The sequence below is a fragment of the Artemia franciscana genome, unplaced genomic scaffold, assembly GCF_032884065.1.
Source record: "Artemia franciscana unplaced genomic scaffold, ASM3288406v1 Scaffold_930, whole genome shotgun sequence".
Taxonomy (NCBI): domain Eukaryota; kingdom Metazoa; phylum Arthropoda; class Branchiopoda; order Anostraca; family Artemiidae; genus Artemia; species Artemia franciscana.
In genome coordinates, this window is record NW_027069058.1 from 167,501 (window position 1) to 218,177 (window position 50,677).

At 34.9% G+C, this 50,677-nt stretch overlaps 1 long non-coding RNA gene across 2 annotated transcripts; it reads right to left on the reverse strand.

The window, feature by feature from the left end:
* Positions 1 to 19,297: 19,297 nt before the first annotated feature.
* LOC136043750 (uncharacterized) lies at positions 19,298 to 36,006 on the reverse strand. Of its 2 annotated transcripts, none has more exons than XR_010621703.1 (3): positions 35,949 to 36,006; positions 30,881 to 31,008; positions 19,298 to 20,043 (listed from the first exon to the last, which is right to left on the reverse strand). It is a non-coding gene; the product is annotated as an uncharacterized LOC136043750 (long non-coding RNA). The 2 variants fall into 2 exon arrangements; XR_010621704.1 differs by lacking the exon at positions 19,298 to 20,043 and adding an exon at positions 28,503 to 28,670.
* Positions 36,007 to 50,677: the final 14,671 nt, after the last annotated feature.

Below are 50,677 nucleotides of genomic sequence, written 5' to 3' on the forward strand. Positions count from 1 at the left end.
ATTCCCAAAGCAGAAAATGAATGAGGAAAGACAACATGACAAGCTTGGAAGGATCCTGGCAAGGCGCTGGAAGCGCTTTGTTGTGTTAATGGTTTTAACCTATTCAAAATTTTGATTCCCAAAGAAGAAAATGAATGAGGAAAGACAACATGACAAGCTTGGAAGGATCCTGGCAAGGCGCTGGAAGCGCTTTGTTGTGTTAACGGTTTTATCCTACTTTTACCTCTGGTGGTTGACGAAAGACACTTAAAACTATCAAGGGGTATGTAAATTTTGTATTAACTCCTACCCTAGCCATATTTTAAAGCTGCATAAAAATAGCCTAGGCTAAATTTTTTTTTCTTTAAGACTGATAAAAAGAAAACCATAAAAAGGATGGTATAAGTTTATACTGAAGAAAACCAAAACATATTCTAGCAACAAAAAAATACTAGGCTAGATGATAAGAAGAAAACTCCTTTCCTTCTTCAATAATTTTAGACAAAGTTTAAAAAAAAAAATAATTCCAGTTCAAAATTATGAGCAAAAAGAGCCCAGAAATTACCAAAAAAAGAGATTGAATAAAAATAAAGTTCTACTTTTGGCCATCTTAGAAAGGTGTTAGGTTAGGAAAATGAAAATTTCAGGGATGGTTTTACAGAGTAAAGTTGATAAGCTTGTTTTGTTGTTACTTGGTTGTTTTACATTTGCTGTTTTTTTTCATAGGCATGTATTTTGGGGGTGATACCTGACACGGGGATGCCATGGATATTCTGTGGTAGCCACAACACTTGGCTTGGTAGAGATTTTAAAGTGGCGAAACCCTATAGGCCAGTGTGTTCTCCTGATGAGCCCTTGTGTTGGGTTGTTGCCTCTGAATTATTTGTCTTTATTATTTTTTTCTATTTTTTGGTAAATGACGACTTATACTTATTGACGACATTACTGCCTGTTCATGGATTATTTTTTATGGTTGATTGTGTATGGCTATGCTGTTTGACCTATGTGATTGTATGGATGAGTAGGGTTAAGGCCTTGTTCAAGTGCTGGTCTATATTAATCACTAATTTAGAAAAACAGTCTTCCTTTTCTCCTTGTCTTTTTTTTTTTTTTATTCGTTTGTGCTGTTGCATTGGTGATTTCTCTTTTCATGATATATATATATATATATATATATATATATATATATATATATATATATATATATATATATATATATATATATATATATATATATATATATCATTGCTATAAGCTTAATAACTATTACAACGTCACTAATAGCATAGTAACTAACCTGTGTGTGTTTTAATACAATTAAAATTTTGCTTACAAGTATAAAAATAAGTATTCTGCAAACCCAATACGTCTATAAATAAGACTGATTACCCTAATTGTTATAAAAGCCAGCCTTAAAAACCTTCAATTATCTTTTGAATTAAACTCCTTTTATATAAATACATAAAATTCTTTTTTTTTTAAAAAAAAATATATATATATATATATTTACGAAAACAAATTGAAATTCAATCTACAGTTTATCGCCAAATAATATGCGAATTTAAAAAAAAGAAAAAAGGGAGGAACGTGAAATAAATAAAATCGAATATATTTTAGCCTTAGCAAATTTTAGCTTCGTCGTACCTTAAACATGCCAATTCTGTAATAAATATACATCCTAAAAATTATAATATGAACGCTTAAATCCGTGCGTATGAACAATAAAAAAAAATCATACCTGGCAAAAGAGCAGAACTCTGAAGGGCAAAATTGCTAGCCGTGACGTTCGAAAGTGAAAATCACGAATAGGCATTTTATAAAAGACTTGTGACACATAAAACTTACAATGTAGTACATTGTATAATACATAACCCTTAAGAAAACTTCTTTTAAAGGAAGAATGACTTTTATGACCCACAAATATACTTCAATTAAAACAACCAACAAATGCCTTTCGGATAACAAGAGTGTATAGAAATAATTACACTTGACAGATATATGCTCGCTGAAAAATAGGGGTATAATTAAAAGTAAAAATGATATTCGAAAACATAACTAAAAAATCTGAAACGATTTTGAAAGAATGTTAAATTATACCCGAAGACCGCCATGTCGGATTTCAGACTCATAAAAAGTTGCCACCCATTTTATGAATTAACCAATAACAATACAGGATCTCGGCCAGACATTTAAAGAAATAACCAATCACAGTGCTGGATCTCAACAGCTCAGTGGTAGATATTTAATTATTTGAAGCCCGATTATTTTGTCAAATAAATTCTGTTTATTTATGTAATCATCGCAAGCTAGATAATTATGTCAAATAACTTAATGAAAACTAAAACGCTATAATTTTAACTTTTTCAAAATAAAAAATTATATAAGACAAAAAAGTTACAAATTAACTTACCAACCAAATTTGTTTATATTCGAGGAAAAAATGCAATCTTTTTATATTTTTGTCAAGTTGAAACTATCACGTTTACCTATTTATTTGTCTAACCTCAAATTTCAGCGTAATCTAGTTTACACTTAAAAATGTTAACTAGTTGTTCATAAACAAATTCAAGACATCGCTATATATGTAACAAATAAATTGGTTCGGTGCGCTGCATGGAAAAACACTCAAAGCGCTGTTCCGTGCGCCGTGTTGTGCGCCGCATAATAAAAGACAATGCGATGCACAAAAAATACTTAGTTCGTAGTATAAACAAAAAATTATAATGCGCCGCATGAAAAACACTTAATGCGCCGCATAAAAACAATTTTTTCCTCCTTACCGTACTTGGATAAGAAAGGCAATGCATATAGAAATAAAATAAAAAAAATATTTCTGACCTAAAGAAATTAATACCATAATATTTCCAGATAATCATGAAGCTAATCCCACGAGAACAGGTAAATATAGATTATATCCTGCTTTGAATAAAAAAACTAACAAAATGCATTTAAGGAAAACGGTCAGTAACCCAAATTTTAAAAACAATGAACCAGAATACAACCTCCTATACCGCTTAAAACCGGGTTCTGCTGAAGAAAACAATAGTTTACCCAATTTGTGGAGATTTAATTATGAATTTAATGAAATAATTATGGATAGCTTGATCAGAAAAGCAGTAATAAATCTGGATTACAAATTTTTGTCAATCCTCGTCATTATTAAAAGTAATTTAATATGAGAGATAATGAATATAATATTATATTGTCGATTTTCACAAGAAGTAATCAGGGAGGGTTTTGAGTACATAAGAAAATTTTCATCAATTACTTTTGAGGCACTACTTAATAAGGTCACCGAGAGGGCTTACCCCCTGATGGCAGACCTCATTAGCGAAAGTCTAGATATTATGAGTGACGTAGATGGTTTTACAATTATCTGGCCTCTACATCTTATATTAATACTAGCAGAAAAAGACTTCAAATTGTCAATAAAATCAAACTTAATTCTTTCACTTTACGACAAATATATTAGTAATAATTCAGAAAATGACATTTTAGAGGTATTTCCCATTTTACATAAGAAAGATTGCGATGCACTAAAAAAAATTACAGTAAACTTATACAAAAATAAACAAAACTTTTGGTCAGAGGTTTTCCGGAAACAGACATTATCGTATCTGAAACCATTGTAGATTGTTTCAATCCTTCATATTGTTATAAGTTATTAAAATATATTATAATTCGCACTAAAACCGATCAATCGAGTTTAAAAGGACTATGTAGAGAAAAAATACGGACGATCATGCAAAGAATAAACATAAACTATACATACATAGAAAGTTTCCAAATACCAAAATGTCTGGTAGATTATCTAATGTATATTAACATCGAAAACAGCGACCAAATATTCAAAATGAACTTTAGAACTTGTGATTCTTTAAAATCAGAATTTAAAAAAGTTAATGAAAAAGGACCTATCTTCAATATTACAAAACTAACAAGAAATCTGTAGAAAAAATTATACTTTAAGTTCTAACTAGAAAGAGTAACATAATTCTTTGGAGAATAGGAAGTTAATTTACTTTATACTAGTTTGTTTTATATACTAATGCTAATAACATCTAATCTTGGTGGTAGTAGTTGAAAAATAAATTAATAATAATAATAATAACAAGGTGGTGTAGCTCCAACACAGTTTAAACTCCCCCCCCCCCATAAAAAAAAGGTACAATCCACAATCCTTTAAATAAATGAAAAAAAAATCTTATTTATATTAATCACTGAAATAACTTTTCTAGAAAAAATGAAGTTGATAACAATATTGATGACCCTGTGTATCCATTCCAACACACAAGACATCATAAAACATGGAGTAATTTTCAAACATGAAAATTCACTTCTAACCAGTAACAACGCGTGGAAAATATTTATGATACTAGATTCTAAACCATTCGAAACTTATTCCAACAAGTAATAAGGCTAGAGCAAAATACCTATGACCTAAAGGAATCAATTTTCAATTCCTAAAATCGGACAAGGGACTACAAGCAAGCAAAAGTACCCATAAGGAGGAAAAAGATTCACCAACCAATACTCTCCCAAAACTCAAGACAAAGAAATTAATAGATGATTTTGATGTAAAAATGGCCGAAATTGAATAAAGCCATAGGACTTAGGAAAGCCATAGAAAAGAGGAGACAACGATCGACAAGCGAAACCCAAAACCCAGATACAAACGATATAGAAAACCCAAGCATAAACAAACCAATTAAAACCAAATTAAGAGAAAGAAAATTTTATGATGGACAATATGCACTTTTAAATGAGTTACCCACAGTATGGAATTTCTTTAAAGAGTTGTGGAACAGACCAAAGTCATCTAATACGATCGACAAGCAATCAATAAAAAAGAAAATAAATTTATCTGAAATAAAACAAACTGAGGTCCAAACCGAACCCATTGCAAAAATTCCACAATTTACACAAGAAATCGTTCCAACTGAGGTCCAATAGATGTAATTGAGTCCAGCCTTGTAACACGAAACAAAAAAATAGCAGAAACAATAAAGGGTATAGAAGACACAGAAGTAATGTCTAATACCACCAACAGTAAAGATAAACCAAAATATAAATTTAAATGCCAGTACTTCTGCAGGATAATAAATGTTACAACAGAAACTACAAGGAACAACGAAACCTCCCGCCTTCCAAATATTACAAACGTTAATAATATAGAGACGATCACTATCAAAGTAGCAGAAACCTCAAAATGTACATCGAAAAAATATGAAGCTACTACCTTCTGGGAACCCAATACCCAGAACGAAGAAACTACATCCGAAACTGAATATACTACAGGAACAGAAATTGGAAAAACATTACCCACAACTATAACCACGACTATTGACCAACAACCAATGGAATTAGATCCCTCAATAACAGAAATTACTACGGAAAATATCCCTAACATATTAATACCACATAACAACGACAAAATCTTGATAACAGTGAGACAACCATTCACATCCACTAGTTGGATATGGACTTCTACAAAAAAAGGAAGAATACAAGCTAGATGGCAAATTCCTTTTGTTGACGTCGACTATGGTAGAACACAATGTATGGATGGAGACAAAATATGCCAAGATGAAAATCACTGGAGAGAATGTTGGACTATAGACGGTAAAAAAAAACTTGTGCACGACTGGCAATGGCTGATGAGCCAACAGCAAATGAGTTGGAACTCCGCCCAGAATTAACTATAGAAAACGCTTACAAAATGCCCACTCACCAAGCCTTCCTGATATTATACAGACAAAGGTTGGAAGCATTATTTGAACTTTTTAAGGCAGAAATACAGAAACCTAAACAAAGTACGACACGAATATTTGAAGTATTTTTCCGTAAAACAAAATATAAAAGTTCAACTAGCCTAATCCCAATAATTGGGGAACTTGCTTCTCGTTTATACGGTTTGTCTACTGAAGAATATTTAAATATATTAACAGATAATGTTAAAAGATTAAATACTGCCATGAATACGACACTACATGTACAAAAAATACAAGCGAGTATTGCCAACTATCAAAAAGATAAAATTGAAACCCTATCCAAAAAAATCTCAAGAACAGGCGACAGAGTAATTTCTGATTCTAGTTTAGCAACAGTTTCACTTGACATTATTATAATGTCATTATTGAATTTAGCCACAGATGTCAGTAAATTTGAGTTCGCGTTATTTGAATTAACAGGAGGGTCCCTTTCCTACGACATAGTAGACCCCTCAGACCTAAAAACCATCCTAAACGAAATAAAAATACACTTAACATTTAGCCTCCATTTACCAGTAGAACCAGAAGTTGCTAACCTATTCTTATATTATACTAAACTAAAAGTAAATATAACCGAAATTAATTAACAGCTTTTTGCAGTAGTTACAATTCCACTAATTAATCAACAGTCCATATATGATCTATACAAAATATCTACTTTTCCCATTAATATTAAAGAAACCAACTCCTTCATGAGCATTATGCCTGAAGCAGAATATATGCTGATTGATCAAGACAGAAGAAAATATGCACTAGCTAATGCCCAGGATTTAAAAGAATGCGTGTCATTTAAAAATTTAGTCTGCCAACTAACGCTACCTATATATAATGTAAAAATAGGATCATGCATGCTAGATCTCTTCCTAAGGGAATCACAACAACAAGATATTCCTAACTCATGTGATGCTTTAGTAGGAAGCACAAAAAGAGAAATCTTCATTAATTTACAAAATGACTAATGGTTATTTACAGTACCTAAAAAGACAGTAGGGACTCTATCCTGCAGCAGCATTACAGAAAAGTTTGACCCCAGTTATCGAACTGAAATACTGTTACAAGACGTTGGAACGATTACAATAAAACAAGGTTGCAGACTTGTGACAAAAGAAACAACTGTACAAACACCTTTGATCACAACTAGCACAAATGTTATGAGCCCAAAAATAATAAACTTCCAAGGAATAAATTTGTCTTTTACAATACCGAACATGAACAGCGAAGAATCAAAAATATCAATAGGGCCCAAGATAGAGAAGATTAAGGGTACTATGCAGTTAGCAAAAATAAAAGAGGCATTAGATCTACAAATACCGTGGTTCACGACCGAAGACCAAAGATTAAAGTACGTGGAAAGCCAATACGGATTATTCTCACCAAATTCTTGGTACAATTTCATAATCACCATATTTATGGTATTTCTTATATCTCTAACAATAAGAGCGCTACTCACAGTAAACTAAGGAAAGCTCTTGAGACAAAAAAGGACAAAAAACGATGTAATTGAGGCACAGGAAATGCATCAATTAAACCCTACAGTTCCTGATGATATTTAAGCCATTAATACCTCTTCCTTTTTTGCCGACTGTACAACGTTGTCAGTGAAACTCTAATTCACTCTCTTTTCGAATTTATTGTTTGACCTCCACAGAAGAAAGAAGCCCAACTTCTTCTGTTCAGTTCATCTGATTCCCATGACTAATCAATCTTTGCAAAAGTATAGAAGGTCAAACCCTATCCATAAGCTCTTAAATTTAAATATCAGAAAAAGAGAAGTCTTCTGAACCTCCATCTATCGACTGATCAACATAAACCAAAATAGGGAGTCCTGAAAGGTGACAACCAAAACGCCCATAACCTTAAATGAAAATGTAGTAGTTCGAAATGAATTGTAAAACCAATACCTATTATAATAATACAAATGTGCAGTACTTCCTGTGCAATACTTTCTATTAGCAGTGTTACACGACTGATAAGTAGTGTGGCCATAAAAAGGTCAGCCTACTTCTGCGGTCAAAATCAAAACAATAGGGAAAAAAGGAACTTCTTATTGCTAACATTGGTAACAATATTATTTCTATATCGTCAATAAGTATGTTTGGTCATAACAGTACCACGCTTCCCTACTTTATATTTTAAAATTTTATTAAACAACAAGAAATTCTTCTGAACTTACACTCTTTTTGCCCTAACACAGCCTGAATTCGGCCCAACTTGATTCGAAAAAATTACTGATAATAGAAAATGTTTTAAACTAATATTTTTTCTAGTGTATTACATCTAGTATGACATACAGTCAATAATTAGACAGACCTAAAATACTTTACATAAAATCATTAGCCCTTAAATAAATGAAATAAAAATCGTATTTAAACTAATCACTTAATTGACACTTTCTAGAAAGAAAATGAATATCATAACAATTTTGATGACCATGTGTATCCATACCAATATACAAGACCGACACGCAGTCCCTAACTATATACAAAATGAATTTAACGACATATCTTGCTGAAAACAAATAGCCGGCAGACTTTGTGTTTGCTTTTAGATGGAGGAGTCGCAAAAAGACGGGTTAGAGGACCAACAGACTTTGTGTTTGCTTTTAGATGAAGGAGTCGCAAAAAGACAGGTTAGAAGACCAAACTTTGTGAAAAACTAGCCCTTTACTGGAAACTCAGTATTATTAGAGAATTGAGACCTAAAATGCTTATTAGAGAATTCCATGGCCGGCAAAAGAATATGAAGAGCTTAGCAAGCTTATCTTTTTTTCTATCGGCTAATTCAGGATTGTTCTGCTCCTAATATTGTTTTGTGTTTTCAGTCAAGAACTATTTTTTCATAATTCTAGGGCCCTGGGAAAACAACAACAGTCCCTAGCATAAATCCAAAAGATGAAACTCTTTAAAGGGAGAATAGCATAGAACGATGCTAACTACTGCACTTAATATGGTAAAATAGAAATAGATAATTGCCAGTCAACCACAGTAAATTCACTTTCAGCCTTCAATCAAGTTTTTAAAAGCCTCTACATCCCTTTTTCATATCCAAGAGACCCAATATTCCTCAGCCGTTATCCAAGAAATGATACAAATTTGTTTTACAGATTAATGTCTATTACCTTACATCATATCTCCTCATTAGCCATTGGTATCAAATTGGGTGTCGTTCAGTCTCTTCTTCTCTCCTAAATAACATCCAACTGCCAGGTTTTATAGACATTGTTCTTCCTTTTTTGAAGTTGCGCTTCTTTTATATTACGGTGAGAATTCTGCCCCTGTAAAAGCACATAATTTATGTGAAGGAAACAGACACATTTTTACCACCGTACTTGCCTCATAACACCGGGCTTAAGTAAGTTGATCAGCGAATCAGTAGTTTTTTAAACAGATGAAACACGATTCCGAAATGGTGAGTGGGAGACATGGGCTGGCACGTACGCAGGGGATGCACCCCTCCCCTCAGAAACCCAACGATTTATTTTTATTTCCACATAATTTCTAATACCTCTCACAAAATAAGGGATTTGAAGGATTTGTGACCCCCCAGAAACACATTCCTTCGAATGTGCCGGGACAGGGGCATTCAATCCCACCACCCCTTCACCGAAAAAAACGGAGTTTTTATTGTTTGAATATAGACCACAAAGATTGTGTCGCAACGAAAGACTCGAAAGAAAACTAGAAAAACATCTAACCGAGAAATCAAACAAAATTGAAGTACTAAAAACGAAACAAAATAAAAATTGACAAAGTTAACCAAAGGATATCCAGTTGCTTTAAAAATGTAGGGTACAATAAGTAAGCAAGAAGATAAAATTCAGCGTTTTATATAGAAAGCATTGAGAGGATTATCCGGGCAGATAAATAAATAGTAGCCTAATTAGTGATCAAATGAAAATTTCTAGAAAATGAGGAAACTGGGACTGAATGTTTGTCCTAGTGTCAAAAAATATCACTAGTTCCATCTAGCGTTTGACAGATCTTGCCACTATTGTTTTCTTTCTTTAACTTAGCAAATTTGCTAGTTTCAGAAACAGAGATCAAGTGCTTATTACTATGGTAATGTTGCCTTACAATTACACGAAAAGAACTGAAGAAACGTCAAACACAAGATCAGGCGTTGGTCACTTTTTCTTCGACAATAGCGCAAAATTTAACTGTTTTAAGTTTCCAAGATCTCATCGAGATTTTCTTCATTTAGAATTACGCAAGCATCACAACTTATAGCATTGCAAAGAAAAAAAAAGAAAAAAAAGTATAGCCTACAGTTAGATTACCCATCAGATACAATTTCAAATTTGATATTCTTCGCTGTCACAGTTTAATACAACTCAAACCCTCCTAAAAGACCGATACGCAGTCCCTAACTATATGCAAACTGAACTTACTAATATATCTTGCTAAAAAAAATAGCCGGTAGAGACTTGTGTTTGCTTTTACACAGAATACTCGAAAGATTCGTGTTAGAAGACCAAACTTTGTGAAAACCTAGCACTTCACTGAAAACTAAGATTTATTAGAGAATTGAGACCTAAAAATGATTATTAGAGAATTCCATTAACAATATAACTTTCAAAATTTAAGGGAAGGAACAACAAATATTCATAATCTCCGCTGTCATGTTATATACTACTCATACTCTCCTATATACCGACAGGCAATCCCTAACTGTATGCAAAATGAACTACATCTACGTTAAACATTTATGAGCGTAAGGTGTTGCTGCAAGCTTTGTTTGGCTTCGCCAAGTAAAGTGTTGCGCGAGGAATACTTTGGTTTTGTTTCCTTGCTTCGATTAAACGCTGAATTTGTTAATCTGTAAGGATCTTCAAAAAATACTAGATACACCAAGTCGCAAAAGTTGCAAGCCCTTCAATGCAACTAGCAAAAGTTAAAAACCCCTCATCGCTGAGGAAGATTATAGCCTAACAGCCGATCATTACTTACAAGTCCCCTACATGTCTTACCACTAGAACCAAATTGGTTTTACCATCAAATACACCGGGAACAAATGATAGGTACACTAACTAGAAAAAGTTGCAAACACCTCATTGCCGAAGATGATTATGAGCTAACAGCCGACTGCTGCTTCAAATCTCACAGTTGGTATCGGGTCCAATGTCAATGTCAAGTCTCACAATTGGTATCAGGCTATTTTTGGTTTCAGTGTCCACCTTACTTTACTGAAGTTGTAAACCCCTTTAAACGTTCACACTGGTATATCTTAAATGAATGAATTTTTCTGCTAAAAATGGATAGCATATACTTTGATCAGCTCATCAAGAGCTATCGAGTGCCGTCAAAAAAAAATCTATCCGTCTTAGTTCAAAAGTTGACTTTTTTGCCTGTCTTTTTTTCTAGAGCTTTGGGATTTTAAATAAGCAAAAATTAGTTGAACTTCAGAAGATGTTAAGTGATGAAAACCCTACGATAGTGTGTTTACAGAAGATATGATGGTCCAACCTAACTATTAGCAATTTAAAGGGATATAACTTGGCCAGAATAGACCAAAAAACAGGAAATCAACATTCAAATACTGGAGGAGTAGCCATTTTAACAAATGAAGATTGTTACCAAATAAAAGATATTTTAGATTTAACTAATGATATGATAAACTTAAAGTCGTTAATTACGTCGTTAGTTTTTGAGATTTTAGATTTAACAAATAATAATAGATTTCGAAGTCATTATAGTAAAGTGTGTTAGAATAGATATATTATAGATAAACCTACCGTATAGGTTTATACGGTAACAAACATTTATAATAATAATAGTTAAAATTATAAAAGATAATCTTGACCTCATATACAAGAAACTGGAGCGAACTAGGATCATAAGTGGGGATTTTAATGGCGGCATTCTTTTTTTGTGGGAATCTAATGGCAGTCAAAATAGGTCAGGATAGGATATTGAATTTTGGATTAAATCACTTTGAAATGAACATGTTGAAATTACTTTTGGATTTAATTACTTTGGAATGACCATGTTGAAAGTAAAGTGAAAGTCGCCAGATAATATTCACTAAAGTTGTTATATGCCACCAGAACCACTTGGGATCTTAAACCATTTTCCCTAAGATAGTTATATATAGCTGCTATTGAATCCACCATTTTATATGCAATACCTACATGGTTATCAGCGATGAATAAAAAGAAAATTCTAAAAAAGTTAGTATTTGTCCAAAGAATTTCAAAGATTTTGATTTTCAAGGCTTTTTTATCCGCTAAATTATTGGTCAGCCCTAAATAATTTAAATAGCCATAAATTAAATGAACATACATATTATACTGACTCGCAAGCAAATTATGTATTCGTAAATTCGGTTTCTTCCTCTAATACTTTAAATGAAATTAGGTAAACTTTACGTATAAACCTATATATGAAATGGTATGAAATATTCTGCCAAACTGTTAAGCCCTGGACCTTCCAGATTGTCGCTGATCATAATGACCTTCAAGTTACAAAAACTTCTCCTAACTATAAACTGAAACAAATTTATACTTGTCATTGTAAATTAAATTCCTTTTTATATGGAATTAATAGAAGTAATTGTTCCAAATGTGATTGTGGTGATTTTTTTAGTGTAAACTTTTTGAAAATGAAAGAGCCGAACTGCAATTTAGATTACAAGAGTTTTCTTACTCTGATATTATCAATATTAATATTATTTGATTTATTAAATAGACTCAATATGCCGTTCTAACATACTTGAGTCAAACAAAGAAATCGTGTATTTTTTTTCCTTTGTGTTATTTAGTAGATTATATTTTGTAGCTGTATTTGTGATTTAATATATGTGTTGTATTTTGCAGATTAGATAGTGAAACCCTCTGTATGGGCTTAGTCACTAAATAAAATCATTCATTCATTCATACCATAAAGGATAAGCCCTTCGCTACAGCTCTGTTCTTCTCTTATATTTGTGTCTACAGCATCTCTCAGTCTAAAAAGGAATACATTACTAGAAATTTTTTAATAGGAGACCAGGCTAATGCCTCGACAATTACCACACACACACTCTGATTAACTTTCTTATACAGTAGTTAAATTAAGATTTCCCTGAAATCACTAGGTTCTTCCCCTTTTGCGTAGACCATATTCATAATCTTCACTATGTTATTTTCAACCTCAGAACCATACTTCAGAAATACATCTTGTATAGTTTAATCATGTACCGGCTGAAAGAATTTTCTTTTCTTTGTGTGATTTTCCCATTTGAAATTGAATTAAGAATATACAGTAGCTAAATTAAGATTTCCCTGAAATCACTAGGTTCTTCCCCTTTTGCGTAGACCATATTCATAATCTTCACTATGTTATTTTCAACCTCAGAACCATACTTCAGAAATACATCTTGTATAGTTTAATCATGTACCGGCTGAAAGAATTTCCTTTTCTTTGTGTGATTTTCCCATTTGAAATTGAATTAAGAATTGGGAAGCTAAGAAATGCTCTGTCCTTTTGATAACCCATTTCTTTTTATTGGAATTTCGGTTTGAAGGTATTCATCCGATCTCGTTTATTTTCCGAACTATACGAAGAATCCTTTGCTGTATCTTTGGAGAAGAAAAAAATCCTTCCCCCTCTTACAGATCTGGGACAATTCAGGAGCCTCAGTTTTACATCTACCTTCCATTATATTCACATAATAGAGTAGAACATAATTATTCACTACATATCTTTCTTTATTCATCCATATCTTGAATATGCTTCTCCGGTTTGGAACCCAAAAATTTCACCGGAAATCCAATAAAATTAACTTTATTCAAAGGATAGCCTCTTGATTTGAAGTTATACTGCTTGACTTCAAGATACGAAAAAAAAACTTTATATCAAGGGAAAAATTGACAAAAAAAATTATCCAAATTATAAAATAGTAAAATTTTAATAAATTACAAAAATCATCTCTTTTTTCATATTATGGTCCATATAATATGGCCTAAAATTTATATACGTGTTTTTAAATATTTTTATTGTTTTCATAATAAGACAGTGCATTCCTTTCCCAGTTTCATATATGGAACTATTTATAAGCCTTTTGTATGTTATTCTACTTTTGCTTTTACTTCAGGATAAAATTCGGTCCAGCCAGACTTGTGAGTAATCTTAAAATTAAAGTTTATCTTACTGTTTGGATTTTATGGTGTTTACATTTGCTTAAATCATGCTTAAATCAAATCATTTGCTTAAATCAAAAGGAAAATGTTTAATATTCTAAAATTTGAACCGTAAGCAAAGTCACATTATTCAGCTTTAACTAATCGACTACCTGTAAATGAGGATATATGTTTTCAAATTATATGTTTTCAAATTTTAAATTTGTTACTAATGTAAAAAACCTAGTTTATGTCTCTTTCTAAATTTCTATCACCAAAACAAAATTTCATTTACCAAATGTATAATATGCTGACAGAAAGACAAAAAGCGAATTCACACGAACTATTATACCAATTGTCTTATAATTTAGTTTTATTGGGCTGCATTTGAGATTTCTATCCATTAGAGGGGACTTAAAATCAAATAGCGTAAATTAAATCAAGGATAAACGACGAGTTCGCCTGTTACCGATAGTTAGGAATTAACTCAAGGATAGTTAATGCAAGTTTACCCTCAGTCAGAGAAATAATATATTTGTTGAGCACCCATCACACCATAATTTGTGGCCTCTACCTAGTCTCCAGCATTATAGTCTCCAGCATTAACTCCTGATTTAATACGAAACCAGCCACTAACATCATATTCTACCTTAACCACAGCAGTGTTATTAAACAGTTCGTGGTAACAAACTGTAATAATGAGGGACCCGGCTGAATAGTAACTGATACTGTAAAAAACGGAATTTTGATACCAATACATATATCAGCTGAATCGTACTTTTATGCTGATTTTAAATATATATGTTTCATCAAGTTAAATCCTACCCATAAAAGTTACGAGCCTGAGAAAATGTGTTATTAAATCTAAATGGAAAGCACACAATCAGATTCAGCATATCAGAGAACTGTAGAAGTTTCAAGCTCCTATCTGCAAAAGTTATGAAAAAATCAAAGAAAAATCATGATGTTTATTTCTTTTTTTGTTGTTTTTTTTTCATTGGTGATCCTCCTGACCCAATTTTCAAGAATGTTGCGAAAGACCTCATTCTAACAGAGTTTATAAGTTCTATAGCCCTTTCGAAGTGACCACAAGAAAATGAAGTACAACTAGGCCCATTCCAACGCTCATTTCATCGGGGGAAGGGTTACGTGGGAGTATGTCTTCATTGAGGAATTTATCATGAGAGAAAAGAATTTCCATGTAGGGGGCGCAGGATTTTCCGGCATTATCTAAAAAAAAAAAACATTAAGAAATTAAATTGAAAAGTAAAAGTTTTTTCAATTGAAAGTAAAGAACAACATAAAACTTAAAACAAACAGAAATTATTAGGCATATGAGGGGGTTGGTCCCTTCCTCAATACTTCGCTTTTTACGCTAAATTACTTTTAGTAATTTCAAAAGAGCTATTTATTCTAATTAAACGGCCTTTGTGATTCAAGGGTCATTCTTAAAGAATTGGAACAAAATTATAAATTTAGTGTAAAGAGCAAGGTATTGACCTGGGGACAAACCCTCTCATATACGTAATAAAAATATACAAATAGAGAAGTTTGTTGGGTCAGTTAATTTGTAAAATACGTATATTTAACACTAATAAAAACGTCCGTAATTAAAATTAAAAGTTCCAGCATTCTTTTTTAGTAACCAAAAAAAATGGAGGGCAACTAGACCCCCTCCCCATCCCCTTTTTTCTCAAAATCGTTCAAAAAAAACTTTGAGAATGCCATTTAGCCAAAAAAAGGTAAAGTTAATATGTAAAATTTCATTTTAATTACCCATGTACGGTGAGACAAAATCTAAACCTGTCTTATTTCGAAAACGTTAAAAAATTAAATAAAAAACAAGTTTTTTTTTTAACTGAAAGAAAGAAACGACATTTAAACTTAAAACGAACAGAAATTATTCTGTATATGAAAGAGGCTGTCGCCTCCTTAATACCTCGCTCTTTACGCTAAAGTTTGACTCTTTCTCACAACTCTTACTTTTTAAAACAATAAAAACTTTAGCGTGAAAATTGGAGTGTTGAGGAAGGATCAGCCCCTTTCATATACGGAATAATTTCTGTTCGTTATAAGTTTTAATGTCGCTCCTTATTTTCAATTAAAAAAACTTGTTTTTCTTACTTAATTCTAGTACACAGCAGTGTATTAGGTACACTGCTATCTTATTTCTATCGTACTATCTTAACGTACAACTTACTTAATTCTAGAACATATTTGTCTGGTATACCATAAAAGGACAAGACCTTTGCTCTTTTATCAACAGAACGGAACGCTCGCTCGTCATCTATAAAACTAAGGACTAAAGGTTTTTGATCACTCAGGCACTTCTCAATTATTAAACTAAAAGGGAAAATTTGGCCAAGACATCCTCAGCACTTTCTAAGACCACACTGTTTTTCTCTCATATGCTTGTCTAAAGCATCTCTCAGTCTAAAAATCACCATGTTACTAAGTAATTTGCTGCCTACAAATACCAAATTAATGCCTAGATAAATACCACACTCACTTATACAGTGGTTTAATTAAGCTTTTTTTTTTAAATCGCTAGCTACTTCCCCTTTTCCGTAATTCACGTTAACAATCTTCAGTAATTAGTATGTGCCTGTCCTTACGATATCCCATTTCCCCTTATTAGAATACTGGTTTTGAAGGTGTTCATCCGATCTCGTTTATTAACTAACTATACAAAGAATTTTTTGATTATTGGCAGAGAGAAAAATCCTTCCTCCTCTTACAGACCTGGGACCATTCGGAAACCTCAGTTCCACATTTACCTATAATTCTATTGCTTATCTTGTCACCTTAACTGGTAAAATTCGTCAAAAGCCTAATGCCTGACTTAAATCAATCTCCATTTAAGATCCAAAATAGTATTTGACTTGGTTAATTACAATGCATTAGTTCAAAACTTGTCACTGAATTCAATATTGACCTTTTCCTAGTAAAATTGGTTGATTCTTTTATAACAAATAAATCACAAGTAGTCAAACACCATATTCATTGTTTCACCCTCCCTGTTCCCAATGGAGTAACCCAACATATTCACCAAGTTCGACTCCACAGTCTCGCTAAAGAGTTTTCCCATAAATTGAAATTTATTGATGAGCTTACAGTTATTGAAACCTTCTAAAAAAAAATTAATGAGCATCCTTATTAACATTGCACAAGATGTCTTACACAATAATGCCAATATGTTTCCTTAACCCTAAAAGGGTAAGCATTCGTAAATATTACGACACCAAAACAAATTTTTGCAGTTACCATTGAAACGGAAGCTTTGGAAAAACCCACCTCCCATATATGCTAATACTATGATTAATCAATTCTTTTGCTATCACCGGGGTTTTATTACCTGAAATATTTGGGGAGATATTAAGGATTAGTAGTAAAATTTACGACAGCTTTAACATCTACGTAACTTTTTCACTTGTTCAAGAAAACTCGTATTTTTATTAAAACTGTGTAATTACAAAGCTCTTTCAAACAATGAGGTCCGGTCAGTTTTCAAACGTTGTTTACAAGCTTTGTAGCAAATTTTTTCAGATATGTGCTTAAAATCTTCTTTTTCAGAAAAGAAGTTACTTCTTTCAGAAAAGAAATTTTAAATGTTTGAAAATTTTTACAGCAAACAAAGTTAGACTATTCTGCTCTGACTGATCGACTATTTATAAATGAGCAAATACTCTATCAAATTTTAAAATTATCACTAATGTAACTACTGCCCATAATATGATTAAAAAGAAGTATTTATAAAATAGAATATTCGAATAGTCGAACTGATCGACTATTCATAAATGAGCAAATACGCTATCAAATTTTTAAATTATCTCTAATGTAACTACTGCCCATAATATGATAAAATAGAAGCAGATAATTGCCAGTCAACTACATTTAATTACAGTTTCAGCCTTTAATCAAGTTTCTAAAAAACCTCATCTCCCTGTTTATATCCAAGAGATAAAACCAAATACTGAGAATCCTTCCTTGAAAAAAATGTAAAATCATGTTCTAATGACATAACGTAAATTACTAGTCCGTTAAAAAAGCTAATAATGCTAATAATGCCTCCCTCCACTCTCTAAGAATACTGATTATGATCTACACTCTCCCAATTTCACTATTATTTCGCCCTCAGAAGTTGAGGCAAAAATTAAAACATTAAAAAGTGCAGCACCTGTCCACTAGACATCCAATTGTTCTAATTAAAGCCTTTGCGGACATTCTTTCAAAATCTTTGTCGGTACTTTTTAATGAAATTACCTCTACTGATAAGTCCCCTGATTGTTGAAAATTAGGTTTTATTACTCCCGTAAAAAAGAAGGTTAGCAAACAAAATTTTGCTGGTGTCCGGCCCATTACTCTTACTCCGGTATTTTCGAAGTTATATGAAAGCTTTTTAACTGATTGGTTGAAAGTAAAATAACCCCAAATGTTGACCAAAGAGAATTCACTATCACTATCTGATTCACCTTTTGGACACTATATGTAATAAATTTGAAAAACCCAATACCTGGCTCAATGTTATACCAGTTGACTTACAAAACCTTTTGATTTAATTAGCCATGATACATAAGTTAAAAAAACTAACCAATGACTTCCTAGTAGACCTCTATTTAATAAGAATAATTTCATTCTGCCTTTCTAAAAGAACGGAAGTCGTCAAATACCTGAATGTATAACCTGATTCCCTCCCAATTTATAATAGAGTACCCCAGGAATCCCTCTTAGGCCCAATTTTATTTCTAACCATGATAAACAGCCTTGGTGTCGATTTCCCGGAGAGATGGAAATTCGTTGACCATTTAACTGTCTTAGAAATATATTTCAGAAATTAAAAGAGAAACCCAATGGATATCTTGGAGTCAATATCAGACGAAGCTGTTGCTAGTGATATGAGAGTAAACCCTTTAAAGTCAACAGTTTTAACAATTAGTTCCTTAAAAACTACCCATTCTTTCTCCTGTCCAATCCCCCCTGAAAAGTCTATTAATACTATGAAATAACTGGGTGTTACCATCTCAAGCGACTTAAAATGGGATTGCCACGTTAACAATTTCTTAAAACGTACAAATACTGCATTTTCTCTCCTCAAACTCCTTAATAAATTTAAATGTCCTAAATTACATTGTTGAGGATTTTCTCACTTTTGTACGTCCTACCCTCGAATACGCTTGTCCTGATTGGCATTCTGGCATCTCCAATGAATTGTCGGACAGAATAGCGGCAGTTCAAAAAAGGTGTTTGAGAATTATCTTCAATGAGGGTAAAGTACCTTACATTTCCCTTCTTACGAAAGCAAATCTAGTCATCCTTAAGGAAAGGAGAGCACCAATTTCCTTGCGTTTTGCCCACAATGCCTTGCATAACCCTCGTTCTATTTTTTTTCCTAGTGATTGTCCCCCCCCCCGTACTCGCCCCTCACGTATTGTTTCAAGAAAAATCCCTTTTATTGCCCTAATAAGAGTTTCCACTGAAAGATGTAGAAGAGCGTTCATCCCTCACATAGTTGAAACTTTAAATCAATAGCCCCTACCCCCTTCTATGTCACTTTTGTCCTTGTCTTCGGTAAAATCTTTTCATTAATCGTAAATATTTGATTTTAACAGGTAATTTGACTTGATTTTAAGGGGTTTTACCGTTATTTTACAGTATTTGACTTGGAATGCTAATTTGGCAATGTTTTTCTTTTAGCAGGTGATTTTATTTTATCCCCAACCCATTCTGTCTTTGTTTTTGTCATTAGTCGCATAAGGTTTTTTATTTCTTGTACTTTGAACTTTTTTTTTATTTCCTATAAATTTTTTCTTGCCCATTTTCAGGCTTGATTGGTGTTTCTTCTACTTTTGTTCTGCTGTATTAGTTGTTAGTTTGTTTTGCTTTTTCTTTTTAGACATATGAAGCGAATTCGGGTCTATTAGAGCTTGTGATAGCCTTTTGGAAATAAATATTATCTAATCTTAAGAGACCCAATATTCCTCAGCCGTTATCCAAGATAGAATACAAATTTGTTTTCCCGATTTATGTCTTCTACCTTATATCCTAATTTGCCATAAGCCATTGGTATTACATTGGGTGTCACTGAATCTCTTCCTCTCTCCGATATAACATCCAACAACCATTTCTAACTTCTATTGACATTGCTTTTCTTTTTTTTTGAAGTTGCGTTTCTTTTATATTACGGTGAGAATTCTGCGCCTGAAAAATAACATAATTTATGAGAAGTAAAGAGACATATTTTACTACCGTGCTTGTCTCATAACAACGTGCTTTGGTACGGGAATCAGCGAATGATTTTTTTTTTAAATAAATCGAACAGAACTCCGAGACGGTGAGCAGGACAAGGGCTGGCATGTACGCAGGGGGTAATCCCCCCCCAAAAAAAAACTCACCATTCGTTTTTACTTTCCCACAATCTTCTGATACCTCTCTCAAAATAAGGGATTTGAAGGATTTGTATCCCCCCGAAACAAATTCCTACGTACATGCCTTGACAGGGGCATTCAATCCCACCATCCCTTCACCACAAAAAAACGTAGTTTTTTAATGTTTATCTATAGGCCATTATGATTGTTTTGTAAGTTCACAAAAGTCTCAAAAAAAAAATTGAAAATCATATCTAACCGAGAAATCAAACAAAATTAAAGTACTAAAAACAAAACAAAAACAAGAGCTAAGAGCTCATATGGCACTAGTGACAAGGTCAGAAGAGCCAAGAGCTCATATGGCATGAGCTCTAGCAAAATTCTAGAATCAATATACTAATTTAAAAGCAAAATTAGAGGCTTAATGCCGGTCAGGATTTAAAATAAGAGCTCTGAGACACAAGGTTCTTCTAAATATCAAAATTAATTAAGATCCGATCACCCACTCGTAAGTTCAAAATAATTCATTTTTTCTAGATTTTCCTCTCCCTTCAGCCCCCCAGATGGTCGAATTGGGGAAAACAACTTTATCAAGTCAATTTGTGCAAGTCCCTGATACACCTGCCAATTTACATCGTCCTAGCACGTCCAGAAGCATCCAACTCGCCAAAGCACTGTGCCTCCCCCCCTCTAACTCCTCCAAAGAGAGCTGATCCAGTCCGGTTACGTCAATTACGTATCTACAACATTTCCTCATTCTACCCACCAAGTTTCATCCGGATCTCTCCACTCTAAGCGTTTTTCAAGATTTCCGGTTTCCCCCTACAATTCTCCCAAATGTTTCCAGATCTAGTCAGAATTTGAAATAAGAGCTCTGAGACATGAGTTCCCTCTAAATATAAAAATTCGTTAACATCTGGTCACCCGTTCTAAAGTTAAAAATACCTCAATTTTTCTAATTTTCTAAATTAACACACACACCTCAACTCCCCCAAAGACAGCAGATCCGTTCTAATTATGTCAGTAAAGTATTTGAAACTTGTGCTTATTCTTCCCATGAAGTTTCATCCCGATCTCTCTACTCTGAAGTGTTTTCCAGGATTTTCGGTTTCAAAGATTTCCGACTTCCAAGATTTTCTTTTCTCCCACTCCAACCCCTATGTCCCCAGAATCCAATTCGAATTGAAAATGGAGCATCTGAGACACAATGTCTTTCTATATATCAAGTTTCATGAAGATCCGATCACCGATTCGTACGATAAAGATATCTCAATTTTCGCGTTTTCCAAGATTTCCGGTTTCACCCTCCAACTGTCCTAATGTCACCAGATCTGGTCAGGATTTAAAATAAGAACATTAAAGCACAAGATACATCTAAATACCTAATTTCATTATGATCTGATCACCCGTTCGTATGTCACAAATACCTCTTTTTTTCTAATTTTTCGGAATTACTCCCCCCTCCAAACTCCCCCAAAGAGAAAAATCCGATCCGGTAATTTCATTCACGTATCTTGGAGTTGTGCTTATTCTTCCCACCAAGTTTCATCCTGATCTCTCCACTCCAAGCATTTTCCAAGATATCCGCCCCCCCCCAACTCCCCCCTATGACACTGGATCCAGTCAGGATTTAAAATGACACTCAGAAGCTGAATGCCGGTCGGGATTTAAAATAAGAGCTCTGAGTCACTAGGTCCTTCTAAATATCAAAATTCATTAAGATCTGATCACCCACCCGCAAGTTATAAATACCTCAATTTTTCTAAATTTTCCTCTCCCTTCAGCCTCCCAGATGTTCGAATCGGGGACAATGACTTCATTAAGTAAATTTGTACAGCTCTCTGACACACCTACCAATTTTCATCGTTATAGCACGTCCAGAAGCACAAAACTTGCCAAATCACTGAACCCCACCATCTAACTCCTCCAAAGAGAGCACATCCAGTCCGGTTACGTCAGTCACATATCTAAGACATTTATAAGCATTTTCCAAGATTTCTGGTTTCACCCTCCAGCTCCCCCCACTGTCAACAGATCTGGTCGGGATTTGATATAAGAGCTCTGAGACATGAGTTCCTTCTAAATATCAAATTTCATTAAGAACCGGTCACCCGTTCTTAAGTTAAAAATACCTCAATTTTTCAAACTTTTCCGAATTAGCAACCCCCAGCTCCCCCTAAGAGAACGGATCCGTACAAATTATATCAATCTCGTATCTATAACTTGTGCTTATTCTTCCCATCAAGTTTCATCCCGATATCTCCACTCTAAGCGTTTTCCAAGATTTCTGTTATCCCCCTCCAACCTTCTATGTCCCTGGATTCGATTCCAATTAAAAATGGAGCATCTGAGACATAAGATTCTTCTATATATCAAGTTTCATTGAGATCCGATCACCCATTCGTAACATACCTCGATTTCACGTTTTCCAAGAATTCCGGCTTCCCCCTCCAACTCCCTTCAATGTCAGCGGATCTGGTCAGGATTTGAAATGAGTTTTAAAGCACCTTCTGATGAGTTTTAAAGATCCTTCTAGATATAAAATTTCATTGAGATCTGATCACCCGTTCGTAAGTTACAAATACATCATTTTTTCTAATTTTTCCGAATTACTCCCCCCCCCCAACCCCACCAGAGAGAGCGGATCCGGTCCGGTTATGTCAGTCACCTATCTTGGACTTGTGCTTATTCTTTCCATCAAGTTTCATCCTGATCTCTCCACTTTAAGCGTTTTCCAAGATTTTCGCCGCCCCCCCCCCACCTAATGACGCTGGACCCGGTCGAGATGAAATATAAGAGAACTGAGTTTCGAGGTTCTTCTAAATATAAATTTTATTAAGATGCGATACCTCATTTTTTCTAATTTTTTTGAATTAAAACTCCTCCAAAGAGAGCAGATCCGTTCCAGTTATGTCTATACCGTATCTAGGACTCGTGCTTATTTTTCCCACCAAGTTTCATCCCGATCCTTCCACTCTAAGCATTTTCCAAGAGTTTAGGTTTGCCCCCCCCCCCTCCACATCATCCCCTTTACCGGATAAGGTTGAAATTTAATATTAAAGCTTTGAGACATTATATCCTTCCAAACATAAAATTTCATTAAGATCCTAAAACTCCTTTGTAAGTAAAAAATACCTCATTTTTCTAATTTTTCTGAATTAACCCTCCCCCCCACTCCCCCAAAGAGAGCGGATTCGTCCTGGTTATGTCAATCACGTATCTAGGACTTGTACCTATTTTTCCCACCAAGTTTCATCCCGATTCCTCCACTCGAAGCGTTTTCCAAGATTTTAGGTCCCCCCCTTCAATTACCCCCAATGTCAACGGATCCCGTCAGGATTTAAAATAAGAGCTCTGAAACACGATATCCTTCCAAAATTCAAATTTCATTAAGATCCGATCTATCCTTCATAAGTTAAAATACTTCATTTTTCTATTTTTCCAAATTAACCGGGCACCCACTCCCCCCCTCCGGATGGTCAAATCAGGAAAAAGACTATTTCAAATTTAATCTGGTCCGGTCCCTGATACACATGCCAAGTTTCATCGTCCTAGATTGCCTGGAAGTGCCAGAAGTAGCAAAACCGGGACAGACAGAAAGACCGACAGAATTTGCAATCGCTATATGTCACTTGGTTAATACCAAGAGCCATAAAATGGTAAAAGACTCTTAGTGCTAAGTTTTCTCTATATAAATTACAAATGGTTGATTCTGTCTATTAAATAGTAAAAAAAAGAAATAATATGAATAAATAAATATAAAAATAATTAATCCTCCTTCAAGGATACAACTTTGAGGGGTTTCATAACCATGTGACTACACTTCTCCAACCCCTAAATAGCAAGAGGTTACGGTCCGGGGCGTAATGTATTCCAAAAATAGTGTATTAAACATTTCACGCTTCATAAAAAAATAACAAAAATAGGGGATTAGCTGAAAAATAATCATATATAAGGAAGAAAACCATGATTGAAATAAAAATGTCTGATTAAGGAAATGAACCCTTGCCATTCTGATTCAGTCTAACCGGCTAGTAACTGGACGGCGGCCGATGATCAAATTCAATCTTTTTGTTCTTTTAGGACCAAGTTGTGTAACTTACAGCCCTTTTCCCAAAGACTATAGACAGATATGTCATCACCAAAAGCATAGTTATTGGACCTTATTCAGCAAATATATTTGTAATCAGCTATTATAAAACATCGAGTTAATAAATACTTCTATTATGAAGAGTGAGAGCATTAAACTATATTTGGCGAAGCTCAACTTTTGCTAACAGGAGAAGGGGAGGGGGTACGTCTAGGAATAGTCATTTGGAATTTTGAGATTCAATTATTTGTTCCAATATGAATTTCTTCTTGTTAAGAGCATTCGATATTTTAAAAATCATCTTGCGGGCCGTACTTATGTAGCAGCTTGTGCAGCAAATTTATCAGCGTTTTTTAGCTATGTGCTATGATTTTTCACAATTTAAGTATGACTGACGGAAAACTACTGATTAAATCTTAATGAGATTAGCTTAGCAATAAGATTACCAATGAGCTACCTTTTTGTTACATTGGAAAAGAAAAAATTCTTAGGCTATGTCCTTTGTCAGATCCATGTCAGATGGGTACGTCAAGTTACTTCAAAGGAAATGGGTGGCTTTTAAGATTAAAAATTGACGTCAGTGTAAAAGAAAAAAAAAGAACACGCCAAGAGCAGCATTTATTTTTATTTTTTTAGTTGCCATAACAAAAATTAATGAATTAGCAAGTTGCAAACCACAGTTTGCAAAAGAAAGAACAATATAAAAGTATGAAAAAGATGTCAAGAAACAACAAATATTAGATGGTGTTAATGATTTTTCCTGATGCTAGCCCCAGTTTACTTGTACTCTTTAGCATAAGTTACATGAAAACTTCGCAAAATGAAAAAAATAGATACGACTGGTAAATTTCTATAATAATTATAATTACGTCTTTTTCAATTCGCTTAGAGGGTAACAAATTTGGTGTTACCGGCTTACCTAGGAGCATCTTAAACAATATTCAGTCAATTTTACCAAAACGAAATGAGAAATTTCACAATTTTCATGGAAATCGATGAAACTTCAACTTGAAATGGAAAGAACTTGAAATGGACAAGGTTGCTTAGGTATATTTTGGCTACTTTGGAAGAGACAGTGGAGAGTAGGAGAGAATAAAACGTCTTATAGGGCGGAGCGGAAATTGATTTTGTATTTATAGCTCAACCAAGGAAAGCAGTAAATACAACCACGGAAACACAAAACCAAGGAAAACAGAAAAGCATATCTAAGAGTGATCTTCATAAGAAATTTACCCCAACAGCCCCAAACGGCAAATTTCATTATCCCCTAGACTTCAATTATTCGTCTAGCCTTGCACGAAAGCTCTTATCGTTCCTTACTGGACTGTTACAGTTTGAACAAAAAACGGTTCAAGCTCCACATAACCGAAATGGGTACATGTCAGACCTACTCAAAATCCGATATACAATTTAGTTTCCTCTGTTTGTCATATTTAGACCCCAGCTTATCTTCCCGGAAAATGGGCTTTAAAATATCATTTCTATTAGATAGAAAAATAATTTTTAAAGAATTTAAATAGATCCGATGTATAGATCCGAGGGATCAATGGCTTAATTAGCAATTTGATATAGTCACTGTTTAATTGGGTGATTCAAATAAACAACTTTAAAAAAATCATTAATATCAACAATAATAATAGCACTAATAATGTACACAACAACAATATAATGCAATAATAAAAAACTTCGTAATAATTCAAAATCTTTTTGCGATTATTCCATTTGGATATTTGAATGGTATTTTGAAAACTTTTTTCCTCAAAGGAAAGACCTAAGATTACACTTCTCATGTAGCGCTAATTTTTTAAGGCTCGTTTAACTACCTCTCTTCCCCTTTATTGCCTTAAGACAAATATGAGTCTTAAGGCAAAACCCAGGAAAGCAAAAAAAACACGTCTATGATTGCTTTTCGTTAGAACTGTATCTTAAGAGCCCTCAACTACAAATTTCTTGCTCCCCTGGACTTCAACTATCCGCTTAATCTTCCGAGAAAGATGTTTACCGTCCTTACTTGGCTGCTAGATTTTGAACTGAAAACACTTAAGACACTATGTAACTGAAAAGGCTAAATCTCAAGCCCATTCAAATTCGATATATCATTTCTCTATCTCTGTTTGTCAAGGAGGCACACTCGTGCCTCTTTAAAGAGGCGAACCACGACAATGTTAAGAGATCTTCGGTTCAAGTGGTCGCAGAGGGATGGGGAGGGATGCATTTAGTAGCCCGAGTTCCAACTAAGAAACCTGCCAAATTTCATCCCCCTCCGACTTTTCCTGCATGGGGAAAATCTGGCCGAAATTTTCGACCACTCAACCCCAGCCCCCCCTTTAACGTTGTCACTGAAATTCACAAGTTAAGGTCCCCTAGGGCCCAGGAGCTTATTCGCGAAATTTCAGCTCGATCCGATAACTCCTTCCTTGTTTTCCAGAAACCACGCATAGCCACTTAATGTTCATTTTCTTTTTTTCCTCGACGCCTACAGGTCACAGCCGACATCGGATCTGGGTGTACGAAAACTCATTCGACGCGGAATTCTCCAGTAAGTGCCCATGAAAGTTTCGTCGGAAAATCTTAACCCCCCGATTTTCTAGCTTAGAAAAACTCATTTCCCCATTGAAGGTAAAATTGTCTCTTGTAATAACATCACTTGTTTGAAAAATTCTTACACTAACAGCGGCTTGGCGCAGCGGAAGCATGCTGGGCCCATAACGTAGAGGTCGGTGGATCGAAACCGCTAGCTGCTAACTTTTTAAAATTAGTAAAATTAGGTAATTTTGTCAGTTTGAATTTATTGATACAGAAAGGGAAAAAATAAACATGGAAACATGTGATCAGAATTACATACTGGAATGTTCACAAGAACTTATACTGAAGCGGGGGTAAGGCTTGATGGAAGCAAGTTAAAAGAACCATTTAAATTGATTTTCTAATTGAAGCCGTTGGTGAAATTTTCTATTGTAATAACTTGTTTGATAACAAGCATAACAGCAGCTTGGTGCAGCGGAAGCGCATTTGGCCCATAAACCGGACGCGGGTGGGTAAAAACCACTAGCTGCTAAATTTTTAATTAACCTGCTAAACTATTAAAATTATCAAAATTAGATAATTTTGTCAGTTTGAATAATTGATACAGAATGCGAGAAAATAAACATGGAAAATTATTATTAAATTACGTAGAAAAACGTACATATAATATAAAATGAAATGAAAATATAAAATGAAATATAATATGATAATATAAAATGAAAAAAATTTCGTTTTCTTAAAGAGTTAAAGAGGCTGCGTCCCAAAGTCGAACCTTAAAACGTACAGGAATTAGGAGAGGCAGTAGGGGGGCTGCCGCCCCCAAACCCCCCACTTTTAAAGACTCTCTTATACAGGTTTTTTGTTGTGGGGGGACTTCATTGTTACTAATTACTAGTTTTGGCTTAATGGTTCTCCTGTCCTCTTGTGTTTAACATTTTTCGAAGTTATTCCATTATTCATTCTTTTCAATTTTTTGTTAATTAAAAGAGGGCCTTTCCGAAGCCAAGAGCGGGGGGTTAGGGGGGCAGCAGTCCCCCACAACAAAAAACTGTATAAAAGAGTCTTTAAAAGCGGGGGGTCTAGGGGGCGGCAGCCCCCCTACTGCCTCTCCTAATTCCTGTACGTTTTAAGGTTCGACTTTGGGACGCAGTCTCTTTAACTTTTTAAGAAAACAAAGTTTTTTTCATTATATTTAAAACTCTAACACAGCCTCCCTATTCATCGGGTTTGAACTATCATAACTATTCATTAAATAATTATTTTCATTGGGTTTATTTCATATAATACATTTTATAGTGTTATCGTACTTCCAACAATCAATTAAATCCAAAATAAATGCATTCAATTCGATTAAAAGTTTAATTAGAATCCGTCAATTAAATTAAACTATTAAAACTGAACATTTTTAAATTCGAGCAGAATCATTTTGCGGAACATTGAAATGTTTAGAGCAGACTCTCCTTTCCGTTGCCATGCTGAACCATGCAAAAAAAATTAGTAACAATTGATTAAACAGGAAGCTACACCTTTAAAGGAAAGCTACACCTTTAAAACTGATTGATAAAATCTGTTTTTAAGTCTATTTTTTCTTGATGCATACAAATACAATGTACATAGAAATATAATGTAAAATGTACATACAAATATATATATATATATTCATGCATAAATCCAAATATATAAGTCAGATATAAACAAATAGCTATAGAACAAACTTTTAATAAGTAAAATTAGGAAAAGCACAAACAACAACTATGTTTAGCCATTTTGGGTCGCTGACCATTAAATAGAGCTCATAGGACACACTCAGCTCCAAATAACTACCTTTATACTTGCGATTCCTACTAAAAATTAATGTTTATTAATCATTTGCAAAAGAATCCTCTATGTTCTTAAATAAAATACACTTTATATTTTGAAGTTTACATCTTTATTGTAGCTGTATAGTACAGCTTATAATTATGATATACCTTATATTCTAAATATAAACAAAAAAGATGCCCCTTTTTATTCTCCGAAGGTACAGGACCTTTTAGAAAAATCTTAGATTTCGCTTTCCAAACGTGTACAGGGGTTCAATTTCGAGAACTAATCTACTAATAGTTTATCAATCGATACTTTAAATGAAAAACCGATTATTTTTTATTAACAACTAGTATTAACCATGACCTCATACTAAATACAATGTTTTCTGTGTAAAGTTTTTGGAAAAGAAAATTCGATATTAAGAAGTTGAGCATTCTTGACCTCTTCTTGGTTGCAGAAACCATGGTTGCGATCCACTTAAGAGGAAATAATTGCCCATACTAGTAAAAAAAATGTCTTTTTTTAACAGAAATCTTACTAAATAAATTCCTTAAGGAATTCCTTTTTATTTTTTTTCAATGAGTTACCGCTTTGAACAAGTCATTATTGAATACCAGAGGGAGACATTTCAATTCGTATTGAATAAAAAGCCTAGATATATCTTTAGATAACAATATTGGTCACGCCAGAGCAAAGTGCTCTTTTGTCCTATAATCGTCACTTTCGGCTCAAAGAGACAATAATAATAATAATAAAAAATAAATGGATACAACAAGACAAGCCATCGAATTATCATTATCAAAAAGCCTCAGCTGGAGGTTTACAGGTCTCCATCTTCAAAACCCCCGAAAAGAAAAGAAAAAAAGCTCTATAAAACTGTATCCTAATTAACGGATATTCCGGGAAAATCTACTCCGGTTGATACTACCTTAAAGGATCATGAAACAGAAGATGGAGCGACAAACATATAGACATAGTAGAAACTGGTAAACAGGATTCAAAGGAGATCGTTAAAATAAAGTAAGAATCGGCCAAAAAAAACAATAGCAAAAAAAAGATTGACATAATAGAAGCTGCTGAGTTTATAGGATGGTGTTGAAAAAATTATACCTAAACCCAAAATATATTGCCAACTTTCAGAATCGACCCCTATTGACTACGTCTATACAAACAATGAGTGTCAACCACTCGTAGCTATAAAAAAAAATTAAGAATATTCAAATAGGTTCTATAAGAAAGATGATCTGGAAATAGCCAATAATCGGAAAACCTTTCTGTAAGAAAAACTAAAGCAAAGGGTCGGTACAAAAAAGAACGGATAAACCAAATAAGAAGGACTGGTCACATAAAAGCTTAATCGTGTTGTCTAAGTAGCTGAGATGTTATTTTTTTCTTGGGCTTTTTCTTGTTTATTGTTTTCATTTTTGTTTGATTTTTCAGTGATTTTGTATTCCTCTAAGTGCATTTCATGCCTGCAAAGAGGGCGTAAACAAATTATTATTATTAAAAGCTAGTGAAGAAGAGTTAAAGTAAAGTGGTAGATTAAAAAAAAAGATTCTATCCCTAAAGACACTATACACAAAAAAAATTAAAATGTGCGATACAAACATTATATCACGAAAATATCAAGTGGATATTTTAGTACAAAATCACTTTAAGCGTAAAAAATTTTCAGAGCATATATTTAGATCGATATGACTTATGAACATATTGCAAATCAAGCAATAACGTATATTGTATTTTTTCAGAAAAATTCCAACAAATGGACAAATTCCATTTATAAGGAAGAGTTTAATCCAAGATGACTCAGATTATCTACTTATTTGTCTAACTGCAAAATTACTACAGTGTACATTCGCCTTTGATATTTCAATCACTTAACTTAATAGTCAATTTGAGAAATTCTGATTTAAAAAGATTTAAATAGAATTTAATTACTTTAAACATGTTAATTAAATTTTGTTTTAAATATAGTTATTTTGAATTAAATTTGAAAATGTTTCTGAAATTTGTCATTTCTCTTAATATTTCAGTTTTAACTATTCTCTGTATTAAGTTATCCAAACATTTTTGATAACAATAGATTTTAAAACAAAACCCAAAAGGCCCGGTCTATATGAGATTTTATCAACACTGACCTTTAACTGACACCCATTAGAATATTGTAGTCAATGGTAAATTCTATAAATCTAGTTCTCTTACAGTGAGAATTGGGGACATATCACAGTGATTGGGCTTTAAAACTTACCTTCCTTTTCTCTCGATCTAATTCAAAAGTAAATTTGATCGGTGTATAGATTTACAGCAATTGCATATGTCTGATTATAATACTTCGTCATAATTGTTTGGCCCTTCAGGTCTATTAACGCAAGCTCCCTGTAAATAAAAAATATCACACTAAAATATGATTAGGAGGCAAGATAACAGTCCACCAGAACAAATTTTCAAAAACTCTAGCTCGTTTCTGCTCTTCTATAAAGCAATATGATGTAGAATAGGATGTACTCAAAACTTTATTCTAAACTTTATTCCAATGACGCAGTAGGCTTTAGATTTTTACAGGTAGGAAAGGAGACAGTAGCTAAATTCTTGTTTGTAGTGAAACTAAATTTCTTGTGAACGGTCTTAGAAAAGAAATAAGGTTAAACTAAACAATTGATATATAGTGATGGCAACTGAAAAGCCAATCAGTTCAAAATTTTATTTTAAAGCAACTTAATTTTTTTTTTCAATGACGCAGAAGGTTTTAGGATTTTGCTATAAGGGAAGGAGGCAGTACCCATACTCATGTTTGAACTGATCTTTGTTCGCTTCAATCTTGATTCGCATATTTAATCAAAGGCTTATTCGTTTTAAGGCTTATTTATTCACTTATCTTAATGCATGTTGTATGTTTGTTTACTATTACTGTTCATTTAGTTTCTGTTCATTTTGGGATTCATTTATGCTACAACAGTAAAATATTTTTGTTTGTTTTAAGATCAATTGCATATTCAATTTTTACTGAGATCGTTTTAAGATTTATTCATTCATTTATATTAGCACAACAAAAGAACAAAAACGAAAGCAATACAAAACCAGAAAAATGGAACAGCAAGAACTGTGCAAGAAGAGATAAACAAAAACCAGAAAAAAATATTTTTTCAAAAGAAGATCAAAAAATTATCCCTCCCCCCCACAAAAAACTTACCAAATGTATTTAAGCTACTCCAACCCCATCCAGGAAATAAGAGTCCAGCCTAATGCAGGTTAGATTTTAATTACTTTTAGTTTTATTGACGAGCAATTATGATTGTCCCCTTCTTTTCTTCACTTGATTAGTTGCAATTCCTTCTTTTTTTTGTTAGAAGTTTCTGTTCTTTTCTGGTTTATATCGGCATCAAGCATGCCTTAATTGACCCATCTAAAGATATTGGCGGTCTTTCTTTATCTTTTGTCCTTTTTTGACGGTCAGCGTTAACAACCCCCCCCCCCCCCCGCAAAATAAACCCCACGGGAATTTTCCCCGAGAAAAAACACGGAAAATACCCCCCCCCCCCCGCAAAATATCACCTCCACGCAGCTGGTTGGTCTCCAATCCCTTATGACTTCATAAAAAGGACTAGAAGTCTTAATTTCAGATCTAACGAGTGCACTCCTAATTTTTCTCCTTGCAGCTGGTTGGTCTCCAATCCCTTATGACTTCATAAAAAGGACTAGAAGTCTTAATTTCAGATCTAACGAGCGCACTTCTAATTTTTTTTAACTTGAAGGGAGGAGTGGATAAGGATATGGCAATACCCCTCCTGTACGGAATAAATTCTGACCATTTGGGGTTTAATGTTTTTCTTAACTTTCAGAATAACAGCGTAGACCTGAAATATACTCAGAAATCATAAGGGAGTACATATCAATTTCACATTTCTGACGCAATTTTAAAAGTTTATTTTGTACCTCTCCCCCCCCCCCCAAAAAAAAAACCTTTGCTGAAAAATGCCCTTTTGTTGGGCAATTTTTCACGGAGGGGATTACCAGCATGATTTTAACAAGAGCTAAGAGCTCATATGGCACTTGTGAGGAGGTCGAAAGGGTCAAGAGCTCATATGGCATGAGCTCTAGCAAAATTTTAAGAATCAATAGATTAATTTAAAAGGAAAATCAGAGGCTTAATGCCGGTTGGGATTCAAAATAAGAGCTCTGAGACACAAGGTCCTTTTAAATATCAAAATTCATTGATATCCAATCACCCACTCGTAAGTTAAAAATACCTCATTGTTTCTAAATGTTTCCTCTCCCTTTAGCCCCACCCCCCCCCCACCCCCCCCCCCCACTGCCAAACGGTCGAATCGGGGGAAACGACTTTATCAAGGCAATTGGTGCAGGTCCCTGTCATGCCTACCAATTTTCATCGTCCTAGCACGTCCAGAAGCACTAAACTTGCCAATGTACTGGACCCTCCCCCCTAACTTCCCTAAAGAGAGCGGATCCAGTCGGGTTATGTCAATCACGTATCTATGATATTTTATAAATTCCATCCCAATCTCACCACTCTAAGCGTTTTCAAAGATTTCTGGTTTCCTCTCCAACTTCCCCCAAAGTCACCAGATCTGGCCGCGATATAAAATAAGAGCTTTCAAACATGAGTTCTAATTTTTCCGAATTAACACCCTCTCCATCTTCCCCAAAGAGAGTGGATTCAGTCCGGTTATGTCAATCACGTACCTAGGACTTGTGCTTATTCTTCCCTCCAATTCTCAGACTGATCTCTCCACTCTAAGCGTTTTCCAAGATTTCTGGTCCCCCCAACTACCCCCAATGACACTGGATCCAATCAGGATTTAAAATAAGAGATCTGAGTTACAAGATCCTTCTAAATATGAAATTTTATTAAGATCCAATAATTCCTTTGTAAGTTAAAAATACCTCATTTTTTCTAATTTTTCAGAATTAACCCTTCCCCCAACTCTTCCAAAGAGAGAGAATCCGTTCCAGTTATGTCAATCACGTATATAGGACTTGTGTATGTTTTTTCCACCAAGTTCCATCCCAATCCCTCCACTCTAAGCGTTTTCCAAGATTTTAAGTTTCCCCATCCTACCCCCCCCCCCCCCAATGCCATCAGATCCAGTCGGGATTTAAAATAGGAGCTCTGAGACACGATATCCTTCTAAATCTCAAATTTCATTAAGATCTGATCACCCATTTGTGAGTTAAAAATATCTCATTTTTCCAAAATAACCATCCTCCATTCCCCACCCCCAGATGGTTGAATCAGGGAAACGACTATTTCTAATTTAATCTGGTCTGGTCCCAGATACGCCTGCCAAATTTCATTGTCCTAGCTTATCTGGATGTAACTAAACTAGCATAACCAGGTCCAACTGACCAACAGAATTTGCAATTGCTATGTGTCACTTGGTAAATAACCAAGTGCAATAAAAACCATTAGAAATTAGTCTCTTTCAAATGAAAGTGCGCAAGAACCATTTTATTAACATTTTATTAGTAAATGTTTGGGAAAAAAAATAAATGCCATTCTTCTGATTCAAAATGAGAATTCAGAGACCCATCTATACCAGCTAGATAAAAAGAATTAACACGTAGTTATTTACCTTCTTTTATAAACATTTTTTCAGAAGTTTTTTTTCTTGAATGGTTACTCTGGTCTTGGAAGGAGCATTTCAACTCATATACTTAATTTTAAGTACACACTTATACAAACTTTTATTAAAGTTCTAAAGAGTTTGGCCTTTATTTTAATGTTTTAGGATGAACAGAGGAGGTGATATGTCATATAATGCAAAACTTTAATTAGATGAAAATAGGCAGTAAAGTGGCAAACATTTCCTCACCAAAATCCAAAACTCAAATTAATAATTTTTACACTTCTACTACATTTACTTTCTATTATACAAATCCCCTAAAAAACAACATTGTTGAAAAAACAAGAGCTAAGAGCTCATATGGCACTTGTGATTAGGCAAGAAGAGCTAAGAGCCAAGAGCTAATATGGTATGAGCTCCAACAAAATTCTAAGAATCAAAAGATTGATTTAAAAGGAAAATCAGAGGCTCAATACTGGTCAAGATTTAAAATAAGAGCTCTGAGTCATGATATGCTTCTAAATATCAAAATTCATTAAGATCTGATCACCCACTCGTAAGTTATAAATACCTCATTTTTTCTAATTTTCCCTCTCCCTTTAGCCCCCAGATGGTCAAATCTGGGAAAAAGACTATCAAGTCAATTTGTGCAGCACCCTGAAATGCCTACCAATTTTCATTGTCCTAGCACATCCAGAAGCACCAAACTTGCCAAATCACTGAACCCCTCCCCCCAACTCCCCCAAAGAGAACAAATCCAGTATGGTTACGTAAATCAGGAATCAAGGAGATTTGCTTATTCTATCCACCAAGCTTCATCCTGATTCCTCCACTCTAAGCATTTCCAAGATTTCCCCCTCCAACTCCCCCCAATGTCAACAGGTCTGGTCAAGATTTGAAATAAGAGCTCAGAGACATGAATTCCTTCTAAATAAAAAATTTCATTAAGATCCAGTCATGTGTTCTTAAGTTAAAAATACCTCCATTTTTCTAATTTTAATTATAATTTAGTTTCTAATTTTCTAAAAAATATTACTTTACATTAATGAAAAATTTTAGTTCATATAGCCTACTTTGAGGGTGCTACTACTATACTTTACTCCCCCTCTCCCCCCATTTAAAAATAAACAGTATAGATTACATATTTCCAGTACACTTTCCTGTTTCATAGTTTTATTATTGTTGTAACAATTTTTGGATGTTAAGTTGAAACAAGGGTCCATAACCATAAGACCCATTGGATAATGAACAAAAAATTTGTTTTCTTTACTTACTTCTTTCTCAACATTTCCAGCTGTAGACTAAAACCCAAGGCTGAAGCAAGTCTAGCCATATTTAGCTCAAAAATAGAAATTTGCAGCAAATTTTAAAGAGGCCCATACTGAGATTCTACATTTTCTATGTATTTTACAATGTATCAGTTACATTTCAACCCTTCTCTCTGAAAATTAAATCAATTCTAACAATAACACGAGCCATAAAACCCATAGCCTAGGAAATATACAGCTTGGGCTGTGCATTTGGGCAATAGGATGAGATTTGAAGGCAAATTACAGTGAAATCACAGGAAAAACATGTTAGCCTAACAATAACTGGGCTACTTTCTTCTTAAACACCCTATTTTCTATACTTCTAGCCAAAAACGGAATATTGTATTGACTGTTTAAAAAAAAAACTATTAGCAGCCAATTGCAAAAATATCATTAGCAACTTCTGTAAAATAAAATAATATACCCTAGGCTATTTCGTTCACTGCGTTGTGCTAAGCCTGCTGCTCTTTTCTTTAAGAAACACTTGGCGGTAACAAAGTTTAGTACAGGTAGCGCTGTGAACAGAAAAACCCGAGGAATATTCGAGATCATTCGATATAACATCGTTTTTTAATAGTGTTTCGAGCAGTGGTTCCGAGATTTTTTATTTATTTATTTATTTATTTTTTTTAGCTCACGGACCAATTTTCATTCTAAGAACTTTTTCACGATCCCAGCCTGACTAATAAACTACAAATAAGGAAAATAGGAAATTTTGAATTTTAATGAGTAAATGGTAAACAGTGACGTAAAAATAAAATATTTTGGGGGAGAAGTATTCATTGAAATTGTAATTTTCGTTTTAAAATAAAAAAAATGAATGACTTAAAAAAAAATGGGATAATTCAAGGGTAAGTATACTTCAACCAATGTTTGTAAACATAAAATATAAATCTCCACGAGTTTAATGTGCAGTCAGCACTTAATCAACACAAAATCAAATAAGAAGACGGATAAGCAATCAACACCTTTTGTATCCATAATACTGACAATAAATTTTGATTGGTTTCGAAGCCTACTTCTTGCAAGTATTTTTGTAAATTATTTTTTATTTGTAATTTAATTGTAAATCTATTTTTTGCAAATAATTTTCGTAATAATTTAGCATCTCACCGTTTTTCAAAGGATGTTAGTGAATCCCCTCCTTCTCGGTATAAAATTTACTAGGGAATGCTCCCCAATCGAAAAGTGTCCATGCAATTCAAATTAAAAAATACAATATTTAACGATGGATAAATGTTATAGCCTATGGCCTTATATACAAGAATTGATAGGGGTCATGTCATTCACAAAGGTACAGCTTAAAGACTTGTCAACTAAGCTGAAAATAATGTCTATTTAAAAAAATTTATCAGATATTTTGGGGGGAAACGTATGTGTGAAAAGGGGACTATTTGACTTTCAATCTTTTTGGTCATAGGCAGTGCCCCTAGTATACGGAATAGCTTCTGTTTGCTTTAAATTTGATATTGCTTCTTTTGAAATACTTTAGTTGAATGTTTCGAAGTATTTAGCATCTAACCATTTTTCAGAGGATGTCAAGGAACCTCCCCCCCAAACCTCGGTGTAAAATTTACCCAGGGAATCCTCCTCATTAGAAAAATGCCTATGCATTTCAAAATAAAAAATACGATGTTTAACGATGGGCAAATTTTATAGCCTACGGTTTCATACCCAGAAATTGATAGGGGTCATGTCATTCCCAGAGGCAGAGTTCAGGGACTTGGTAACTATGCAGAAAATAATAGCTATTTATAATTCTTTATCAGATATCCTTGTGGAAAACATATTTGTGAAAAATTATTTGCCTTTCAATTTTTTGGTCGTAGGCAGCCCAATAGCACTGCCAGAGTAAACAGCGATGTGGGCACAATAAATTATTATTCTTTTTTGTTGGTCGTTTTTGGTTTATTTGTTACCATGGCACTTCGCATCGAAGTAGTGGTCGTAGAAACTTCGAAAAAGGCTAGTCCAATTGAAAATTGAAAGGGCTAGTGCCTTTTTATTAGTGAAAAGTAATTGGAGGGTAACTAACCCCTTTTTTATTCCCACTATTTCCCAGAAAACATATTATCAAAACTTTGAGATAACCATTTTATCCAACGTGGCTGGAAGGTCCAGTCATTATGTTTGTGGGGATGATGCCCCCCCCCCTAAAGAAAAACCATCAGGGCAAGGGTTGCAAGTTACGCCCTGGGGGCATATAAGGTTTATATAGAAAGGGTGATTATATAAAATTCAGAGGGAGCTCATTGGAGCAACAATCAGAAGTTTTAGTCCTCTTTACAAGATTCTGAGTGATTGGACTGTTGGTAGCCCCCCTCCCTCACCTCGTATTTTTCCAAAATACATCTGATAGAAACCTTGAGATGGCCATTTGCTGTCATAGAAACTTGGAAAAGGCTCTTTCGATTAGACATTGACGGGACCAGTTCACTTTTTAATCGTCGAAAATAATTAGAGAACAACGAACCCCCTTCCAACGCCCACCATTTTACCAAACATATCCAATTATAATTTTGAGATAGCCATTTTGTTCAGGGTGGTTAAAAGATCTACAAATTGGGTCTTTTAGGATAAAAATCCCCCCCCCCACAGCTCTCAGGGTAAGGGTTGTAAGATGTGCCCTGGGGTTATATAAGGTTTTCTTTTGAAAGGTTGGTTGTATAAACTTCGAAAGAGGATTATTGGATTGGTAACCAGAAGTCCTATTACCCTGTTTAAGATTCAGCGTAATTGAACGGTAGATATCCCTCCCGAACACCTTGCATTTTCCCGAATTGTATATGGTAGAAATTTTGAGATGACCAATTTGTTGTCACAGAAACTTCAAAAAAGACTCATTCGATTGGAAATTGAAGGGACTAGTGCCCCTTATAAATTTCAAAAATGATTGGAGGGCAACTAGCCCCCTTCCCAAGCCCATACCCCAAACACATCCAATATAATTTTGAGATAGTCATTTTGTTTAGCGTACTTAAAAGGTCCAGAAAGTATGTCTTTGAAGATGACACACCCACCCCCCAAAAGCCCTCAGCGCAAGGATTGTAAATTATGCCCTGGGGCATATAAGGTTTTAATAAAACCTTATATGCCCATATAATGGTCGGTATAATGGTAAATGGTCGGTATAATGGTCGGTAAAATGGTGGTATAATAAGGCCATATAATGGCCTTATGTGCCCCATATAATGGGGCATATAATGGTCGTAAAAAAATTTGGAGAGGGTCATTGAATTGGTCATCAGAAGTTTTAGTAAGGCTTTTTAACATTCAAAGTGATCGAAGGATGGATTTCATTCCCCCCCCCTCCCTACCTTGTATTTTCCCAAAATGTGTCCGATAGAAATTTTGAGATGGCCATTTGTTGTAATTAAGGCTCATTCGATTGGAAATTGAAAGGACCTCTCTTAATAGTCAAAAGTGATCGGAAGGCAACAAACCCCCCTCCACGCCTATCAATTCCTAAAACACACCTAAAAAAATTTTGAGATGGGCAATTTGTTCAGCGAAGTGGAAAATTATGTCTTTGAGGTTGACATCTCCCCACAGCCCTCGGCGTAAAGGTTGTAAGTTATGCCCCGAGAGCAAATAAGGTTTTTATGGAAATTGTGGCAGTATAAAATTCGAAGGGGGCTAATTGAATTGGAAATCGATGTTCTGGTTCTTTTTTAAGAGTGAATGTGACCATAGATAGCCCCCCTCCCCTACGGCGTATTTATTAGAAATGCATCAAATTTTTTTAGATAGCAATTTGGTCAAAAAGAGTCAAAAAACCATATAATAAGACCTTTGGGATGGAAGAAATCCTCCAGAGACTGGAGTAAGGGTTGTAAGTTATGCTCCAGGGTTATATAATGGTTTCATAGAAGGGGTGGTCATGTGAACTTTCGAAGAGGTTCATTTTAGTTGAAATGTATAGTTCTAGCTCCCTTTTTAGAGTCAAACATGATGGAAAGCAACTAGCCCCCCTCCCTGACATCCTCTGTTCCTAACACGCATTCAATTGAAATTGTGAGATACACATTTTGTTAGCAATAACAAAAAAATCATGTAACAACGTCTTTAGGGTGGACACAATCCCCCAGGGCCCATGAGCAAGGGTTGTAAGTTATACCAGGGATATATAAGGCTCATATGGAACGGGTAATCGTATAAACTTTCGATCGGAAGAAGCTCATCTCATTGGGATTCACACGTTTTACTGCCCCTTTTAAGAGTCAAAAGTTAATGGAGGGCAATCAGCCACCCCAAGTCTGTCTTTCTCCAAAATATATCTGATCAAAATTGAAAGAAAGCTATTTTGTTTAGAATTGTTGAAAGGTCCAGTAATTATGTCTCCAGTGGATGTCCACCACCTCAGAGTCCTCAGGACAAGGGCTGTAAGTTAGACAATCCGTTCATTTTTTGATACCTACCTACTTCATTGGATAATTAGCATAATCCAGCCGTTATCTTATTTTCAACTACGTGTCTGGATATGATTAACAAGATAAATAAAACCGTTTCATTTGATTTCAGAATGGACTAATAGAATTAATTTGAAAAAGCATTTAACTTTACATGACAGCATCTATACCATAAACATAGTTTAGCCGCTTGTATCTTCATATTCATGGTAATGAGTGCTTATATCAACACTTCTTTTGTATCAACACTTCATTTATTGTCATTCATTTCTTAACTTCCAAGGGGCCCAATGCCCCTCCCTCAACTTTTTACCCCCCCCCCCCCCGTTTCTTTGTGCTTAATTTTTTAAGTTTATTTATTTTTACTTCTAATTTTTATATTTTTTTACTTAAAATTTGTTCAACTTTTTTTTATCTTAATATGTTATAACATATATTAAAAAAAAAAAAAATCACCAGTGATATTTTCGAAGTAAGAGGTGAAGATGATATAGATATGTTAGTCGTGATTTTTCCTACTAGAAAATAATTTTTTGTTGTGATAGTTTTTTTATGCTTAGAAATTTTTGTGACTTAGAATTTGGCTGGTTATTGACAACACCTAGCTTATTTTATGTTTTCAAACAGTGTTATTTGAACATTAGAAGGAAAAAACTCACAGCATACTAAAAAAAAGTGAGGATGAAACTATTAGTTGACGACGAAGGCCAGCTTCTTGCTACTGCTGGAGGTAAAACGTTACCTGTTGGTAGTTCATATCCCCATCTTTCTGGTATTAGCATTCAAATACAAGCAATGGGAAAAGTAAAGGCCTACTACTGCACTAATATCATAATAAATATCTTGTCTATGTGCCAAGACTGCAAACTAAGTAAAAATAATGTGGTAATAGACACTGAAATCGAAAGCAAATTAAAAAGAACACTAGTAAACAATATCAGCAAGGAACATAAAGACCAATTGATGAAAAAAGTACATGTGAACATTATTAATACCATTGATCGTACAAAAACAGAGATAGTCAATGGACCCAATAATACCAAGGATGAAATGTACAATGCTATTTTAGCTGAAACCATGTTATAGATCGCGTATGACCCCAAAATGGAATATTTGCCACGTCAAGGGAAAATATAATTAAGTATTTTATAGAATGGATTCAAAGCATTAATTTTATTTTTATGATAATATTCTTTATATCAACGGAAAGCAGAAGTAACTGACTTCACTGAACGGGCAAGACCAGACTCAGTTTGACTAATCAGAAGAAGGTCATCCGTATAAGCCAGATATGAGATATCAGATGGTCCTAGTAGGCACGTAGTCAATATTTTTGATAATACATCTTCAATACAAGCATTAAAAATATACTGAGAAAGAACTCCCTCATGTGTTACACCGCAACGAACAGGGATATGACCAAAATAAGAATTATCTAATGGCTTAAGGTGAAGGTAAGAATAGGGGTACCAAAAACGAAGCACGTAAATTACCGATTGATTTACTCCTATCTGGCGTAACGCTGTCCATGCTTGAGTATACACCGTCAAATGCTTTAGAAAAGTCTAGGGTTGCGAAATGAAGTACGTGACGAGTGCGATGGGTATCCTTTAATAAAGAAGTCAAAGCACGGTGAGCATGCTGACAGCCTAGCCCAGATCTAAAACCAAATTGATTATCCTCATTTAGAGCAAGCTTAGTGATATAAGGCAGTAGGAGGCGTTCAAAAAGTTTGCTAAGAGTACAAGCTACCGTTATGACCTATAAGAACTACAATAAACCGGGTCTTCTTCTTTTTTTGAAGTGACGTGACGCTACCGTATAAGAAAGAATCTGGCACACACGAACTACTAAAACACATATGAAAAAACAGTTGGAGATGAGATGCCACTTCAAAAGAATTAGCAACAAGATTAAAAACACTGATCCCTTCAATATCCAAAGATTTTGATTTTAAACCCTTAATACGTTAATTTGGAAAAATTAAAAAAATTTAGGTATTTTTAACTTAGGAACGAGTGACCGGATCTTAATGAAATTTGATATTTAGAAGAAACTCATATCTCAGAGCTCTTATTGAAATTCCACCGAGATCTGTTGACACTGGGGGGAGTTGGAGGGGGAAATCAGAAATCCTAGAAAACGCCTAGAGTGGAGGAATCGGGATGAAACTTATTGGGTAGAATGAGGAAATGCTGTAGATATGTGATTGATATAACCGTACTAGATTCGCTCTCTTTGGGGGAGTTAGGGGGTAGGGTTCAGTGCTTTGGTGAGTTGGGTGCTTCTGGACGTGCTAGAACGATGAAAATTGGTAGGCGTGTCAGAGAGCTGCACAAATTGACTTGATAAATTCGTTTCCCCCGATTCGACCATCTGGGGGGCTGAAGGGAGAGGAAAAATTAGAAAAAATGAGATATTTATAACTTACGAGTGGGTGATCGGATCTCAATGAATTTTGATATTTAGAAGGACATCGTGACTCAGAGCTTTTATTTTAAATCCCAACCGGCATTAAGCCTCTGATTTTCCTTTTAAATCAATCTATTGATTCTTCGAATTTTACTAGAGCTCATACCATATGAGCTTTTGGCTCTTGGCTCGTCCGGCCTCGTCACAAGTGCCATATGACCTCTTAGCTCTTTTTTAAGAGTCAAAGGGATCGAAAGGTAATCATCCCCCCCCACGTTCATTTTTCCTCAAATACATCAGAAATACAGTTTTGTGATAGGTATTTTGCACAAAAAAAGTTTGAAGATCATATGACAAGGCTCACTGGGCTGACGCAATCCCCCAGAGTCAGGGGGCAATGGTTGTAAACTATGTTTCAGGGGTATATAAGGTTTTTATGGAGGATATGGTCATCTAAAATATGGATGGGACTCATTAATTCGGAAACTAGAGGCTCTAGTGCCCTTTTTTAAGAGTCAAGTGAATGAAGGGCAACTATACGCTCCCGAGGCCATCATTCCCCAGAACCCTCTGATCAAAACTTCAATGGAGCCATTTTATTCAGCATAGTTAAAAAGTCCAGTAATGATGTCTTTGAAGATTGCAGCCCCCATGGTCCTGAGGGCAAGGATTGCAAGTTTTTCTCCAGGGGCACATACGGTTTTGATGGAAAGGATGGTTGGATAAACTTCAAAAGGGTCTAATTGGAAATGACAAGTTCTATTCGCCTTGTTCAGAGTCAAAATGCTCTCCCTCACGTCCTATTTTCCCCAAATTTACTAGATAAAACATTTTAAGATAGCCATTTATTAAAAAAAGTCCAAAGATCACATTCAAGATCCTTAGGTAAAAAATTGCCACTATAACAGGCTTAGAGCATTAACGTAAAGCTTTCAAGGAATACTTAGGTGGAGGTTTAGCTAAATCAAAGCGAACTTTGAGCAGGTAGATTTTCAAAAAGGCAGCAGGACAATATGTCAAGAACGGTTTACACTATTAAGTTAGACACCTTTAGGGTAAGTTGTGACGGGTTTTGAACTAGCCAGAAGGCACTATGTATAGGCTATACTGTTGATAAAACCACTACAGTTACTGTTACTAATGACGCTTTGGGTATTATGGTAACAGTTTTAGGGAATCTTTAGGGGGGGGGGTAGTCAATTAAACAAAAAAAGTAGGAACGCAGGTATTAAATGGGCATATAAACAATAACATATATATCACCGCTCTATAGTTGCTAGAAATATGATTGGAATTTTTAAAGCGGCTAATTCAATTGGAAATTAAAAGTTTCATTTTTATTTTTAAGTGTCAAAAGAGACTGAAGGGTAAAGCCTTCCTTCTAAGCCAATTCGTTTTCCAAACACATCCCACCAAAATTTTGAGACAGCTATTTTGTTCAGTATAGTAGAATGGTCCATTAACTATGTCTCTATGGATAATGGGCAGATCAACCTCCCCCTCTCACAAATTTTGCAATTGGTCCATTAGGCCTTAAAACTAAACGTTGATTTGAAACAAAATCAAAAGGCCCTGAGTGTATGGTTGCCAATAAGAAACCTCAGCACTACATCGAGAACGACTGGGGGTATTAACGGGGCTACGACTGTTACTATTTTTGCTCTTCCAATATAACACTACTACTAATAGCAACTCACCGCAGCTCCAAGCCAACTGAGGCCAACACACCCACGCACGCTCCTCTTCCATCCTAATCTATTCAATTCTCCCTCTTTCCACCCTCACAGGGAAGTTCTCATTTCTTTTAAATTTTTCTTTATGGCTTCTTCCCACTCCCACTGCTGGCAACCTGCTTTCTGTTTAGCCCTAGACGGCTAACCGAAAAGGACAATGTTCAGCAAACTCTCATCCTTCATCTGCTGAACGTGCATCTCAACATTTCTCTTATTATTGCCTTAGAAAGCAGGATTGAACCACCATTTTGAAGCACGAAATACGGTCAGTCAGCCGGGTACCAGAACAATCCGTAGGCACTTTCAATGGAAAACATCTAGCAAATATTCATCTTCTTTGCTTCTTTAGCTGCCACTTTTCTAATCCTGGTTTACATACTTATCTTCCCATTCCTGTAAAAAACACCATGGGCCTTGGCTATTCTACTTTTAACATCTTCACTGCTCCCGCCTTATTTGCTAATAATTCTGCAAAGGTAATACGAAACCATATGCTAACCTCAAATCCTACTTTAACCGCAGCAGTGATATTCTTGTTCATAGCACTAATTGATGTAATGTAAATAATCTGATATACTATAAAAGGATAAAACCTTCACTAAAGCTCTTCTATCAGCAAAATTGAAAATTTGCTCATAATCTATAAGAATGAGGACCAAAGATGTTTGATAACTCAGGCCCTTCTCAATTATAAACCTAAGAGTGAAAATTTGGTGGACACATCCTCTACCTTTTTCTAAAACCACTTTCTTCTTCTCTTATAATTAAATTTAAAAAAACAAGTTTTTTTAAATGAAAGTAAGGAGCGACATTAAAACTTAAAACGAACAGAAATTACTCCGTATATGAAAGGAGCTTTTCTTCCTCAACGCCTCCCTCTGTACGCTAAGGTTTGACTCTTTCTCTTAGCTCTACTTTCTGAAAAAGGAAAAAACTTTAGCGTAAAGAGCGGGGCGTTGAGGAAGAAAAGGCCCTTTCATATACGGCGTAATTTCTGTTCGTTTTAAGTTTTAATGTCGCTCCTTACTTTCATTTAAAAAAACTTGTTTTTTTATTTAATTTCTGGACGTTTTTTAATTCATGCATGTTTTGATCTTGGCTCTCCGCACATAAATAATTAAAACGATATTTGCATATTAATTTTCTTTTTGGCTAAATGGCTTTCTCGTAGTTTTAATCGGAAGATTTTGAGAAAAAATGAGAGAGGGAGGGAGCCTAGCTGCCCCTCTAATTTTTTGATTACTTAAAAAAGGCAACTAGAACTTTTAATTGTTTTACGAACATTTTCATTAGTAAAAAAATATACGTAATTTACGAATTAACTTACGTAACGAACTTCTATATTCGTATATTTTTATTGCGTATATAAGGGAGTTCACCCCTCGTCGATACCTCGCTCTTTACACTAAAGCTGAAATTCTGTCCCAATTCCTTAAGAATGACCCTTGAATTACAAAGGCCGTAGAATAAATAGTTGAAATTACTAAAAATACTTTCGCGTAAAGAGCGAGGTATTACGAGGAGGTAAACTCCTCATATGCGCAATAATTTCTCCCCGTTTTAAGTTTTAATGCTGCTTCTCACTTTCAGTAGAAAAAACTTCTCATATTTGCGACAAGCTTGAAAGCTTACCGTATTTGGTATTAATAAATAAATAAATAAATATTTATTTTTTCCTTGTTTTTTTAAATAATGCAAAAAAATCCTGCGCCCCCTTCATTGAAAGTCTCTTCCCCCATGAGAAGTTTTTTCCATGGAAAGATCCTCCCACGTGCCCCCCCCTCCCACCTCAACTCTCCCTCCCAAACCAAAAAAAATCCCCGTGAAAACGTCCATACACTTCCCAGTAACCATTACTATATGTAAACACAGGTCAAAGTTTGTAACTTGCAACGCCTCCCAGGGAGACTGCGGGGTAGTAAGTTGTCCCCGAAGACATAGTTATTAGGTTTTTTGACTATGGTGAATAAAATGGCTGTCTCAGAATTTTGATCCGGTGACTTTTGGGAAAAAATGAGCGTGGGAGGGGGCCTAGGTGCCCTCCAATTTTTGGTCACTTAAAAAGGGCACTAGAACTTTTAATTTCCGTTAGAATAAGCCCTCCCGCGACATTCTAGGACGACTGGGTCGATACGATCACCTCTGGGGAAAAAAAACAACAACAAAAAACAAATAAACACGCATCCGTGATTTGTCTTCTGGCAAAAAATATGAAATTCCACATTTTTGTAGATAGGAGCTTGAAACTTCTACAATAAGGTTCTCTGATACGCTGATCTGATGGTGTGATTTTCGTTAAGATTGTATGACTTTTAGGGGGTGTTTTCCCCTATTTTCTAAAATGAGGCAAATTTTCTCAGGCTCGTAACTTTTGATAGGTCAGACTAATCTTGATGATAGTTATATATTTGAAATCAGCATTAAAATGCGATTTTTTTTTTATGTGGCTGTTGGTATCAAAATTTCATTTTTTAGAGTTTGGTTACTATTGAGCCGGGTCGCTCCTTGCTACAGTTCGTTACCACGAACTGTTTGATTGTGTCAACAGCAGTGTCAAAAAATATCATATTAATAAATAATTTGCCATCTATAGAGACCAGACTAGTGCCTCGACAACTATCAAACTTACTTTTATCACCTTTCTTATACAGTGGTTTAATTAGGGTACACCTAAAATCACTAGGTACTTCCCCTTTTTCAAAAATCATTCTCATAATCTTTAGTAACTTATTTTTAACCTCAGAGCCACCATATTTAAGAAACTCAATTACCACACTATAAGCCTTTGGAGCCTTATTATTTTGTTAATGCTGTTAGTACAGCATTAACTGTTAGTGCTGTTAGTACATACTTCACATCCAAGGCATTACCAACTTTTTCATTTTCCTCTATATCTTTTCTTGCATCTATATCTTGGTTGGGTATATTCTCAAAATGTTCTGTCAGTCTTGCTTTAGCTCTTTCCCTATCACTAATTGTGGTCCATTCCTATATTTAGTTGGAACAAGTCTGGATTGACTATTGACTGCTCCCTTCAGTTTATTAACACGCCAGTAGAATATTTTAAAATTATGCCGTCTAGTTGCATCTTCCAGATCCTCGACATTTTCATCCATGGCCTCCACTTCACATCTCCTCAGTTCATGTTTTAATGCCTTCCCAATTTTTTTTACATTCGTTTTGTTTCCATATCATCTATAACTCAGATAATTCTTACTTAAACCCCTTCTCCTCTCTATTAAACATAAAGCTTTTTCATTATTATTCCATGCTAATATTCCAACTATCCGGGAGTTAGTTTCTATTCCTTCACCAAATACGCTTAGGCTAGGATACCATCTATCCCTATTTTTCCTGATCTGGGCGTAGAAATCTCGCAATAAAAACACCATATTTCTACCTGTGACCCTGTCTATCAAACAGTTCGTGGTAACGACCTGTAGTAAGGAGCGACCCGGGTCAATAGTAACCAAAACTCTAAAAAAGGAATTTTGATACCAATAGCTACATCAAAAGAATCGCATTTTAATGCTGATTTTAGATATATAAGTTTAATCAAGTTTAGTTCTGCCCATCAAAAGTTACGAGCCTGAGAAAATTTGCGTTATTTTAGAAAATAGGAGAAAACACCCCCTAAAAGTCATAGAATCTTAACAAAACTACACCATCAGATTCAGCGTATCAGAAAACCCTGCTGTAGAAGTTACAAGCTCCTATCTACAAAAATGTGGAATTTTGTATTTTTTGACAGAAGGCAGATCACGGATGCGTGTTTATTTGTTTGTTTGTTTTTTTTGTTTTGTTTTTTTTCTTTTCCAGGGGTGATCGTATCGACCCAGTTGTCCTAGAACATTGCGAGAGGGCTCATTCTAACAGAAATGAAAAGTTCTAGTGCCCTTTTCAAGTAACCAAAAAATTGGAGGGCACCTAGGCCCCCTCCCACGCTAATTATTTTCCCAAAGTCAACAAATCAAATTTCTGAGATAATGACTTTATTCAGCGTAGTCGAAAAACCTTGTAACTATGTCTTTGGGGACGACTTACTCCCCCACAGTCCCCGTGGGAGGGGCTATAAATTGCAAATTTTGACCAGTGCTTACATATAGTAATGGATATTGGAAAGTGTACAGGCGTTTTCAGGAGGATTTTTTGGTTGGGGGGAGGGGTTGAGAAGAGGAAGATATGCTGGGGGAACTTTCCATTGAGGAATTTGTCATGGGGGAAAAAATTTCCATGAAGGGAGCGCAGGATTTACTAGCATTACTAAAAAAACAATGAAAAAATAAAGATGAAAAAGTTTTTTCAGCTGGAAGTAAGGAGCAGCATTAAAACTTAAAGCGAACAGAAATTATTACCCATATAAGGGGCTCACCTCCTCCTAATACCTCGCTCTTTACGCTAAAGTATTTTTAGTAATGTTAACTATTTATTCTAAGGCTTTTGTGATTCAGGAGTCATTCTCAATGAATTGGGACAAAATTTAAGATTTAGTGTAAATAAAAAGAAAACAAATAAAAAGAAAACATGAGAATAAAAAGTTCTTTACGTAAGCTAATTTATAAGTTACGTATATCTTTTACCAATAAAAAGATTCGTAAAAAATTAAAAGTTCTAGTTGCTTTTTTAATCAACCAAAAAATTGGAGGGCAACTAGGCTTCCTCCCCCGCTCTTTTTTTCTCAAAATCATTCGATCAAAATTATGAGAAAGCCATTTAGCCAAAAAAAAATATGCAAATTTCGTTTTAATTATTCCTCTGCGGAGAGCCAAAATCAAAGCATGCATTGATTCAAAAACGTTCAGAAATTAAATAAAAAAACAAGTTTTTTCAACTGAAAGTAAGGAGCGACATTAAAACTTACCTTACCTTAGACCTTGGTTCCTCCTGTGCCACCAGAGGCACCCAGGGCATCCAAAAAGAGCCGCCAGTCGTCCCTCATATGTGCTGCTGCCCAGACGTCTTCCCACTGGGGTTGGACTATCGCATTGATGTGTTTTAGGTCCCGCTGGTACGTACGACGAAGTGTATTCTTCGGCTACCCTCTTCTTCGGGTTCCCTCTGGTTGCCACTCCAGTACAGTTCTGGGGAGTCTATCTCCCGCGATACGGATAACATGCCCCAGGTAGCGCCATTTGGCGTATGACATCTGTTACCAGGGGCTGGCGCGAGATAGACCGAACAGTCTGGTTGGTTATGTGGTCTCTCCAGTTAATGTTCAGTATTCTGCGAAGACAGTTGTTCTCGAAGGCAAGAATCCTCTTTTCTTGGTGTTGGTTTAGTTTCCAACATTCACAGCTATAAAGGAGGGCGGAGATGACGTTACTGTTGAACAGCCTCATTTTCAGTTTCAGGGAGTACTTTTTCGATCGCCACACTGGCTTTAGTCGATTAAAAGCTCCACTGGCTTGTCCAATCCTAGACTGCACCTCCTTTTCGCTGGATCCAGTTCGTTCGACTGTACTTCCAAGGTATCTAAAATCCACTACCTGTTCTACTGTATTGTCCCCGCCCTTTAAGCCCAGTGGTGAGTCGCTCGTTGCCATGCTTTTTGTTTTGTCCGAGTTGATCTTTAGTCCCAAAAGACTCGCTTTCTCTCGGATTACTTCGAGAAGATCCTGGAGCCTTTCCTTGTTTGCTTCCATCAGGTTGATGTCGTCGGCGAAATCAAGATCTGCTAGTCGTGAAACTTAAAACGAACAGAAATTACTCCGTATATAAAACGGGTTGTCCCCTCTGCAATCCCTCGCTCTTTACGCTAAAGTTTGACTCTTTGCCACAATTCTACTTTTTAAAACAATTAAAAGCTTTAGCGTAAAGAGCGAGGGATTGCGGAGGGGACAACCCATTTTATATACGGAGTAATTTCTGTCCATGGAAAGATCCTCCCACGTAGCCTCCTCCTCCCCTTCAACACGAAAAAGTCCCCCTGAAAACGTGTGTACACTTCCTAATAACCATTGCTACATGTAAACAATGGTCATAGCTTGTAACTTGCAGCCCTTCCCCTTGGGACAGTGGGGGATTAAGTCGTCCTGAAAGACATAATTATTAAGTTTTTCGACTAGGATGAACAAAACGGCTATCTCAGAATTTTGATCCGGTGACGTTGACAAAAAATGAGCGTGGGAGGAGGCCTAGGTTCCCTCCGGTTTTTTGGTTACTTAAAAAGGGCATAAGAACTTTTAATTTCCGTTAGAATGAGCCCTCTTGCGACATTGTAGGACAGCGGTTGATACGATCGCCCCTGGAAAAAAAAAACAAAAACAAAAACAAATAAACACGCATCCGTGATCTGTCTTTTGGTGAAAATTACAAAATTCCACATTTTTGTAGATAGGAGCTTGAATCTGATGGTGTCATATTCGTTAAGATTCTACGACTTTTAGGGGGTGTTTCCTGTTTCCCCCTATTTTCTAAAATATGGCAAATTTTCCCAGGCTCGTAACTTTTGATGGGTAAGACTAAACTTGATGAAACTTATATATTTAAAATCAGCATTAAAATGCAATTTTTTTTATGTAGCTATTGATATCAAGCTTCAATTTTTGTAGAGTTTTGGTTACTATTGAGCCGGGTCGCTCCAGACTACAGTTCGCTAC